Raw genomic sequence first — 72,089 nt, 5'->3', positions numbered from 1 at the left:
TTTACAATGGGATAGTTTGCCATTTTAGAAACATCATTAAGCTTGAGAAACTTCCAGTGAGAGCTATTAATGAGAGTTCTGATTAAACTTTTGAAACCTATCATTGCATTAATTAAAGTCCATTCCATGGGCACAATGACAGGGATACAAATTAAAAAGATTTTATTATTTTGAGAGTAATCTCTTTGGTTAAGGGAGGGAAAATGAGTAAATTTCAGATTAATTGAAATTAGATCAACTGTTTATTAGAGCAGTTAAAAGTAGCCTTTATAGACAAGCTACAGCAAAGAGCTGAATATGAAGATATATTATAAATGATGGAGTCAATGGGCAAAAAATGGAAAGTACTGGGAGAAAGAGTAAGGAGAGGCAGAATGGCTAAGATATTTCATTTCAAGCGTCAAGAAAAACCTTTTGCAGTGGTGTGCAAGGGAGGAAGGTGAGGGGAATGAATGAGCTTTCATTCTCATTGGAAGAGCCTCAGGGAGGAAACAACATACACATTCAATAGGCTATAGAAATCTATCTTACTCTAGAGGAAAAAGGAAAGGATGGAGATGTGAGAAAGGAGGAGGAGAGGGTGAGTATAGCAATGGAGAAGAGGAAAAATTGTGGGAGAGGGGAGTGAGACACAACACACTTTTTTTTGGCATGGTAGTGAGGTTGTGTGGTTTACCCAGGGTCACATGGCTGCTTGGTTGTTGAATGCATGGGGTCATATTTGAGCTTGGTGCTCTCCGTCTGCTGTGCTACTTGGCTCCCCCATAACACACTTTTTGAGGAGAGACAAAGTGAAAGAAGAGAGAATAGAATAAATGGGAGTGAGGAGGAATTGTTAGAGGGAAATACAGTTAGTAATAACAACTGTAGGGAAAAAATATTGAAGCAACTTCTCCAATGGACATATGATAAGGAATATGATCCATTCCAGAGATGAAGTTGATGATATCTGAACACAGACTGAAGTACAATTTTTTTTTCTTTTTCTCTCACTTTATTTTTCGTGAGGTTTCTCTATTTTTGTGGGGGAAGGGGAGTATATTATGTTTACTTTTACAACAAGACTATTTTAGTAATGTGTAAATAAATAAAAAATAACAAAAAAGAAATTACATGAGCAAAGTGGCAACTTGTTTGAATGGTGATTCATCTGAAATCCTAAAGGAACATTAACTAAAAAAAGAAAGGAGTCTCGTAGATCATAATATTTGGAAGCAGTTTGTGGATGATTGCCTCATTCCTCCTTGGACTGTACAGATAATCCTCTTCACCTATTTCATTGCCATCCTGGAGACCTCTGACCCAAAGCTCTCCTCCCTTGATTGGTCACTTCCTTCCCAATACCATTTCCTCAGTTGTGCTGAGCAAGCTAAGCCATCTGGTCAGCTACAAATACATCTGGACATCAACAGATGATTGCTGGTTCTCTCAAGGATAATGTTGTCCTACTGGCTCATATGCAGAAACCCATGCATGAGGAACCTGGTCATGGTGGAGGAAACTTTGTCAGAAACAAGACATAAAAGAAGAAACTAGGAAAGTGAGCAGAAGTGAAGGGGCAGTCCTGGACCCATTATGAATATCCTGTAGTTATGAGCTTGAGTACAGCTGTCCTTCTTCCACCTGAAAGCCACGGCCAAGAGAAGAGCCTAACACACCTGGCAATTACTTCCAAGGGGAGGACCTCCTGGATGTGCAATGCCTACACCTTATATACATTAAACAGTGTTGGTCAAACTGAAGCATCTCCAGTTATTCCCTGGAACTGGAGTGGGGATGGGGGGCATGGAAAGAGCCACTTTCCTAAACCACAGATAACATAGCTTTCATGTGATGGGGTGGGAGTAGGGATTCAGAGCTACTCTGTGACTAACTGCACAACTTTCTGATCATTAAACAATGTTGTGCCATTTAAAAAAAAACCCTCATTTATTTTTGCCTTGACTTTCTCTAGAATTCTCTTCCTTTTTTCCTACTGGCCCTCCTATATTAAGTTCTAGTCCTCTTTTTTAATGTGATATTCCCTATTAGAGTGTAAGCATCTTGAGGGTAGGGATTATTTACTTGCTTGAGTTTGTATCCAAATTTAGCACAACACCTCATGCAGAATAAAAGCTTAATATATATTTTATCCATTTCCCTAAGAACAAGGTACAATGTAAATATCAAATGACAAATCACCAAAAAAATGGTGCACATGAATATAATGTAATATTGGTGTTCAGTAAGAAACAAAGCATATGAAGAGGTCAGAGAAGCATGAAAAAACTTCTATTGTCTGATAGAAAGTAAATAAGGAAAACCAAGAAAGTAATATACATAATTACTGAAACAATATAAATTATAAGAAGAATATAATTGAAATTTAATATTGAGAAATTATAATTACTATTCTTGGACCCAAAGATATGAAAATGCACTTCCTTCCCTTCTTTATAGATTTGGTAAGGAACTATGAATTTGGAACTCGACAAATGATCTTAAATTTATTCAACATTTAGCTGACTTTTCCCCATTTCCCCCTCTTTGTTATGAAGGATACCTAGGAGGAAGGGGAATATATTAGGAAATGTAAGAACAAAAACTTTAAAAAAATGTAACATCACTAAATGCAAATATGAATTTAAGTGAAGACAATGATTTTGTAATTGAGTTAGATTTTTCCACTATGACTTTAGGATAATGGTTATATAGTAAGTGGAACAATATTATAATGGTTTAGAATCTGAATAACAATGTTTTGATGTTTTATCAGTTAATTGATAATACAAGCATTAAATTAATCCTCTTTACATTTCATCCCATTTTCACTAATATTCTATCTTCCTTTTATGAAAAAAATAGAATATATTTATATATATATACAAGTTCTGCTTTTGACTTCACCCTGCCTCTTGATTCATATTCATATTATATATGTATATATAATATATAATAAATATAACACACACATATATACATATGCATTTATGTGTATATTTTTTATGTTTAAGTGTTGGGAAAGGTAAACCTCAATATTCATGGTAGGAAGTTAGGCAAAGAAAAAGCAGAAATTGTGTGTGTATGTATACATACACATATATGCATGTACATATATATATATATATATAAAATATATATTTCTGTTATCTTTCAGTGGCTTTAAATTATTCAATTCATAATTTGAGTCATCTTGCTCTAACACCTCAGCCAGTTATTTAAACTCATATTCCCTCTAGCTACATGCAAGTGAACATCAGTAATATATTCAAGTGTGCACTGAAGCTCTATCATATACAATTTTGTAAGGATAACAGTTTTGGGATTTAAGGAATTCTTTAGAGAGATCTTCTGTAATAGATGGAGTGCAATATCATGAGATTTACAGACAGCATGAGATCAAATATTTCTATCTAAAAAAAAGGCTATTTAATCCAACTCCCTCATTTTAGAGATGAGAAAGCTGAGATCTAAGGTTAAGTGATTAGTCCAGAATCAGAACATCATTATCATGAAGGGTAGGAGGATTTAAACTCAGTTTCTCTGTTAGCCCCTAAATCCTCAAAAGGGAGGGAAGGACTGTCAGAGGAAAGGGAGAAAGAAGAAAAACAAATGGAAAGAGCAAAATGCCATAGATCTCCCAGGAGGAATTTGAGAAAAATGCATGATTTTTGGCTATTTTCTCTTTACCCATTTAAGCAGAGAATAGTACTGCATCTAATGACTAACACCTTCTATATTGAACTCAGTGTTTAAAATTGGGTATTTTAAAAGTATTTTTGATCATAATGAAGACAATATCTGTAAATTCTCTTTCTACTGTGTAAGTTAAATATATTTATGCCCAATATTCATACTGACATTACTCAGTAGGAGTAAAATCAATATTATTGGCAGTTAGAAAATTGTCAAGGGAAGAATGAAACCCCAAGCAAGCAAGACTATATGATTACTGGTGATATCCAGAAACAACTAAACAAAAACATTTACATAGTATCTCCAAGGCAAATTATGGATTTAATGAAAAAACCATAAACAAATCATTAATTTTCAGGTCAGAATTTCAGAAATTAATCAACAAGTTGATGAAATCAGTAATTACATTTGTAAAATGTCAAGGAAGCATATTGTTAGTTGGATCATTTTTATTTATTTTTGCTTATTGTTAATTGGGTAGACTTGTATAAGTAGTGAAAGAAATTGTAAACAGATCTTTACAATCTTTCATAATCATCTTTGAAATAAAATAAAATAGGGGTGGCTAGGTGGCATAGTGGATAAAGCACTGGCCTTGGAGTCAGGAGTACCTGGGTTCAAATCTGGTCTCAGACAATTAATAATTACCTAGCTGTGTGGCCTTGGGCAAGCCACTTAACCCCATTTGCCTTGCAAAAAAAAACCCTAAAAAAAAAGAAATAAAATAAAATAGGGAGGCAAGATGGTGTTGTGAAGGCAGGAATTCCCAGAAACTCATCCCCACCAAAACTCCAAAAGCCATCAAATTATAACTCTAGCCAAAATTTAGAGGGGCAAAACCCACAAAAAGACTGAATGATACAATTTCCCAGTCCAAGACAACTTAGAAGTTCCACAAAAAAGGTCTGTTTCACCAGGACCAGGGTTGGAAAGAACCCCAGATGCAGCACAGATGTAGTTGATCCAGGAGCCTGGATCTATGGCAGAAGTAGTGGTTACCAGACCTCTTGGCCCAGAGATCACCAGGGACAGCTGGAAGGGGTGGTGAGAGAACTCTGCCACACCAGAGTGGAGTGCCAGGCTCAAAGCAGCCCTGCAGTGAGAATCTGAAGTGAGAATCAGCAGAGTCACCCAGCACTTCCAGAGCTCTCAGCCCACAGATGTTAAGGGCATTGAGGAGACTTCAGAAGTCTTTCTATTCTCCCTGCAACAGGACTTCGCTGTATGCCCACACTCAGATATAGCTTGCAGTTTGGACTCCCATACCACCATAGCTGAGCAAGGACTCTCCTCACAGCTCCAGGGTAAAGGGGAGAGCCTATGGTCATCTACATCCCAGAGTACAGGCAAGAGAGCAGTCAGAGCCTCTGATGAGACCTTGGAGGAATTAAGGTCCCTGTGGATTGTCCCCAAAACCCCCCAAAGCCTTAGAATTGTGGCAAATCAGTTATAGATTGAGAAAATGAGCAAACAACAGAAAAAGAGGACTTTGACCATAGAAAATTACTTTGGTCCCATGGAGGACCAAAATACATACACAGAAGATGACAAAATTGAAGCTTCTCCAAGAGAAATAGAAAATGGACTCAGGATATGGAGTTTAAAAAGGGACTTTGAAAAGCAATTAAGGGAGGTAGAGGAAAAATTGGGAGGAGGAGAAATAAGAGCAATGCAGATAAACCATGAAAACCAAGTCAACAGCTTGGTGAAAGAAATATCAAAAATTACTGAAGAAAATAATATGTAAAAAACCAGTTTAGCTCAAACGGAAAAAAGCAACCCTTTTGGGTTGGCAAATGAGGAGAAGAATGCCTTAAAAAAGCAGAATTGGCCAGCTGGAAATGGAAATAAAAAATTCTCTGAAGAAAATAACTCCATCAAATGTAGAATAGAATTAAAGGAAGCCAATGACTTTGTGAGAAATCTGGAAGAAATAAAACTGTACCAAAAAAAAAATTTGAAGAAAATGTGAAATATCTCATTGGAAAAACAACTGACATTGAAAACAGATCCAGGAGAGAAAATTTTAAAATTATTGGGATAACTGAAAGTCATGACTAGGACAAGAGTCTAGAGTTCATTTTTCAGGAAATAATACAGCAACATTGCCCTGGGATCCTAGAAGCAGAGGGTAAAATAGAAATTGAGGGAATACAACAATCACCTCCTGAAAGAGATCTGAAAAGGAAAAACTTCCAGGAATATTATAGCCAAACTCTAAAACTCCCAAGTCAAAGAGAAAAATACTAAAAGCTGCCAGAAACAAACAATTCAACTACTGTGGCACAATAGTCAGGATTACATGGATCTAGCAGCATCTATTTTAAGGGCTAGTAGGACTTGAAATATGGTATACCAGAAGGCAAAAGATCTTGGGTTACAACTGAGAATCATCCCAGAAAACCTGAATATCCTCTTTCAGGGGAAAAGATGGATTTTCAATGGAACAGGGGATTTTCAGACTTTCTTACTGAAACAACCAGAGCTGAACAGAAATTTTGATCTTCAAGTACAGGACTCAGGTGAACCAAAGGGGGATGGATGAGGACTAATCATGAGGCACTTAATGTTGTTGAGCTATTTGTATTCCTGCATGGGAAAAAGATACTCATATTAACTTTCTCATTTACAGGAGCAGTTTAAAAGAAGCATATATACACAAGGCATAGAAAGGATCTATGGTACAATATCATAAAAAGTGGAGTCAATGGGTGATAAAGGTAAGAACTGGGAGGGAGAGAAAGGAGAGGAAGGAGGGGCCAAGATATTTCACATAAGAGTCAAGAGTCAAGAAAAAGCTTTTACAATGAGTGGAATGGGGGAAGGCAAGGGGGAATGAGTGAGCCTACATTCTCATCAGAAATGGCTCAGAAAGGAAATAATATACACACTTAATAGGGTATAGAAATCTATCTTACCCTAGAGAAAAATAAGAGGAAAGAGATGGAATAAGGGGGAATGGGAGGAAGGAAGGGGGGAATAGATGATAGAAAAGAGAGAAGATGGTGGGAGAGTGTACTTGTATACAAAACAATTTTGAACAGAGACAGGATGAAAGGAGAGAGAGAATGGAATAAATGAGAGTGAGGAGGAATAGAGTGGAAGGAAATACAGTTATCAATAGCAACTGGGAAAAATAGTGAAACAACTTCTCTGGTGGACTTATGATAAAGAAGGCAACTCATCCCAGAGACAGAGTCATTGGAGTCTGAACATAGACTGAAATATACTTTTTTTTCTCTCTCACTATTCTTGAGGTTTCTCATCTTTTGAGGGGGGGAAGGGGAATTTATGTTTACTCTCACAAGATGATTATTGTAATAATATAAATAAACCAAAAAAACCTCAATGATCTAATATCCTTCAAGATAGGGTCTTCTTTTTAATCTTTGAATCCATAGTTCCTTGCATACAATAGAGACTAAATACATGTTTTTTGAATCTTTTTTTTTTCAAGGCAATGGGGTTAAGTGCCTTGGCCAAGGCCACACAGCCAGGTAATTATTAAGTGTCAGAGGCTAGACTTGAACTCAGGTACTCCTGACTCCAGGGCAGTTGCTCTATCCACTGCACCACTTAGCCACCCCTGTTGAATCTTAAAAATACAAATTTGTGACATCAATTTGAAAATTTTCTCCAGTGATATAAATCACAACTCTTCCCTCACTTGCCTATTTTGTGTCCTATCAATGACCAGTCTATCTTCCTTCAAGCTATACAATTTCTTCATAATATCTTTGCAGTTTCTCATTTGATTAATGTTTTTGGTAAGTTTATATCCATCATGTGTCATTCTGTTGCACTGATATATTCTTAATTCACAAAAAATTAATATTATTGTGTTTCCCCATGTGTATGATGTACTCTTTTTCAAAAAATTTGGGGTCTAAAAACTGGGAGCATCTTATGCAGTGGTTGTAGACTTTTTTTACTTGCATTTCCCACTTTTTCAGTTTTCTTTGTGCTCATTGTTTTCCATTTGTTACCAGTACATTAGGTTACATTTTGCCATGTTCTGCCAAGAATTGGCAGATTTTTATACAGTGCTGAATTTAAGTTCAAAGTGATCCAGATTGCAAAAGTGAATGGAAATCATTCTGCTGAATGTCAATTTGGTCCTCCTCTAACTGAGAAAACAATTCAAGAATGACTACTGGAAGAAGAAACCCTACTGAAAAGGCCATGGCAAGTCAGTCAAATGGCCTGATTTAGGGAGGGAATTGAAGAGATGGATCGAAGAGTAAAGGGCAAGTGGAATTACTGTGTCTACAAAGATGGTTCAGCATAAGGCAAGAAGAATTGTTGATGTATAAGAAGTTACTGATTTCAAAGGAGGACACAATTGTTACTTCAGGCTCATCAAACAGATTGTACTAAACATACGTCCATGCACCAGACTTGCCCAAAAGATGACTGAAAGCTATGAGCAGAAGGTCCTTGAATTTCATGATAAAACTTGTGTTCAATAACTTTATGTAATACAATTTTTTTTCAATTTCAGACCCAAAAATAAAGGTGCATCTTATACATGGGGAAATGTGTGTTTCTACAAAACAGTAGAAGCTTGATATTAATTCTTTAAGAAAACCCTACTCAAGGACCCTCTAATCATTAACAATGGGCAAAACTTAAAATAGTATGTATGTATATATATATATATATATATATAGAGAGAGAGAGAGAGAGAGAGAGAGAGAATAAAATTCAATTTATATTGTGTACATTTGTGTATGTATACATATATATTTGATTTATGGTTTTAATTACTATTATATCTCTATGGATTTCCATGTTGTGGGTAAGTAAATAAATTATGAACACAATTTAGAATAGGACAACGGTCCAAATTTCTGAGATGCTAGCTCAGATTTGAAATGATAATGTACTTTTTTATTTAGACATCATTAATTACAGGAGAATAGAGGAGTATGCAAATATTGAAGACTTTAATTTTTATAGTAGACAAATACCACAGTATGGTTCATTCATCCTGCTTCTCTTGATTCTCACTTTCGGGTTAATCCAGCCTTACCTTTCTTGAACCTACAAAGGTCTAAGGACTTAAAGATTTTAAAATTTATGATGAATTTGGATTTCTAAAACCTTGTAATTATAGCTATTTTTTGATGTATATTTTTATGTTCTATTTAACTTAAGGATGGTGTTTAGTCCTTCATTCTTGAAGATCATGACTTCAAGGAGCTGATGGAAAGACAAGCAAGTGAATTGGATTTGAGAGATAGAGTACTGTCCTACGTCACCAGTCTCACTTTCTTCTCCTAAGTCATTTCGGTCCACATATGAATAAGGACAACTGGAAATGGCCCTGGATGTGAGGGAATCAGGGTTAAGTGATGTGTCTAGGATCACACTAGTAAGTGTCAAATGTCTGAGATCAAATTTGAACTCAGGTCCTCTTGGGCTAGGGTTCGATCCACTGCACCACCAAGAGATGATGAAATATTTCCACATTAATTTTTGCTATACTATTAGTACATAAAAATATCATTTATAGTTTTTCAGTGTGTGTTCTATGCTTTGTGAGCCCATGAACCATAATACACAAATACTTGGCAAAGATTCTAAAATGACTTGTCATTTCCTTCTCTACCTTATTTTATAAAAGAGGAAACTGAATAAAAACAGGGTTATGTGGTTTGTTCCCAGGGTCACATAGCTTAGTGTCTCAAGCCAGATTTAAACTCAGGTCTTCCAGATCTAGCATTCTATCCAGAGCCAATTAGCTGCCTCTTTTTTTGTCACCTAGCTGCCTCATCCTCTTTACCTTGTAAACACTGTGTATAGTTTTGTTCACATTTTGTTATATTTTATCTACTCACAAATCACCATATTTCTTTGTATTCTTATTTTTTCATATAATGCAATGATATCCCTTTACATTTCTGTGTACCAACTTGTTTAAGAATTTCCTATCAACATACACCTATATTTTTACTTCTTCCTACTACAGAAAAATGTTGTGCTTGAGTGCACATTAGACCTTTTCATCATTGAGCTTCTTGGAATAAATATCTACCAATAGAAGAGCAATAGGCATGTTTGTTTCTTAGTATAATTTCAAATTTCTAGAAGGGTTGGACTACTTTTCTAAATTCACAACCCTCTAATATTGACTATTTTTACTTTTAGAGACCTTTGTCAATTTACTAGAAATGTGAAATCTCAAGTTATTTTGATTTATCTTTCTCTTATCAGTGATTTGGATTGTTACTTTTTAATGAGTTTTTTTTAAACAGTAACCACCCTATTGCAACATCATATCCATTTTTTGCAACTAAAAGAATACTACCGTGGCAGTACCTTGGAGTGAATCAATCCCAAATAAAACTGGATCTAGCTGAGGATAGGCCAACAGACTTTAGGAATCTGATCAGGAAAAGGCAGGGATATAATTATCTGATCTGATTCAACTCATATATCCAAGTTTCCAGTTCTTTTTTTTTAATTTTTTTTTCAAGGCAATGAGGTTAAGTGGCTTGCCCAAGGCCACACGGCTAGGTAATTATTAAGTGTCTGAGATCAGATTTGAACCCAGGTACTCCTGACTCCCGGGCTGGTGCTTTATCCACTGTGCCACCTAGTTGCCCCCAAGTTTCCAATTCTTAATCAAATAATTACCGTTGCTACTTTGAAAGGCAAAACAATCTTATTTCCCCTAGGATCCTCTCAAAATCTATGAATTCTGAGATCTTGGCTATATGTTTTTAGTTTTATGTTTCATTGTTCTGATACTATTACTACTACTACAATTAGTTCCCTTATAGTCAGTCCATATGAGATGGTTTCTGTTCTCTATCCTACTTTATCCCCCTTTCCATTCTCCCTCTGAAACAATTAGCTAAAAAATTGTCCTCATTATATTGACTTTCTTCCAATAAAGCACTTTGTACATGTCTTCCATTTAAGTTTTGATGTTTACTTATTTATGAAAGCTTTAGAATATCATAAATTTCCCAAACCCCAAAATGTATTTCTTTCTATGTCACAGTTTTTCCACATTCATACAGTAGAGATAAAGCAAAGTCAAGATGTTTCCATTGGTGGTTAATTTGCTGAAGGGAGACAATCAAACAAAATAACTCAAACTTGAAAATGGGACTTGAGAAGTCTCATTATCCTGGGCTCTGTGGATTGATCAGTTAAACCAACTTGAGACTATTTCCTTGGTGACCAGAAATACTTGTAGTCTCTTTGGAATGAGCTTTTTTGTTTGCTTCTAAGGCTAACCTGTTGTTGATAAGGTCTGTATCACCACCTGAAGAAGATTTAATCCATGCGAGGGAATAGATCTTCTTGACTCCAAGCCAACCAATGGATGTCATGATCCTCTGAGAGAAATATAAAGGCTGAATGACAGTGTCTCTGAACTACAAAATTATCATTTCTGGGATGAAGGAAAGGGATAAAAGCGAACCAAAAACAGTTCATCTTATTTTTTTGCTAAAAAATCACACTATCTTGATGTACATTTTAACAATCTCACTCTTTCAGGGAAAAATAAAATGCTTTGGTTTAGTAAAATATATTCAGATTCTTGAATGTTTTACAGATAATGTAAGGAATTATTCCTAAACAATATAGATGATTTTCCTTTTATCAAGAAATTCCAATCATATACAAAGATTTTCAACATAAGAAAAAAAATTGAAACAGAACCAAATTTAAAACCAATTTCTGTTAATAATTTTCATAGATGGTTAAGAAGATCATGTCTATCTGGGTCATCAAAAGGGATTACATAAAATATAAATTAATTTTATATCATTTTTAAATCTCCAAATAGTTTTAGGATTTGTTACATCAAAGTCATAAAGAGATAATTATGCCTCATTACCACTATGGTGATCATTCTATTTCTTGGTAGCTTCCTTTTATGAAAAGTATTACACCATTTGAGTATATGCTACCTCCATTAAATAAATTAAGTTAAATGTGTGTGAGGGAAGGTACAATGGAAGGAATTAGAATGTATGCCTATGTCAAAAAAATTATGCAATGCAGAATTTGGTTTGCCATTGAATTTATATGTTCATCATTTAGCATTTATGGAGAATCAGTTTTTTTAAAAACATGAATATACTCTAGTACACAGATTTAAATTTCACATAATAGTGCATATATAATATTTAAGTTTTATTTAATATAATTACAAATTAGATATCTCTATCGTCTATTGAACTGATTCATTCTGAAATAGATAAACATTTTGAAATTGATATATTCTGTACTCTTTATATAACACAGTAAGGCATTGATGAGGAATTATCTATATCCTTAAGAGTTAAAAGAGAAAATAAGGCAATTATCCTGAGATGTATTATATTTGAGGAAGCATCTTAATCATTTCCATAATTGTAAAAAATTGTAAAAAAATCTTTTTAAAATATAAACATAATTTGCTAAACAATTTTATAGATTGTTATTGCTATATGTATTATATTGTTCTATATAATATATTGCTATTGCTTTCCCTTTGCTTTATAGATAGGAAATGGTGAACCTTTACCTTGTGATTTGCTAAAGGTGATTTTAAAAATTATGTTTCCTATAGTAGACTTTGCCTTGGTTAAACTGTACTTTAAGCAAAGAAATAAACAAAAACTAGTATCCTCTTAGGAGTGACAGATTACTAAATATTTTTACTATCCATTTGTTAGAAAATTGGCAAAATTAACTAAATACACAAAATTAGCTAGTTTATACAGTGTTAAAAGGAAAACTGTATCTAGCACATATGTTTCTCAAGACTGTGCAACAAACATTCTAAACATCAATCATTCTTTAAGGTATTTCAGACTGTTTCCATTCCACAGAGACATGACAACATAAACATGACCCAACATGGTCACAATGTGTTTATATGTCTTGAAAATATTGTTACTTATAAAACCTAATATTCCTAAAATGAACATTCATATATGTTAGATCCTGCCCCTTGGTTTTGTTCAAATAATCTTGTCATTTTATATTTAAATTCAAATCTTTAAGCTGCTAAATGAAAATCCACAGTCCAGATAATTGTCAGTAATCTTGTAATTAGCTCACAAGCTGTGAAGAGTGGACCCCTAACTCATTCCCAAGAGCAAAAAAAGTGTGCATTGCAGTTGTTTCATTATCATTGGTGGGGGGAAAGATTTAATAATTACTTGATGATTTTAATTCTTTATAACAATAGAACACCTTTACTTTTACAGGTTAGGAAAAGCTTTCATGTCTTTTGGTCACTTAGGTAGTGAGTGGCAGTCATTTCATGATTTAGAAATCAAAGAAAAACATATTCATTCACATATACTATACTGAATTTGGAGTTAAGAGGATGTGAATTCTAATTCTGACTCAGCTAATTGTTTTCTCAGGTGAGACATCTTAAGTTTCCCTAACTGTAAAATGAAAGAGTTGGTCTTAATCACTATCATCCCATCTAGCTTCGAGCCATCTGAAAAATTTGTTGTACTACTCCTCTACACAAGATATTGTACCATAAATAGTACCATATTTATGAATACTTCTATTTTGATAAGTTGTTCTTTTCTTATCTAATAAAAGATAGATTCCTTGCCCTATCAATAAAAACAAGACTGCTGAACAATAAATGTAACATAAGTGACTCTGAAATGAAGAACAGAGAAACTACTGTGACAACTGATAATTGTTTCTTTTTTATCTTTTTAATGAACTTGACCAAGAACAGAAAATTCTGTTAGTTTATTTTTATTTCCTCTGAGTCCAAATTTTAAAAAGTAGCTATGTGTAGTGTGTCTCTCAAGGCAAGAAGCTACAACAAGTGCTTAGGACTCTACCTATTTGAACATGCAGTACCACTGTACACAAACATAAATTCACAAGTCTCACTAATTGAGACCAATTGGGAATTTGTGATAATTAAAATATGAGTCAGCCTTAGACTAATATTTTCCTTCTCTGTGGGGAAAAATGGGATTCTGAAATAAATGAATAGATTAAAAAGAGACTCAGAAAGGATAATAGCATGCTCCCACCATTTAAAGCATGTTAAAACAATCCACATATAAAAAGGACAAATCAGGAAGATTTCCTATGTGGTCACTAAAAGGAAATCTGTAGAAGTTCTGTTTATTCACTAATTTTCAGTATGTGTTCATTCTTGTAAATAGTACAATCAACATTTCCCCTTGAAAATATTCTGTTGTTCAGACTTTTCTCCAATTCAGACAAAGCTTTCCACCAATTACATGAAATCAATGACTTTCCATTGAATTTGTACATTAACCTGAAAAGTAATGCCTTCAGATGTTTTAGGAAACTTGCCACTGACAAACTTAATGAGGCTTTATTTATTACACTGAGACAGTATACTGTTAGCATGACAAATTTAATGTATTTTCCCCAAGTGTATAACAACATCATAGAGCAGCTTAGGCACTAGAATCATTTGGCTAACTCAGCCCCTCATTAGTCAATTCATTTTGTATGTCCATGAACTTGGCCAGGAAGATCATTTCTGGTTTAAAATGTAACTCCTCTAAGGACCCTGGGAAAGGTGCAGCTTCCCTTTATTATTTAGGGAACATATTCTATTGATTCACACAGTTATCCATAAAGATTTTTCCAGGGGTGGGGGAAGTTATAGCAAGTAATGCTACTTTTAAAAAGAAAATCAATTTACTGTATGAATATTTTAGACTTCTATGAAGCAGCAATTTTTCTTCCTTGTAAATTATTTCACACTAAATGGATGAGAGTAAAGGAGCAGAGGGAAAGCATGGTGTGAACAGTTAGAGGGGAGAGGGGAGGAGAGGAGAGAAGAGGGAAGGGGAGGAGAGAGAGAGAGAGAGAGAGAGAGAGAGAGAGAGAGAGAGAGAGAGAGAGAGAGAGAGAGAACACCAATTATTAACTTGTAGAGCTGAAAATGTTTTAAACTAAGCTTTTCAGGCCTACTTGGACTTAAATGAACTGGTTAGTTTGCCTGACTTTTTCCTATAAAGTAACAATTGATAGGTTCTTTGAACAGAACCCATCTAATTGAATCTATTCAGGTTTGAGTTGCTTCTAAACAATGCAAATGCAGCGGCTTTCACTGGGAGAATTCAGGATTAGAGGAGTGCAGCATCATGTTAGAGGTGGCACTTGAATTCAACAATGGTCATCCATATTGCACATGGCTGTTATTAACAAATACAGAGTTATGATTTTCATAATAGCTTTGACTGCTCAAAAATTTCAATAAGCTTCAAAAAATAATGATCATGCATATTCATTAATAATTTTCACAATTTGATTTTCAATTCAAGTCACCATTTCCTCTTTTATTCTATAATTGATAATTGGCATTTATATGTGTATCTTAATTGATGACCTTCTCCTTCTACTTTAGAAATACTTTACCAATATGAGAGGATGGACAAAGATGTCAAACATCCAGAATATTTAAATACCATTTTAAAGAATGTATGCCTCAGAATGAGAGTTATCATGGATAGAAATGAGAATAAGACTTGGTTTCTAATCCTACCTGAGTCCCTAAATGGCTTAGTCATCACAGGGAAGTCTCAGAGGCTCAATACTTCATCTGGAAAATAGGGATAATTCTTGCTTTATGACCACATGGGGATTTGTGAGAAAAATGTTTGGTAAAACTTATGGTGTTACAAAAATATTGGGAACCATCATGATTACAAAATACCCTGTCTGGGTACCATTTAAGCAATGTCATGTACTATATTTTCATGTTAAAGAAATGTTAGTATTTAGTAACAATGAGGAACAAAATACATTAGTTCTCTGGCTAACATTACCCTAAAGAAGCTTTACTGATTGAAGTCCTAAAGCAACATAGAAATACATTTTTCAGCTAGTATAGGGTGTCTGTGTGAATAAAACTCAAGTCAGGGGGATACCATCCATGTCTGCTACCCACCTTTCTCATTATACAATACTAGAACAGAACTGTCAATAACACCACTGTGCACCTCTTTGCTACCATAACCAAAAACTCATCCTTTTATGTCACCACCACTCGAAAAAAGGCACACTTGAGAGAACCCATTTTGCAGAATAATAAAACCAAAAATAGCTATATTCTTGGCATTCTTTTTTTGTCATGTTAACCATCTTGCCAGGAACAGATTAAATTTATTCATGCTTACATTTGAGGTTAAATAATTTAAGTCAAAATACAGTTAACAAATGATTACTGAGTGAATGATAAAAAGACTGGGAGATTTATTTTAATTTTCAGAGTATTCAAGGATAAATAACAGAACAAAATCCAAACTGTATTAATATAAAGTTCATAGTAATATTTTAATGGTAGTACATTAAAAAGAGAGAAAATAGCATTTTATTGTCAAAATAGTTGAACAAGACATGTAAGATATAAAAAATAAAGCAAAAATATTACTTATAATTACTTTATTAACTTATAACATGACAATATTAAAATCAAAGATTCTGGTATTAAAAACATCACAAAAATTCACATCCCATCTGATTTGAAGTAAATAGAATAAATAAATATCTGGAGATACATATAAACCATTAGTATCTTCATCTAAAGGATTCTAGTCATCAAAAAAATTGATAAAAGTCTTTTAGGAAGCACTTTTAAAGAATGACTCATTCTAAAGTAAGACAAGAAATAAACTACTTTAATCCCTTAAAAGTTTTCCAGTTTACGCAGGATGTCACTACTTCTGTCAGTCAAAGGAACTACATGGATTTAAATGGAATATGTGACAATTAATGTCTTAGCTTCTTGAGGACAGGCTTCATTTTGCTTTTTTGTTTTTGTATCCCTGATGTTTAACACAATGCCAAGAATATAGCAGGCACTTGAAAAATATTTGTTAATAGACTGATTGATTAAATATTTAGATTAATTATTTAAAAATAGCTAATACAGGCTGGAAAAAATAACAACGAAGGGATTAGCATGATATTAACTATGTGAGGTATAGTAAATACAATGTCTTGGTCCTCTGGGGCAAATCAGGACTGTGGGCAAATCCAGAATTCTATATGAGAAAATATATAGGAGTATTTATTTCCAGATAACATATATAGGATCAGGCATCTCTGACAGTAATGCTGCATAGGAAATCTAAAATCCAGCCAAAGTGCCAGTCCAGGGTAGACACCTCTGAAGTACAAAATCTCTGGACATCTCCAGTGGGTCCAAGATGATGATCTTTTAATATAATAGCTCCATACCAAAACTAGAGAGTAATGTGGGAGGGTAAGGAAATAGGAAATGACACAAATAAATTATAAATTGGGGATAATAAGATATGAATCTAATAAAATGATATAATAATATTATTTGTTTTCAGGCTTATTTGTACTTAAATTTATAGGAAAGAGGTATTTTTTTAAATGAGAAATAATCTACAGTCTTTTACAAAGGAGGAAAGCATTGCTTTCCCAATTAGGGATGGGGAAAGGAACTAGAATGTGATTTCACTGGTATAGAGAACTTTGCATTAAGGAAACCCTCTCTACCAAAGGATGTTGGCACTTTCTATGCAACTTAGAGTTTAAAGAGTTGTCTAGACATCTGAGAAGTTAGGCAAATTGAGTGGCAATAGTCAGGTAATTGAATGATATTCCTAGATTGAAGGTCAATTCCCCAGCCAGTATGATATACTGCCTCTCTCAATTTAATGAAATGAATTTTTGCTAACAATGACCCTTTAAGTTATATATATTTTTTTCCACATAGACCTCCTACATTTTGTTGTCCCTTCAAAAAATTTCAATGGCTTATTAAGATATGCAGCAAGTAGGGTGGCTAGTTAGTGCAGTGGATAGAACATTGGTCTTGGAGTCAGGAGGACCTGTGTTCAAATATGGTCTTAGATTTTAATAATTACCTAGCTGTGTGATCTTGGGCAAGCCACTTAACTCCATTGCTTTGCAAAAACCAAAAAAAAAAAAAAACCCCAAAGACATAGCAAAAGCTTTCCCTTTAATGATATCTTTGGTTATTGTTGTTTTTCTTTAATGCACAAGGATCTATTAAGGATTTTCACTGGTATACCTCTGTGTGTTTTCAGAAGACTAGCAAAAAACTAATATTTTAATAACACTGCTGAGCAACACTTTACTTTAAAAAAAGTGTTAACATCTGCATATCCAAATAGTAATAATACTTTTGTTTTTCACTAATACTATGAAAAAAATCACAGGATGGAAATATGCCTGCAACCCTAAAATAAGTATATTCAATTTATGCAGTAACTGATCAAGCACAGGGATGGCATCATGTTTCTTTCCATAGTATTTCATTCTTAAAAGAAACAGCAATAAAAACCATATACCCTTAAGAGAAAGGAAAAACAATTTTGAAATGTGCAACTGTGAAGACAGTTTCCGAGGATTCTTCATTATTAAATGACTTTTCTTTTATTGGCTTGAAATTTCCTAAATTAAAAATATCATTTTAAATATGATTAATATAACATTTTCTTTGACAAGTAACATTACTACAATCAATCTATAGCATTGATTATATAATGCTGGAGGAGGGTGGAAATCAAAAAATTTGCCCAAATGAAGCCCCCCCCCAGATTAAATTTAAATATATTATCATATAGAAGGAAATACAAGCAGAGTATAATCAGTGAAGAAATTTGGAACAAAATTGTTGAAAAAATATTGTCAGGATGAATTTATTCATTCTTCCCAGAACAAATAAAAATGAAAAGATAAAGAGGACTAAGGAGCTTATATTGCAGAGGATGTGAATGTGTCATAGTCTGAAAAAGGAGCAAAAAAAAAGCAAAATGAGATCAAGGTGGGAAGAATGCAAAATAAAAAAAGTAACATATCATGATTCACTTTTTACACAGAGCTACAAGCTCTTCTATGGAAAGAAGCATCATCAATTACTTTAATTTTTAACTAAAATACATGTTCCTTCCTCATAATTTGTATAAAAATGCAAGAGTATATTCCAAATTTCTACATCTTTTCATGAAATAACAAAAATGTGTACATTCATGGTACAGAGAGAAGTTAATTTTACCTTTAATTGGAGAATTAATTCAAACTGACTTCACTCTTTCGGTGTCTAGTTTTCTGATTATACTTGTGCACTCCATTAACATCTTCTGATCGACTGCATGAAATTTAGACAGAAAAATAAAGCCAATCACATCACATTTACTATATAATCTATATCAGGAATCAGGATCATCATTTAATTTTAGAGATAGAATCAAAACAAATTAAACCCTCTAAAATCTACTTCCACCACAGGTGATCCAGGACCCAAAGCTAGAGAACTTTCATGTAATGGCTTAATGACATCTGTTGACTGAGGACAAGATTAGCTAAAGTTACAGTTGCTCAATTTAAGAAGGGTTGTCCTACACAGTAATGCATCTGGTCAATGAAACCCAGAGTTTTATGAAATACCATGGAGATTTTTGATTTCTATGATATAAAGCATTGCCCTAAGCAATCTTAGGCTCAAACTGGGAGAGAAAATTGTTTTTCAAATTGCTATAGATCAAATTTGGAAAGAAAGAGGTATGCTATAGACACATCAATGGACACAAACATATATTAGGTATTATTCTAATAAGCTTGATAGTCTTATTTCTGAAGTGAAACACACTCCAAACACTGTGTTGACAGAGCATTCCTACAAGTGGAAGTTATCTCTTTCAAAATTGGTATAAGCAAGAGACAAAGTTAGAAAAGATTACTGATGACTCTTAACCCCACTCCCATTCTGGGTTATGTATGAGTCTTGAGTCTCTAGTAAACAAGTATAGTCATTTGGTGTTAAGTAGACTAAATCTAGGCTACTAAATGTATTTCTTTTGAAGAGAGACATTTTAGTACTGTGAAGACAATGTTTTCAATATAAGCTGCTAAAATTTGTAATTTTACCAATTTTTGTCCTATGACCAATATGATCTTAATATCTCTATTTCTTCACTAAAATAACTATTGAAGAAAACAGAAAAGTTACATTAATTTTATTTTTATAGTTTGAATCATTCTCACAAGAATGATTCAAATTCAAGCCCCCCCCCCCCGGGTTCTTAGATCCTAGATTCATTTTGGAGAGATCATGAATCTTCTGTTTATATTGTCTAAATATTTATAAAGTAAAAAAATGAGCTATCAGGCATGAAAATTATGAGAAGTTTTTTAGAGTAAAACAAATAAGTAAATATTTGGCCCCATGGTTGTGTTCATGCTTATTTTCCATTCTTATTTGTTTCAGGAATTGAATTGACCAGTAATTTCAATATCTGTTGGTCAACCTTTGGCTGAAGAGTCTCTAAGAAAGTAATAATCACATTCATTCATTTCTCAGCTACATCATTTCACATAATTTAATATTAATACTTACAGCTGTTCAGCTTGTTCAAAATCTTTTCCATTTTCTGTGTTAAAAAAGGAGAATTTATATCAACAATATTTTATTATTTTTTTAAGGATCACATATGATCAGTTTTCTCTAAATGGATTTCCCGGGAGAATATGAGGAGAGTAAATTAACATTTTTTTCAAACTATAAATAGTTTACTAAAGAGTTATGATAAAATGGCTTACAATTCTTCAATGAAAAGAAATAATGTAGTAATGACAATAGTTGATATACAAAAATTATTTTTCTCAACTATTTAGGTTTATGTCTATATGCTAAAAATTCATATAAAATTTTTTGATTCTCTTGTCTTTTGCTTAATTAGAAATTTGTGACTTAAATTAAGAATAACTTTTATTTTGCAACATTATATGAAGAACCATCACATAATCCTTTAACATATTCTATGGTATATATTTTTATAAACATTAAAGTACATGGCTCATTTAGGAAATAGTAAGGTCAAGTAAAAATAGAAAGTACTCTATAAAATTAAGACTTCATAGCAGGTTAAGATGGAAAATGGATTGAGTTCCAGCTTTACAGGTATGCCATATGAATGTGCATATACATACACACATATAATATATGTGTGTGCATGTATATGCATCTATCTGTCTATAAATATGTGTATGTATGCTGTTGCAGAATAAAAGGTTATTAATGTTTATAATGGTCACCTCTGAAAGCAAAAAATGTTTAATTAAAACTTTGATATGCACAGCTGAATCATAATAAAGTATACTGCAATAATATTCCTACCTGAAGAAATCTGTTTCCTTTTGGTGTAGATCTCAAAGAGGAAAATACCAGTTAATAAAATAACAACTTCAGCAGTTACTACAAGAAATGGTTTGAGTGGCACCAGGTAGCTTAGCACTCTAAGGTTCTGTTTTGCTTCACTCTCTCCTAGAAGGAATACTGCCTGGCACCAATATGGTCCACTCTCTGTTGATTGAAGGTTCTTTATCTGAAGCTTTGTTTCATTATGATTAGAAGGTAGAATTTCATATTTGCTTTTCTTTGTAATGTCCAAAGGAATCTAATACGAGAAGACATTCAAATCACAGATATATAAATTATGTGGGTAGAATTTTTTGTCTAAGTGATTTTTCCCCCTAAATTAGACCTATGATTTCAACTGGGAAAGGTTTTCTAGTGAGGAATTTCCTCTACCAAAGCAGACTGGCACTCATTCTTCAGATTTAACTTATTGGCTTAGAGATTGTCTAGGACCTTAGGAGTTAAATGACTTGCCCAGTATCAAATCTTCCTGACTTCAAATCAAGCTCTTCATCAGTTTTGCCACATTTTTTCCTCACAAAACATTTCCACATTTATTCCACATTTATTAGGCACATATTCTCAAGAAAAATATGTTAGAAGAAATCAAGAAATAATCATCTAAAACTTTAGAAGTAAATGATTCTATTGAAAGTAGCACCATTCTGGGACAGCTAAATGGCAAAGTGGATAGAGCACCAGCCTTGGAGTCAAGAGTGCCTGAGTTCAAATCCAACCTCAGACACTTAATAATTGCCTAGCTATGGGACCTTGGGCAAGTCACTTAACCCCATTGCCTTAAAAAATATTTTTTTTTTCAAAAGTAGCATTCCTACAGTTTCATAGGTTTATTTATTACTTGGGCATTGTCCTGGACTCCTCACTCTCCCATACCTTATATTTTCAGTCAAGCATTGCATCTTATGGTTTTTCCCTTCAAAAGATCCTTCACATCTGACCCTTTCTCTCCACTCACAAAACTATCACCTTAGTTTAGGTCCTCCTCATAACTAGATTATTGCGAAGGTTTCATAACTAAGTTTTCTTATCTCATGCTCCTTCCTCTTCATTCCAGTCCATCCCACATGCTGCTGCTGAAGTAATTTTGCTCAAGTATAGATTTGAATATATCATTTCCCTACTCTATCAATTTTGTTGGCTTCTTAGAACATAGTAGGCATTTAATATTTGACTGTTATATGTAACACTCATCTTGTGTTATTAATGGTCATTTCTAGAAGAAGAAAGTAGAAAATACAATTCTAATGAATCATATTCCAGGTTTTGAAAATGCAACATAAATATCTCCTCTCTAGCTTTCTGTTTCATTATTGTAAAACAAATTTGAATTAAATCAGTAATTCTTAATCTGATTTTTATCATGGATCATTTTGTTCAGACTGGTGAAGCATATGAACCCCTTCTCAGAACAAAGATATTAAGTAGATTAAATAAAATATTAAAATCCTACAAAGAAAATCAATTATGTTCAAATCTACTTATATATATATGTGTGTGTGTGTGTGTGTGTATTTCCTTATATCTATATCTTTATATGCAAATTTCAAGGACCACATTAAAAACCCTTGAAATAATAACATTTAAAATCCATTATGGAGAAATTGATATATCAGAGCTAGAATTTAAGATCTATATTCTTAAATACTCTTAAAATACAAAAAAATGACCCTAATTTACATGAATAAGATCTGAAAATTGCTTGTCAGCCAAAGACATCTTTATCTAAACATGCCTCTGAAGGGAGAAAATACCCTGCCTGTCTTACCAGAAGATCCAAAGCTAGTGCTAACATGATTTCTTTAGGTGTAATAGGAACAGAAAGGAGATGGAGAGGTCATCTGGAGCATAATATGTTGATACTTAAATCTGACTCTTTCCTTCTACTGGATTATTGTCTATGATAGAAATTCTTAATATACCCTATATTCTATTTAGCTTCTCAAGATTTTCATATTCAGATGTTGGCTAGGACTATTATTCAACATAATCAATTTGCTGGCCGAATTGTCATGACTTTTACTTCTCAATTAAAATTATTTCCAAGATCTGATCCACATTTAATTATTTGTGAGTAGAATATCCAAACTCAAGACCTCTTGCCAGCTACTTGCCATCTGGGGACTCCTTCAAGAGGAGGTTGGTATGAAGATTAGTAAGTAATCTGAGCATACTATATTAAAAATACAGTAAAAAATAGCTTTATAACATCCTTTATATTACATTAAATCAGCCAGTAGTTCTTAAGTATACCCTAGGCACTAGGCACTGTAAACTACTCTTTCTTATCATATTTTCAAATAACTGGGAGTTTGATCGCAAAAGTTTAAATGTTGTAGAAACCCCATCTTTCAACCAAAATCATTCAAATTAATGTTGTCTGCTACATATATTGATGGCTCTTTCTCTTTGCTGCATTAACAACAAAAACAAGGAGATATGATGCCATAAACTCATACTTGGATGTTATCAGAGGATTTATTCCTCAGAAGGCAACCTCCTACCAAAATCTCCATTGGCTCCACAGTGGCACTGGGAATTTTCTGTTCTAGAAGAATGGACTACCATCCCACTGTCCTCAAAAAGTTGAAGCAAGCTCAGTCTTGCTTGAGTTGGAATAATGTCCTATCAGATCTGGGAGTTCAGTTCGGCTGCATGCTAATGTTATTATCTGACAAAGTAGTTTGTCTTTGACAGGAATTCATGTTCACTCCTCATTAGGTAGTGTATCAGTGGAAGAGACAATAGTGACATAACGTACTTTACTTCCATTATCAAACAATGTGGAGAGGCTTTGATGAATTTTATTGATGATTTATGCCATTTAGTCAGTGACTGGACAATCTTCTGGATGACTAGGAACTGTCTTTCTTTAACTTCCCTTGGCCACCTGACACCTCTAAACTATTTTACCTTATTTACTAAGTAAAACCTATACATCTGATATAAGAGAGAACAATTCATAAGGAGGTAAAAATAAAAACAATTTAATAAAAATCTGATGATTTTCTTTTCCAACCAATCTGAGATGGAGGCAGATAGATGGTAAAGTGCATGGAGTACTGAATGTAATGTCAAAAGGACCTTACTTAAGATATCAGACATATAATACTTGTGAGATCAAGTGGGCAAGCCACCTAACCTCTGCCTGCCTCAGTTTCTTCATCAGTAAAATGGAATTTATAATAGTACCTACCTCCCAAGGTTGTTATGAAGATCACAAGAGGCAATATTTGTAAGGTCTTAGTACAATTCTTAGAATAATAGGTACTTATTTTCCACCTATCCCTTCCCTCTATGTTACAATGATAGAGAAGAATAGGGAAAAGATCAATGGATTTTTTACAAGCATGAGGCTTTTTTTTTAATGTGATTTTGATGTTGCTGTCAGGAATTCCCAGTGAGAGTGGGGGCAGCTTAGGTGGTGCAGAGGATAGAGCCCCGGCCCTGGAGTGAGGAGGACCCAAATTCAAAACTGTCTTCAGACACTTAATAATCACCTAACTATGTGGTCTTGGGCAAGTCACCTAATCCCATTGCCTCAAATTAATAAAAAAATTTTAAAAAGAAATTCCAGTGAAAAAACCCTGTCATTGGAGCTCTAGAATGTTAGATGTTCATCTGGAGCAATGAGAGATGAAGTGACTTGTCTAACTTCCCAAAGTCACAGAAGGATTTAAACACATGTCTGCTAGTTTTAGAGGATAGCTCTTTATCTATCATGCGCAAGATCTTATCAACTTTCCAGGTAATAACATGGGGTGATAATGAATATGGTATCTTTCCTCAGGGATATTATTTCTCCAGATCACCAATTAAAAATGCAAAAGTCTAATGAATTGTGCCCTCCTCTCAAAAAAATTGAATAAATTACTAAAGTGTCTTTTAAATTCAGCATTCTGCCTTATTAGAAGCAAATTCTGAACTGTGATTATACAGATGACAGCAAATTTATCAATGATGCCATTTGTTTTTTCTAAGAATACTAAATAAGATAATGATATGGAGCTCAGAAATTCAAATAGACCTAGAGTCTATTATTATTATTATTATTATTATTATTATTATTATTATTATTGACTAAAAAAGCTTTCACTTATATTTTTCTTTGATCAGAAAAATTAAATCCTACCTTTTCACTTTCATTGCTAGCATACCAAATCCACTCCAAAGGGACATAAGTTTTGATTTTACAAGTCAAGACAACAGTATCTCGTTCATAATTCACCAATGGCTTTTCTTTTGCATAAATTTCAGGAACTAAGGAAATTTAGGAGAAATATACAGTTAGTGAAAAAAAATTAAAATACTAATTTGCATTTTAAATATTTTCTAATAAAATTTTTTCCTCTCATGTTTCTAAATAATAAATGGCCTATAGTGAGATATTGTTTGCTCTTTGGTTCCCTAAAGTTTGTAAAACAATGCCAGAAGAAAATAAATGCTCATTTATTTTTCAGTTTAACATAGAAAGTTCTAATATAAATCTCATCAATGATGATAAAGAAAGATTGAAGTAGACCACAGCTCTGAATAAGTATTATCATGCATTGGATATTTTAAGAATAAATTTAAGAATGGAAATTTAAGAATAATGACTAATGAAAGAGTGAATCATTATTCTAGAATTATGTTTTTTTGTCTTTTAATGACAAAATAATAGAGTGGAATGAAGCACATTTAAAGATACTGACCACAAGAAGAATGTGCATGAGGGTGTAACTATACTTACTTATTACAACATAAGGTGAAGAGATTTGAGAAGGAATAGAGGGAAAGTAACAATAAAAACCAAAAATGAATAAATGAAGGAAAAGGAAATAAATGAATCATAAAAAATACACTGAAAATTTTTAAAAGGTCAAACAGGGACAAATAGATCAGTGTAAAAAAATAGATCAGTAAAAATCAACTGGATTAAAGTTGAAAAATATAAAACTAAAGCACTCTATCCATTTTTTGTATATGTAGATGCTTGTCTGTGCCAATTTTAATAATAATTAAAATAAATTTGAAAAAGGAAGGAATGGAGATTCAAGAGTTTTGACATTAGGAATAATTTGTTCAAAATGATTAGACTTCAGTACAAGCAAGGTTTCTAAATCAATGTACTATCTCCAAATTGTCTGATAAAAGGATAGAAACAGGGATGTGCTGGTATAAATGTTTGATAATTGACTAGGGGCAGGGGTGAGATGAGGTTGGGGGAAATCATTTTTGTGCTAAATTTCCATTATTTCCTCCATCATTTTCATAAGTAGAGATAATGAACAAAACAATAAATCAAATCTTGATTTGTAGCATTTGCCTATTTTAGAGGTAGAAATGATAACACTGAAAATTTAAACAATTGGTTTCAAGAGATAATCTGACCTGACTCCAGCTTATCTTTGGGTGGAGAAAAAATAGTCCAGTGAGATAAGTTTGACTCTGAAAAGTCTGATTATCTAAGTGGTCCTTCCAGTAAGCCTGCATTTGTTTGTTCAACAAAGATTAGATTCATGTGATTGCTTATACTAAGATTTTAAGATATATAGAAGAGATGAGTAGGGACATGGTTTCACAAAGGCAGTTTCACAATTGGGAATCTGATTTTGTCCATAGCTATGCAGGTAGCAGGTGTAATTTTTGAGGATTCTATATGCACATACATATAAAATTATGCACAGAGGGAGAGGGAGGGAAGCAGGGGGGGGGGAAAAGAAAGAGAGAGAGAGAGAGAGAGAGAGCCAATAATAACTGGCAAGATTCATATTGGAAGAAAAATGTTGGTGGCTCTAGTCACGACTACAAAGAATATCAGGTAGCATTTAGGGTAGAAAGAAATCTACCAGTTCTCATTTTACAATGTTTATCTAACCAAGGAAGAGAAGCATATAGAACAACTTGCTGTGTGTCATAGAACAGAAGAAATTAGATTTAATGTAGAAATGTCAATCTGGGGACAGGTAGATGGTGCAGTAGATAGAGTACTGGTCCTGGAATCAGGAGGACCTGAATTCAAATCCAGCCTTAAATACTTAATAATTACCATAGCTGTATGAATTTACACAAGTCACTTAACCCCATTGCCTTGTTCCCCCCCCCAAAAAAAATGCCAATCTGTTCATCCAAATCATTGATGATCTAGATGCAAAAGACGGGAAGAAAATCACACTGGCAAAGATCAAAGGCCACAAACCTGTATGCTGAGCTTGCACTTTCAATTCAAGGAATAATGAAAAGAACTGAACATAACATTATAGAACCATATGCTTTGAAATATCTATAAGGGTCTTTTGGGTTCAGCTAGTCCAATACTCTCAATCTGAAAATTAGAAAACTTAGGCCCACAGAAGTTAAGTGATTTTTCCCAAGATCATACAAGTGATGGGGTCAGAAATCTAATGCAAGTCCTTTTATTCCAAATCCAAATTACACTATAGTATCCAGATGGAAAAATGGTGAGTTCAAAAAAGATGGCTGTAATTATGCCCAAAAGGCAATAAAACTGTGCATACACTTTGATCCAGAAGTACAACTATTAGGTCGGTATCCCAAAGAGATCATTAAAAAAGGGTAAAAGACCCACATGTACAAAAATATTCATAGCAGCTCTTTGTATAGTGGCAAAAATTTGCAGATTGAAGGGATGCCCATCAATTGAGGAATGGATAAAAAAAATGTGGTATATGAATGCGATGGAGTAGTATTGTTCTATAAGAAATCATGAATGGGAGTATTTCAGAAAAGACTTGCATGAACTGAAGTATGAAGTGAGCACAACCAGGAGAACATTGTACACCTTAAAAGCAATACTGTATGATGGTCAACTATGCCAGATTTAGCTCTTCACAGCAGTGCAATGTTCAAAGACAATTATAAAGGACATGTATGAAAAATATCATCTACATTCAGAAAAGGAACTATGGAGCCTGAATACAGATTAAAATAACTATTTTCAAATTTTCAAATTTGTCTTTTGCTTGTTTTGTTCCCTTTCATGGTTTTTTCCCTTTATTCTGATTCTTCTTTCACAATATGACTAACATGGAATATGTTTAACACAGTTAAAAAATTTGTAACCTATATCAAATTACTTGTCAAGGGAGGGGGAAAGAAGAAAAATGTGGAACTCAAAATCTTTTAAAAATGGATATTGGGAAGTTAGGTGGAACAATGGATAGAGCACCAGCCCTGGAGTCAGGAGGACCTGAGTTCAAATCCAGACTCAGACTTAATAATTACCTAGCTATGTGACATTGGGCAAGTCACTTAAGCCCATTACCTTAAATAAATTTTAAAAAAATTTAAATGAATATTGAAAAGTATCTTTGCATGTAGTTTGAAAAATAAATAAATTTATTTATAAAGAAAAAAGAAGACTGCAAAGACAATTTTACAAAAAAGTTAAAAGCATTTGTCCATCAAAATTTCTTGAGTATTCACTGCATGAGAGATTGAACAAGAGGCTAACTAAAGAATTTTATGCTGATGATATTTGCACAAACTTGTAAGTTTCTACTTTTTCCCATGTAAGTGAAATCTTTCCAAATCAAGGTATTTCTTGACTGATCCATTGTAATAAAAAGTAATGGACATGGTAATCAGCATAGCACAGGAAAAGGAAATATATATATATATATATATATATATATATATATATATATATATATATATATATATATGTGTAGGCTAATTTTGAGCTGATGTACCCAAAAATATTTAAAGCAAAATATGCTTCGTAGAAACTGTGAAGGCTAAATTTTAAGCAAGAGGGAATTTCCCATACCAAGTGATATAGCATTTCTGTCAAATAATCTTTTTCTAATTAAAAGAGCACATGTTGTGGCATTGCAAAAGAAAAGGATCTACTTCCCTTATATAATTGCTTGACCCACTTTTGGCAAAGGTATTTGTGTAGGCTCAGCTCAATTTTCTTCTGCAGCTGGCTGTCCATCAGCTTAAAAAGGAATGATTAGCCCTGTAGATGGAAGCAACCTGTCAAACTAACATTGGAAGCAGCCTGATAGTCCAAGCGAAAAATTTGGCTAAACTGTTACTGATAATAAAATTTTCTGGAAAATATGAGTCAAACAAATATGATTCAGTTTTTTTTTTTTTAAGAAATAAGACTAGATGGTTAAAGGTCAAGTGCACACAAGACCTACATGAGGATGAACCTCAAAATATCCAGAGGTATTTTATGGAGGTAGCAGCCTTGGGTCACAGTGTTCCCTTTTTTGGCACAGGTTATTAGGGGGGTGAGAGGGGAGGGAAATATAAGTCTAGAAATTACATGAACCTTTTTAGCGAGGAGTCATGCCTGACTCATTAGCAGCTGAAAGCTCAGAGTGCACACTTTGGTTCTCATTCCCTTTATGTCATTCAAATACTCTTCCTGACAGTCGAATACCAAAATAAGTAGTTTTTTTTTGTCATCATGATAACTAGAGGCCATTTTATAATTTAACAGTAATAAATCATCTCTGGCTTGCACACAAACTAAGTCAGTGACATTGTTGTTGAACTGTTCCTAGGTCTCAGACTTGTACACTTATATATTTAATTTAATGCACTTATTAGCAGACTTCCTTTGCCCTATTTATAAAACTGGAGCTTCACAGACTTTCAGGCATGTACAGGTCCAGCTCCTCCAGAAAAAAAAGGTTAAGACCTCTTCTTAGAACTGAGGAGTTATATCGTATGAATGTGAAGTAATAGAAAGATTGAGGTCAGATTAAATAACTGCAATATGAATTGTTCTGTGGAAGCCTTTAAATTGTATTCTGGTGAAATTAATTGTTTCTTCAGGCAATGTTCATTTTTAAATGAATTGTAGGGCAGAACTCTCTCTAAGGAAAGAAGAGCTAAAAAGGATACATTTATTAACTTTACAAATACCTCCAGGAGACAGGATATGTTTAAAGTTCCATTAAAGTTAAATGCACATTAAAAACTAATAAGCCCAATTGAAATGTTTCCATCTAGAAAAGAAATAAAAATCATTCTACTAACAGGTATCTTTTTATCCAAAAAAATAATGCTTGAATAAACCCACACAGACTTTGTGATGAGGTTCTAGTCATAAGCAGGGCTTAATTGAACAAAAAGAAAGTGAACAAGTAATCAAGATGCCACTGATAGATACATGTAATACACATATATTCATGAGTATATATATATATATATATATATATATATATATATATATATATATATATGTATACACAATATACACATATATATGTGTCATTTACTGATATTTTGGGAAAAACAAAATGAGAGTACCAGAGGTGAAGAATGAAAGATTCAAAGAAAAAAGGGGAAGATTTAGCAATCTCAAGTAAAAATATCACTATTGTGCTATGTCATGAGTTAAAAAAATAATGTTGTCAAAGCAATATTGCTAATTTGTACAAGTGGGATTCTTCAATCAGAAAAGTAAGCCTTAATAAAAGAAAAAATATGGGTTAAATTTAAATACTTGCTGAAAATTAATTCTATATGTCTCTTCTTGAATTAGTTATGGTTTATTCCATGATATCTACAATTTGAACAAATGAACTAATCATTCAGTATATCCATCAAAAAACATGCAATGTGAAAATGCTGTGTGTCTATCAAAATTCTAAATTGGGGAAGAAGAGTAGGAGAAAGAAAAAAGAAAACAGAGGCAGAAAAACAGAGGGTGAAAGTTTCTTTCCTTAAGAGTTATACTCTCCACAAATGAGAGCACTTAAAAGTAGATTAGGTTACTAACAAGTAAGTAGTAGAAAGATAAGAAATAAGTAAAGGAGAGCTCAGTCTTTAATTATGATCAAAGAGTTATGAGTTGTAGCTACTTAGTGGGAACTTAGAAAAAAATAAAAGGAAAACTCAAACTGTAAAGTAACTAAAAATGAAACAAATGTCTTTAATAAACTTTTTTTATAATTATTCTAACCTGGACCATGTTGTTTTCATATTATCATGTTCTAACTCTGCAAATATTTTATTCATTCTACTTAATTTTTCCAGAGAAAATTCCATATGTCAGAAACTTGCCCATTTCTAACAAATAATTCTTATTTTCTCAAATAAGCAATTTAGAAAATTTTAGAAATAAAAAAAAATTCATGAAGTCTGAAGGTTCTAGAAATATACCTTTCTTCTGAAGACGGATGGATAGAAAGGATCTCAAGTCCCTAATCATTGTTTTTTATATTGCACATTATTTTTTTAAGGAGAAAGAGATAAGAGAGATCCAGTCACTATAAGGAATTACTGGTGTGAAGATGTTCTCCATCAATATAAGTATGCAACTCTTCTCTAATGTACAGTCCTAGAGTATTCTGCGGGGTCCCAAGAAGCTAAAGTGCTTGAATTTTACACTCCAAGTCAGGGCCCTTAGTTAGTCCTCTCATATTACACATGCGTTGTGTGTGTGTGTGTGTGTGTGCCTGTAAAAATGTATTGGGCGCACATACATGCATATTGTGTGTAGTACATATACATGTGTAAATTCATTGTGTCCATGTCAAATGTAATTATATTCTATAGACTGTGTTTTTATTCATTAGAACTTGTAACAAAAACTATGAGGCTTTATAATTCCTAAAGCATAATATTGAAATTGTTAAGTTCTCAGGACTGACCTTTAAAGTGAAATGTGCCCTTTCGATCCTTTATCCCTTCAAAAATACAAGAGTAGCTTGCCATATGCATCTTACTAGTGACCATCAACCTAGAGATAATTTAAATGATTATGATTGTGCCTTTATACCTTTGAAAAATGAAAAGATTTAAGCAATGAATAAAACATATGCTTGAGCAACATAAAAATACTATGAAGTGAATAATTAGGTGAACAAAATATATTGATATAACAAGTCAATAAAATTATGAAGATTCAACGAACTTATGATCATATAAAAAATGTCAAATTTCTATATTGCTTACCTGATATAAGCTTGCAGTATATTCCCAATTACTCTGACTTTACTGGAACCTTTAATTTGATCTTTATCTTTTTTCCAATATACATAGACAAATTGTGGATTCCTGGTGCTACTGAAGTTACATTTTAGTTCTATGATAGCAGGATTTCCTATTGTCACATTTTGTTCCACTATTGCATCAGATATTTCTATTAATTAAAAAAACAGAAAATTATTGAAAATTAAACATTTATAGCAGCTTCAAAATATTGATTATATTTTTATGTCTTAAAATTATTTTTAGGGCTTTTTTTGCAAGGCAAATGGGGTTAAGTGGCTTGCCCAAGGCCACACACCTTGGTAGTTATTAAGTGTCTGAGACTGGATTTGAACCCAGGTACACCTGACTCCAGGGCCGGTGCTTTAGCCACTACACGACCTAGCCACCCCTTAAAACTATTTTTCAAAAGTGTTCTACCTCTAAATTGTTTGATTCACTTTATTTTTTTATTTCCTTGTTTTTCTCAATTAGATTTTAAGCTCTTTGAAGATAGATACTGTTTTGTATTTTTCTTTATGACCATAGCATAATGATTGAGATATTTAAGGTGTTCAACACTCATATCTTGGTGGTTGAAGTGGTCTGAAAGTATGATTAGATTAGAACAGCATAAAAATTTTAATATAAAGAAAATCTTTATTTTCTGAATTAATTCCAATATTATTGTTTAACTTTTCAATTGCAAATTGGAATAATAATACCTATTTTAACTACTTTACAAAGTTGTTGGGATGTAAAACTAAGATGATAGAAATGGTAGTTTTTAACTCTTTTTAATAATATGAAGTGTAAAGCAGAAAACTTTCAAAAAGTTATAAAATGATTCACTGTATATGATTACTATTGTTAAAGAGAGTCAGGATGGAAGAGTGAATAGAAAGCTACCTTCAGAAGCAGGAAGAGTAAGATTCAAAGTTCCTTCTCTGATACTGTACTTCTCTGATACTGTATGACCCATAGAAAGTCACTTACCTTTCAATTCTATTGTCTCTCTAAGACTAAAACAGCAGAGAAGGGGCTGCCTTGAACTGGATAATAGGAATTACCTCAATCAGGAGTTGCTTATATCAAGGAAATCCACAGTTTTATTGCTAAAAGTCAGGTTTTAAGGGCATGCTATTATTAATCACATTTCTTCTTACATGACTTCTAGAAGCTTTCCATAGTTCTCTGCAAGAATCTCAATTCTCTAGAACACTTTGCCCCAATCCTGAACAAATTAATAGTCTATATAAAGGACAAGTTGTGTGGAAAAGCTGAACAGCAAGTTGCTGTTGTCCAATAGCTGATTGCATCATCATCACTTATAATTACATTAAAAAATTTAGAAAGTGAGAAAATGCTTTCCTGAGCAACAACTAAGTGTAAAATTTTAAAAACTGAATGCACAGCTAGTCTTAAGTGCTTTGTGGGCAAATGTCTGACATAACTACTTGTAAAATACAAAAACAGCTGAATTGAATTTCCCGTTTTAAAAACCAAATGCCTTTAATACAGAATAATGTATAAGTACTAAATAAGTACAGAATAGAAAGAATCAGTCATTAAGAAAAGATTTTATAAAATCTTTATCAATTAAAATGTACTACAAGTAGAAATTATTTTGAATATCAATAAATATTCCAGGAAAACTGAAATAACCTCTTCTTTTGGTACCACCTTTTATGGTTTCAATTCACTTCACCAAACATTAAGATCAAGATGTGATGTTACACTATGGAGGAGAACAGGCAAAAAGGACCATTTGAAGAACTGGCACTTGACCTATGTCTTGAAGTCAAATCTGCCAGTGTCTGGATAACCTCGGGGATGTAAAGAATCAAGTTATCTTTTTAATTATGAAAAATGTTATCCAGCTCTAGAAAAAGGACAAAATATAGTCTCAAGGCAGCTCAAATCATACTACTTGTTTTACTTTTTTCATGTTTTTTAATCTATATTTTTCTTTCACAACATGACATACTTTGCACAACTGAACATGCATAACCATATCTCAAATTTCCTGCCTTCTCAATTAGGAGGAGTGAGAATGAGAGGATTTGAAATTCAAAATGTTTTTAAAAGAATATTAAAATTTGTTTTTATATGTTTTTACATGTAATTATAAAAATAAAATATTTAATTTTTTAAAGAATCAAATCATCTGACTGCTCAGCAGGATCACATCAACAAACAAAAGTAATTTTTAACATTGTGTACTAAGCATTATGTTATGAATATAAACAAAAATAGCTTCAAAGAGTTTACAATCTAGATGAGACTAGAATCCTTGAATTATTGAGTAATATAAATTATAATTTAGTACTAAATTAAGTGTTACAAATTAGCTACAAAATCATATGAATGCTGAAAAAGGTAAATCACTTTAAAAGTAAAAGCCCTGTCAAAGTAAAGAGTCCAGGATTTGAAGTGAAAAGGCTTAGGAGATCTTGGACAAATCACATATCTTCTTGGAAGTTTAGAATCCTCACTCATAAAATGGAGCTAATGAAATGTTGCAGAATTAGTGAGCAGAATCAGGGAAAGATTCATATAATAACAAAAATATTATAAAGAAAAACAACTTTGAAATACTTATGAAATGACTATAGTAGTCTTGTATTTGACAAATTTTAAGGAGAATTCTTCATTATTTGGTAAAAAATTCTTGGGAAAGTTAGGAAGTTGTTTGGTAGAAACTGGGCATAGACCTAATCTTACACCATTTCCCAAAATATAAGTTCAAAATAGATACATGACCTATAGACACATTACAAGAAAATTTGGAATATGGAAAATATTAAGGAAAACTGATTAAGAGATAGAGTAGTGTGAGATATAACTGGATAATTTTGATTACATTAAAATATAAAGTTTCTATTAAAGATAAAATAAATTAGATAAGATCAAAGGGAAAACAAAAAATTGGGGCTAGGGGGATTTATAAACAGTTTCTTAGAAAAGGTCTTAGGTCTCATATAAAGTACTTTTTCAACTCTATAAGAATACAAGTTATTCCCCAATTGATAAGTGGTTAAAATAGAGTTTTCAATGAAGAAATCAGAAAAATTTATAATCATATTAAAAATGCTCAAAATTGTTATTGTTTAGGGAAATGCAAATTAAACAACATTGAGATAATATTTTGCATCTATTAGATAGGTTAAAATGATTTAAAGGGGAAGCAAAAATGTTGGAGGGGATTGAAAAATTGAGACTAATTCACTGTTGGTGGTGGCACTGTGAATTAATGCAACCATTTTGGAGAGAAATATGGAATTATACTCAAAGAATTATTAAACTGTCTATCCCATACATATTTATATATGTATATTTTTCCAAAGATGGTTACAGGTAAAGAAAAAAGAATATCTATGTTCTGAAATAATCATAGCAGCTCTTTTTGCAATGGCAAGGAACTGCAAGTTTCAGTCAATTAAGGAATGGCTAAACAAATGGTGGTATATGACTGTGATAGTACTACTATGCTATTAAAAATGAGCTCAATGGTCTTAGAAGAAAATGGATAGACCTCCATGAAATAGTGAAGAGTGAAATGAGAAGAAGCAAGAAAACATGGACTACAAGAAGAGCAATATTATTTTAAGTACAACTTTTAAGAGACTTAAGTTAATTTGACTATTATAAACAGCCAAATTAAATACAAAGGTCCTATGAAGGAAGACACTATCTATATTCAGAAAAGGAATAATAGAAGTATGTATAGCATGATTTTATACACACACAAACACATACACACAGACATATACACCATCTTTGGGGGGAGGAGGAAAGAAAAAAGGAAAAAGAAAGTTACATGATAACTTTATTATATATTTTAAAGGAATAGCAAGTTTTACATATGAGAGTTAGTTTCATGTACATTCATTCTCTTTTCTCTATTCTGTGTTATGAAAATCAGAATAAATTAAATTTAAAAAACAAAAAGGAATATTTATGAACTCTTACTAATATAATATAAAACCATTAATTCCAGAGTACCAATATTGAAGCATACTATACAATTTCTGACACTGAGGATTTTAGACTCAAAATGCAGAATGAGACAGTCAGACACTTTTGGACATGGTTAATACAGGTATTTGTTTTGCTTGATTATGAATAGTAGTGAGGAGGTTTTTGTTTTACTTTTTCTTTTAAAAAATGAGGAAGAAGTTTGGTTGAGAGTGAGGCTAGGGATAGCCCTGTCCATCCCACTCCTATAAAAGAAGAGAACTAAAGCAAGGCCAGAAGGAATAATAAATAAGTAGAATATCTTTAAAAGTGATAAGCTCGACCTTGAATAAATCATTTAATCCCATGGCCTTGCAAAAGCCAAAGAGGGAGAGAGAAAGAGAGAGAGAGTGAGAAAGAGAGAGAGAGAGAAAAAAGTAATGCATTGGAGTATATTGTTGCTTTTTTTGTTGTTCAGTTGTTTTAGTTAATGTCTGATCCTGGGGTTTTGGCAAATATACTGGAGTTCTTTGCCATTTTCTTGTCTAATTCATTTTACAGATGAACAAACTAAGATAAATAGGCTTAAGTGACTTTCCTAGGGTCATACAGGTAGCAAATGTCTGAGGCCATATTTGGTCTCAGATCTTCCTGATTTCAGAACTAGCGCTCTATTCACTGGCCCATCTTGCTGTTCATTTGAACTATATGTTTTTAAAAAGCATATTTATACAATAATTTATATGTACAGGTCTTTTATATCAATAAAATCAAATCTGATTCCTAATTTCATGATATCATCCTCTTTTTAATGGTTTTTTATCATTTTAATATTTTGTTTCAGGACAAGAAAGAATTGAAACACAGAAGTATTCATTGTTGTTTTGAGTATCATTAATGTATATCAGAAGGATTATATTTTCTTTTACAAATCTTATTCTCAACATAAGTACTAATTAAAATTGTCATTTTTAGAGACACTGGAAAACAGGAAAGCAGGACATGAAATTGTAGATTTTGTTTAATTTTAAATTTGAATTATATATTTAAAAATTTAATGTTGAATTATATACTATAAAATAAAGTTAAATTAAATACTTTAAGACAAGCCTTTAAGTTTTATTAGGTGTTAAGAACATACTTAAATGTTTATACTAAATACTTAAAAATACAAATACAGGCAAATAGGCAATCTTTGCCCCCAGGGAGTTTATAATTTAATAGGGGAAGACAAGGCACAAAAAGGAAGCTAACTATAAAAGAGGGAGTAAGGGGATACGTTGGAGAAGTCCAGAAAGTCAAAAATACAGTAGGAAAGGAAATGAAGGATGTGCTCACCCAGAGCTCATCACAAAATGAAGGTCCCTGGAGGAACGTAACAGTGGGAGAAGGGGTGGGCACAAAGAGAGATACACCAAGAAAAAAGATAGCAAAAGATGACATATTCCAGGTAAGGGCAGGCAAAATATTAAAACCCAGAACATCAGAAGCATGACACTTGTAACCTCTGTGTGTCTACTCTCAACATTGAGAATACTTATGAGAGAGTGCACCCCAGTTTAATGGGGAAGATATTATATTACTGTTAGGTGGAACAATATAGAATCAGATAGACCTGAAATCAGACACAGCCCCAAGTACTCACTAGCTAGGTAAGACTGAGGAATTCACTTAATGTGAATTTGCTATCAGTTTCCTTAAATGAAAACTGGGCTTATTTCCCAAGATCATTGTGAGGATAAAATGAAAAAACTGTAAAGTATTTTTCAAACCTTAAAATGTTATTATTATATTAAACATATCAATGGGACATTATGAGCTATAATTTCAGAAGTATGAATCAATTGAGTACTATGAAACTGAAGTATCTATCCTCTGAGGGACATGATCAGCCAGTGGAAGTAGGGGGTAAGTACCCCCCAAATATTACATGACTAAGTACCAAGATATGTATTTTGTTTATATGCATACTATATGCAAGCACAAAAACATATCAATGATAGATATAAATGTAAAGAAGTATCTATAATATATAACTAAAATATATGGGAACAATAGCAAAGTTAACACTAGACAAATACAGACTTTTCTCAGACATACATACACTTATCTTTAACAATGCAAGAAAATCTAGGGTTTACATAACTGAGCCTACATTTTCAAAATAGTTACTTTTCAGAGATATTAAGCAAATACTGAAAAACTGGTTATCACTATTCAAGTGAAGATTTAAACCATATTTCATGTTAGAGAAGGCTCTTGGCTCACTGTTTTCCTCAATTTACACTTGTAATAGACATTCAAACATTTACTCTGTTATTTCTCCATTCTGAAAATTGATTTCAGATGTGAATGTTTTGTCATTTTTGGAGACATATAACAAAGTGGTAAATGTTTCTACTTATACATTAACAATGTATTTTTTCTCTTATTCTCAACAGTTGAATAGTAACTGTGAGTAAAAATGGCATTGAATAATAGCCCGATTCTTGCACAATCATTGTTCCACAGCAAAAAAGAATAAGAGCAGTATTTCAAATCTTATTGTGTCATCAGTTAGAGGGAAGTTGTAGCCATAGTTTGACACATTGCCTTAACCATCATACAGGTTGCTATTACTACTTCCAAATGTTATTACTAATACAAAGGTAATCCAAATTAATTTTAAAAAACACCAGCTAACACCCCGGTGCTTAAATGGAAAATACCCACTAAATTGAGTTTGGACATTGCCAGCTGCTGCCTTTTCCCACAGTAACCCTACCACATTTAATTACCACACTTTTACTATAGCCTAGGTAAGAAGGGAACCCTGAATGTCAACAACTGATTCTCTTTCAATTCACCAGGATCCAGACATCTTTTAGTCATTTTTCCCCCTACATTTGCAAGTCCACCATCATATCCTGACTTTTATTTCACATTTGTTGTTTGCCTTTTCATCTAATTCTAACATAAAACAAGATGGATATGACCTTTTGGATCTAAATATTGTTGATTATATTCACCTTATAAACACAAAAGCACTGAATAGCTTCTACTAGAAGTGATGTTATACCAGTGGCATAGACATATATATGTATATATATATATATATATATATATATATATATATATATATATATATATATATGTCATCACAGATTCATCCTTCCATTGCCATATGATAAATATTGGTGGAATCAGAGTATGCACATGTTTATGTCTATGTTTATATAAGGTAGACAAATCACTCTGCTTATGACATTCAAATCAAAATATGATAAAAAAAATCAAGAGAAAAGAGATAACATGAATCTATAAACCTAAATGAATTTTTTTCAAGATGCAGGTATAGAATTCTTACTACTACTTTGCTCCCCCTCTCATTCTCCTATTCCAGATGAATAGGTTCCCACTACCTCTACCTGCAGGCCCAACTCCACCGTTCTAGTCCTGATGATGATGATGATGTTTATTCTTTGTTCTCAAAGAAGACCACGGATTAGAGAGGTGATTCCATGTCACACACATGAATTGATTTGAGTAAGGGGGTACTGTGCCAAGTCACCAACTTCATTTTCTCCTCCAGAGCCATCTGGGTCTAGATATGGATCAGGATGACTGGAGCTGGCCCTGACTGTGAGGCAAGTCACTTAATCTTGATCGCCTCACATCCTGATTCATATCTGGCCACTGACTTCAGATGGCTCTGGAGGAAAAAGTCAGACTGGTGACTTAGCACAGCACCCTCTCACTCAAATCCAATTCATGTGCGTGCCATGGCATCACCTCCCTGATGTCAAGGGCTTCTTCAAAAATGAAGGATAAACAACAACTAGCAACAACTATGTTAACTACTACTGTAGGAACTCACAGTCTAATAGGGAGAGATGATGGGGAGAGATAAAGCACTATGTGTTGGTTATATAAAGGATAAATTAGAGAGAATCACAGAGGAAAGGTACTAGAAATTAAGCTGGGTCAGGAAAGACTACTTAGAGAAGGTGAGATTTTAGCTTGAACTTGAGGAAGCCAGAGAAGCCAAGAGGCAAAGATGAGGAGGAAGGATCCTAGGCAAATGGGAAAACCAGTGAAAATGCCCAAAGTCAGAGCCAGTTAATGGCAGAGTGGATAGAGCACTAGCCACTAGCACTAGTCCAGAGATGGAGTGACTTGTGAAAAAAAAACAAGGAGTCACTGTCACTGTCACTAGAATGCAATGAAACAAGTGTAAGGTGTACTGGAAAGACAAGCACAGAAGGTTATAAAGGGCTTCACAAGCCAAAAAGATTTTATTTTGGGTTCCGGAAGCAATAAGGATACACTGAAGTTTACCAAATAGATACAAAAGAAAAGAAATGGTCAGACAAAATAGCAAGATAGGAAATTTAGAATAAGCAATTCTTTTGTAATAATAACTGTACATACACTATCAAAAATTCAAGTAAAAACATCAGTGATATTTTTATCCCTATGATTTCAGGAAGAATATCTGATGAAAAAATACATTCAAACAAAATGAAGTAATTCAGAGATTGAAAATTTGTGTAACTACATTTATGTCTCAGTTGCTAAAATGGCTTAAACCAACTGGAAATAATTTTTTAAAATGCATAATACCATTTGAATGGTTCAGATAACAAAAACTACTATTTTTATTTATTGTTTGAAAATCTTTTAAATCCTAATTACCCTAATTGTTAAGAGCTTTTAGTGAAAGAATTACCTCTAAACAACCAGTCAATAAATTTTTATTAAACACTAAAAATAATATACTATACATAGAGTCAGGCACTAGAGATACACAGGAAAAAAAGTCCCTGACCTTACATCCTATTGGGGGAAAACATTCTGTATATATATATATAAGTGTAAAAATCTCTTCAAAGCAAATACAATATAGTTTGGGCAGGGAACTCTGACAAGAACTAAATGGCTCAAGAAAGGTCTAATGGGTAAATTGGCAAGAATTCAGCCTTGAAGGTATTTTAAAGAATCTGACATCTTGGTACCAAATGGTTGACAAAGATAACTTCAAGGGAGGTGGGAAGGAAGTGGGGGGGGATAATAAATGTGTAAGAAGCAGTGATGCTGTATACTTTTCCCTGTGATTCTGAGGGTTGGGAAATAATTTTCAAAGGACCAAAGTTGATTCTCAATACTGAGAGCTCTACAGTGACATAGTTCAAGGATTTGGACTCAGATCTGATTTCAAGTCCTGCCCCAATTCCTTGTAAGTCACTTGATCTCTCTCTGTATCTCAGTTTGCTTAACGTAAAGTGAGAACAATAAGAGAACCTACCTTTATATAAGGATCAAATGAATAACTACAGAGGGGGTCCTAGAGGTCTAAAAGCAGTTCTAACCTAGCTTTAATAGTTTGAACTTCTCATAAGACTTTTAGGTCATCCTGTATATAAAACTTTTTACAAACTTCAATGCATTATATAAATTCTAGCTATTATTATTTTGGGGGTTTTTTGCCATTCTGTTTACTGAATGCTTTGATAGGTTCAAAAGAATCTATGTGGTTAATAGGACTGAAAATCTACTTTGTGAAAGTGCACATGGGGGTGGCTAGGTGGCACAGTGGACAGAGCACTAGAGCACTGGCCTTGGAGTCAGGAGTACCTGAGTTCAAATCCAGCCTCAGACACTTAATAATTACCTAGCCATGTGACCTTGAGCAAGTCATTTAACCCCATTGCTTTGCAAAAACTAAAAAAATTGTGCACATGCACAAAATTTATCAATTTTATCAATGTAAAATTATAGCTTATTACACTAGTCATTTCCATTAGAAAAGTACAGAGACAGTTACTGTGGCATAGATTGATTCCCTTGTAGTAGTGATGGTCATCATAAAAGGAAATAAGACACAAAAAGTTATCTTTTCAATTGAAAGTATGGGGAGGCTAGGTGGTGCAGTGGATAGAGCACCAACCCTGGAGTCAGGAATATCTGAGTTCAAATCCAGCCTCAGACACTTAATAATTATCTAGCTATGTGGCCTTGGGCAAGCCACTTAACCCCATTGCCTTGCAAAAAAAAGTCATTGAACTTCTAGTCATCCCCTCAAATAATAAAGAACCTTATCTCTTTAAAAAATATAAAAATTTTATTTGTAAATAAACTTAAGATCTTTATCAAAAAATATAACATCACAATGGATATAAAGTATTTTGAAAGCATAAATGTCTCTAGATTAGTAATTAATCCAAATGCATATGTTTCATTTTATCAATACCAAGTAGACTAAATTACAAAAAAATTACAAAATTTTTATATGTATACAACATCATATATTTACCTATTATCAACAGGGTTGCCTCCATAGAAATTAACTCTGGATATGATGGGATTGTTGCATTTTCTTCACCCATTTCTATAGTTCCTTCAGTGGGAACTTGAGTTGCAAAATCTGCATCTGTTAGAAAAAATAAAAATATGATTCTGTTAGTCTCCATACCACCTGCTAAGATATAGCAGTTGAAAAACTGGTTTATAAAAACTTACACAATAATACACCAGGAAGATGTAGACAAAATGATTAAAAATAGATGTGTTTCTGCAGTATGGGTTTTTTTTTTTAAATCTAATTCATGATAAACAAGTTAAACATGTTATTTTAAAAAATGATATATAACTATCAAATAATAGCTCCAGATATCTTTTCCAAGTCTCCATGTAGCTTCTTCTTTTTATTTTTAAATGCTACTGCCTCAATGTAGCCAAGACTGTGTTGATAAATATTTAACCACTAGCTCTATATTTTTTTAAAAAATGGCACAACAAACTTTTAAACTTAATCTATATTATTAACATTTTTCCATCATTTTCTAAAGTCTAGATAATGAGCAAAAAAATGTATTTCAAACACTGATTTGTAACATTTGCTTATTTCCTAGATTTAAATCTCACACTACAAATTTAACAACTGACTCAGTTATAGCTGGCTTCTGCACAAACCTGGATATAACCTTACAATAACAAAACACAGTAGATGTGGTAATAGGTATGCAATGAGAGGCAGGAGAGGTTAAAAAAAATTATAGAATATAGCAACATTGAGAAGCCAATCAAAGAAGAAGGATCAGAGGTCAGAAGAAACTCAGGCCAACCAGATTAAAATGTTAGTTATGAAAAGTTTAACAAAATAAAAAAAATATTATTATATAACATAATGTTAATTTGTGGGCCTTAACTATTTAAATTTTATATTACCAGACTTAGAGTATGGTAGGTGCCTAAAAATATGAAGATAAAAAGAAAATAAGTGATGTGCTCTGATAAGAGTTTTGTATGCGGGCTTCCTAGTTTTCCTATTGCCCCCCCCCCCCGTTACTTTAAAACATTTTAGCAAAAATACCCAATTAGTATTTTCAATTTCTCACATTTTCTCAAAGGCTTTTTCAGGTCTCATCATTTTTTTGTTTTCAGTACACTTGAATTCTCTCTCCTTACACCTATCGTTAAAAAGAATCCCAGGTGATACAATGATGGGGATTAGGGACAGCCACTCTAGCTGATCTTTTCAAACATTTCCCTCCAAACAATTTTAAAATAATGCCTCAAATCAAATTTTGGAGCAGCAGAACCAACAAAAATTCAGGGTAAGCCCTAAGGAAACTTAAATGGTAGGCAGGAGAAGTTTGCAATGTCCAGTTAATTGTCCAGAGCCCACACAACCCAGGGACAGTAACAGAAGCTTCGGGAGCTCTCAGCCCAGAGAGGGTGGGGAGGGGGGTTGTACAAAGATTACAGATGCTGGCTCTAGATAGAGCTGGGATTGACTGATGAACCTATTGCTCATAAGCAGTTCTGGATTACAGGTCCAATGCAGAAACAAGCTGGAGGCTGGTTACAAGGGAGCAAAGCCATTGGTCACAGTACCAGAGCAGAAAGGAGTCCTAACAAGGACAGCTACAGATGGCCAAGGTACTTCTTTGAGAAAGAAAATAGTATAAACTAGGCTCACTTTGGAAGTATCAAAAACTTGCAGATCCCTAGAGCTAGCTCTGAAAACAGTAACACAAAAAAGCCTGGAGCTTGGAATTAATGCCTTCCCAACCCTGTACTATAAAGTTCAAAATCAAGAAAAAGGCAGGAAAAATGAGCAAATAAAACAACAAATCTGACCCTAAAATTTATTATGTTATCAGTGATGATGAAGACCTAAGCTCAGAAGGCACAGAAAACAGCTGCAAACAAATCCTCAAAGAAAAAAATGCTACTTGGACCCAAGTCCAACAAAAATTCCTGGAAGAGTTAAAGGAAAGAGATAAGAGGGGGAAAATGGAAACAAGAAAGGAGAGTAATATAAGAAAAGCATGAAAAAAATTAGCAGCTTGGTAAATGAAGAAAGTCAAGATGGCAGAGAAAAAGCATGGGCTCACCTGAGTTTTCCCAACTTCCTCTCTAAATAATTTTAAATAATGCTTCAAAACAAATTCTGGAGCAGCAGGACCAAAGGAACAGGGTAAAACAATTTCCCAGAACAAGACACTTAGAAGGTTGGTAGGAAAGTTTATTGCATCAAGGTGAGAATGAAATAGGCTGTGACAGCACAAGCCATGTCCCAACAAACCATCAACAGGTCCTGGGGGTGATGGACTTAACCACAACAACAGCAGCTTCTAGAGGTCTCAGCTAGCAATTGGCAAGGGTGATTAGAAGATTATAGGAGTCTCTTTGCTGCCACTCTGTTGCATTGCCAGGACTCAAGAGTCAGGTTACAGTTATGAATTTCAAGTTCCAGGGTGAAGATGAGCAATAGCACCTAACAGCTTGTGACTCTGGAGAGTAGGGAACCTTAGACCAAGTTTCAAGGCAAAAAAGAGAGTCTGTGGTTTCTTAAAGGCTAGAGGACAGGTCAGGAGAATGGTAAACACACTTCTACGTAGATCATACCATCTTGGAAGAACTGAAAGCTTACACACTGCCAGAACTAGCTACATTACAAAACTGATGCATGGCACAATGCCCCTCCCAGCCCAAAATTCAAATTTGATATAAAGTTAAAAATCAAGAAATGGTAGGAAAATTGAGCAAATGACAACAACAAAAGATCCTGGCCATAGAAAGTTACCATGGTGACAGAAAGATCAAAATACAAACTCATAAGACAACAAAGCCAAAACAGCTACATCTAAAGCATCAAAGAAAAAATGTTAATTAATTTCAGACTGCTCCAAAAAAATATCCTAGAAGAGTTCAAAAAGAATTTAAGATTCAAATAAGAAATGAGGAAGATATTCAAATTGTATTAGAACTCCCAGGCCAAGACAAAAATATTACAAGCAACCAGAAAGAAGTAGTTCAAAAGTCATGGAGTTATGATCAGGAGAACATGAGATTTAGTAGTTTCTACATGAAAGGATCAGAGGGCTTGGAATATTATACTAAAGAGAATGAAGTGCTAGAATTATAACCAAGAATTACCTACCCAGTAAAACTGAATACAGTCCTTCAAGGGAAAGGGATATTCAATGAAATAAAGGACTTTCAAACATTCTTGATGAAAAGAGCAGACACTCAATAAAAGATAAAACAGGATAAGGGAAATCAGAGGTACTTAAGGTTGCTGAACTGTTCATATTCCTTCATGGAAAGATGATACTGATAACACATAAGAAGTTTCTCAGGTGTGAGATGAATATAAAGGAAGATATCCAAAAACAATAAAGTTTATGAATGAGAGATGAATCAACTGCAGAATGAGAAAGGGAGAAGTAGAATGGGGCAAGTAATTATATAAAAGTGGCAAGAAAAAAAAAGCTTTTACAATGGAGGAGAAGTGGGGATATTGAGGAAGAATGAGTGAGCCTTACTGTTCAAATCAATCAAAATTGACTCAAAGAGGAAATAATATCACAATTCAATTGGATATAGAAAACTATTGGTTCATGAGATATAAAAGGAAAGTATAAGGGGGGAAGGGAACAAGAGAAAAGGGGAGTGATAGAAACAAGAATAGATTAGGGGAGAGATAGAAGCAAAATACTTTTGAGGAAGTACAGGATGAAAGAGAAAAAATAAAAGGGGTTGGGATGAAGGACAATAGTAACTGAAAAAAATTGAAGCTGGTTTCTCTGATAAAGGCTTAATTTCTCAAACATAGAGGACTGAGTCAAATTTATGAACATAAGAGCCATTCTCCAACTGATAAATGATCAAAAGATATGAACAGTTTTCAGATGAAATAAAGCTATCCATAATCATGGTACTCACTATAGATTGAAGAAAAGCAAATGAAAACTATTCTAAAGCACTGCTTGATATCAAATAGGACAGAAAAGAAAAATGACAAGTGTTGGAAAAGAAAAAGGAAAAATGAGGCATTAATACACTGCTGGTGGAGTTGTGAACTTGACTCAACCATTCTGAGGATCAGTTTGGAACTATAACAAACTATATCAAATGTATAGGTCTCAGTTGAATATGATGAGATAATAATCTAAAAAAAATTAAGGGGTAAAAAAGAGGAATGTGCTGAAAGAAGGGGAAAGGGTAAATTGCAGTAAATTATCTAACATGAAAGAGGTTTTTACAATAAAGGAGAACATGGGAGAGAAGTGCTAGAGAGTGAATGAACTTATTCTCATTGGCATTGGTTCAAAGAGGGAATAACATACACACTTAGATGGGTATAGAAATCTAGCTGAAGGTAAGAAGAGGGGAGTGCTAATAAAAGGAAGTTCAGATTGGGGGGAAGTAAAAGTCATAAATGAAACACTTTTTGGGGATGGACAATTTGAAAGAGAGAGACACAGAGTTAACTGGGAAATAAGATGGAAAGAATTACAATTAGTAATTATAAATATATAAAATTTTTTTAACAAGTTCCCTTAATAAAGCCCTCATTTCTCAGTTATATAGAGAACTGAGTCAATTTTAGAATAATGAGAGCTGTTCCCCATTTTATATGAAATGAGTCAAAGGATTGTGAAAAGACAATTTTCAGATGAAATAATCAAAACTATCTACAATCCTATAAAAATGCTCTAAATCACTACTGGTTACAAAAATGAAAATTAGAACAAATTAAAAACCACCCTACACCTACCAGATTGATTAATAAGATAGAAAAGGAAAATAACAAATATAGAGGGGTTTAAAAAAAACTGAGACACTAATGCACTGTTGGTACTATGGCCAAAAGGCTCTAAAAACAATTCATACCTTTTGACTCAGTAATACACTGCTAGGTCTGTATACCAAAGAAAGAAAAAACAAAAAAGGAAAAGGATCTATGTTTACAAAAACATTAATAGCAGTCCTTTTTGTTGTAGCAAAGAATTAGAAATTGAGATGAGACCCATTAACTGGAAAAATGACAGAACTATGATTTATGATTAGGATGGCATACTATTGTCCTATAAGAAATGACAACGGGGGGGCGGAGCCAAGACAGCGACAGGAGAGGACCGTCTCTTAGTTGCTCTGGAGCAAAACTCATAAACCAAGGACTCTAACCACATTTTCAAGAGACAGAACCGAACCCACAGAGGGATCCAGTGAGGCAGTTCTCCAACCCGAGGTAACCTGGAAAAGAGCAGAAAGGCTCTGCTCCCCGGGGTTGGAGGGGCAGCCCGCCAGAGCAAAGGAACTTCATCTGCCAGGAGGCAGCCCCAGGGCACTGGGAGCCGCAGCTCACAGCAGCGGGCAGTTTCCTGATCTACACCCCGGGGAGCACAAGGCACAACTTGGGGGGAACAGCGGGCAGACCTCTGCCACAGCAAGCACATGAATCCCAGCCATCAGGGCACACAGTGAGCAGTGGCCACTACAGCCGAGATCCAGGAACCAGAAGCAGGCAGAGCTGGTAAGCAGGAGCCCCCAGGACATGAGCGCACTGAGCCTAGGGAGGGGAGTGGAGAGAGACTGCCAAGTTCTGCCCCTGGAACAGGACTCTGGGGCTCTGACCACGTTCAGACCCTGATCGTAGTCTAGGCCCCCCCCAATAGAACAACAGGGCCACCCCCCACCTCAGCCCCATGGCAGAGGGGTGTGTTTGTGGTCATTCACAGACCAGGAGGGAGGACAGAGCCTCACACACTGAGATCCTTGTGGGGGTGCCCCACTAATACTCAGCTCAGGAAGCACCCCAAAACCAGGCACAGGCTGAGGAAAGGAGTAAGCAGAGAAAAAAGAGGAACAACATTGAGAAATACTTTGTCTATGATCCCAAGAAGGATCAAAGCATTCAATCTGAAGATGAGGAAGTACAAGCTCCTGCATCTAAAGACTCCAAGAAAAACAGAAATTGGGCTCAGGCCATGACAGAGCTCAAAAAAGACTTTGAAAATCAAGTAAGGGAGATAGAGGAAAAATTGGGATAAGAAATGAGAGAGATGCAGGAAAAACATGAAAATGAAGTCAGCAGCTTAGTCAAGGAGATCCAAAAAAATTCTTTAGAAAATAACATGTTAAAAACCAGAATAGATCAAGTAGATAAAATAGTTCAAAAAGTTATTGAGGAGAAGAATGCTTTATAAAGCAGAATTGGCCAGATGGAAAAGGAGATAAGAAAGCTCTGTGAGGAAAACAAATCCTTCAGACAATGAATAGAACTCAGGGAGACTGCTGATTTTATGAGAAATCAGGACACAATACTTCAAAACCAAAAGAATGAAAAATTAGAAGAAAATGTGAAACATCTCATTGAAAAAACAACAGACATGGAAAACAGATTTAGTAAAGATAATTTAAAAATTATTGGAATACCTAAAAGTCACGACCAGGAAAACAGCCTTGACATCATTTTCAAAGAATTATTACAGGAAAATTGCCAATATCCTAGAAGCAGATGGCAAAATAGAAATGGAGAGAATCCATCGATCTCCCCAAGAAAGAGATTCAAAGCAAAAAACAACCCCCAGGAATATTATAGCCAAGTTCCAGAATTCCCAAGTCAAAGAGAAAATATTACAAGCAGCCAGAAGAACACAATTCAAATATCACGGAGCTGCAGTCAGGATCACACAGGACTTAGCAGCAACTACATTAAAAGCTCATAGCGATTGGAATATATTATTCCGGAAGGCAAAAGAGCTTAAAAAGCAACTGAGAATCAACTATCCAGCAAAACTGAATGTCCTCTTTCAGGGAAAAAGATAGACTTTCAATGAACCAGGGGCATTTCAAATGTTCCTATTGGAATGGCCAGAGCTGAACAGAAGGTTTGATCTTCAAATACAGGACTCAGGTGAAGCATAGAGAGTGGAGAAGAAGAGGAAAATATGAGGGACTTAATGATGATGAATTATATGTATTCCTGTACAGAAAAGTGATATTGCTAATACTCATATGAACCTTCTCATTTAATAGAGCAGGTAGAAGGAGCTTTTATAGATGAAGCACAGGAGAAAACTGAATTTTAAGATATATTGTGGTATAAAAATGGAGTCAATAGATAAAAGTGAAATGTAATGGGAGAAAAAAAGGAGAGAAGGAATAGGCTAAAATATTTCATATAATAAGATTTTTCTTTATTACAATGAGCTATTGCAATGATATGGAAGGGAGGAAGGCAAGGGGGAATGAGGAAATCTTCGCTCTCATCAGAGGTGGTTAGGAGAGGAAACAGCATATATACTCAATGGGGTATAGACATCTGGAGTAAGAAGGAGAGGGGGGGACAGGGGGAATGGGGGGATGTGAGTGATGGAGGAGAGGATGGACCATGGGGGGAGAGTGGTCAGATATAACTCATTTTCTTTTTTACTTTTTGCAAGGGGCTAGGATTGGATGGCCTGTCCAGGACCATAGGGCCAGCGAGCTGTCTGCTGCACCACTCAACTACCCTACAGCAGAGTCAGAGTGAAAAGAGAAAGAAAATATAGTTCATGGTAGTAGAGAAATATGAATGGAGGGAGTTGCAATCAGCAATGGCAACAGTGGAAAAATATGGAAGTAACTTTTGTGATGGACTTATCCTAAAGAATGTGATGCACCTGTGACAGAGCTGGTGGTGTTGGAACACAGACTGAAGCACATTTTTTATTATTATTTTTTCTGGGGGGGGGGGTGTTAAAGGGCAAATGTGACTGGGCAGCCTACCTGGGGCCACACAGCTGGGTGATTGTTGGGTGTCTGAGGCCGGATTTGGACATGGGTGCTCCTGGCTCAAGGGCCAGTGCTCTGTCCGCCACCCAGCCACCCCTACTATTATTACTATTTTATTTTATTTTATATTAGGTCTTTTTTTTTCTTTTTTTTTTTTTTTTGATTTTTGCAGGGCAGTGAGGCTGGGGTGGTTTGCATGTCACACAGCTGGAAGATTGTTGGTTGTACAGGGCCAGATTTGGGCTCGGGTGCTCCTGGCTCCATGGCCAGTGCTCTGGCCATTGCGCCACCTGGCCATACCTACAATGATTATTATTATTATTATTATTATTATTATTATTATTTTTACTATTTTTAATTTTTAATTTCTTCTCTCTCCTTTACTTTATCATTTATTTGGGTCTATTTTGGGGGAGGGGAAGGGGTATTATACTTACTCTTAAACAAGAATATTTTAGTAATGTATAAAAACATTATTTGTACAAAATAAGAATAAATAATTTTGTTAATTAAAAAAAGAAATGATGAGAAGAATGCTCTCAGAAAAATTTGAAAAGACTTATATGAACTGATGGAAAGTGAAATGAGAAGATCTAGAATACTGAACTCAGTAATATCAATACTGTACAATGATTAACTTTGAATAACTTATTTATTCTCAGCAATACAAAGATCCAAAATAATTCTGAAGGAATTATGATGAAAAATGATACACACCTCAAGAGAAAGAACTGTTGAAATCTGAATGAATACTTTTACTTTATTTTTTTGGTCTGAGTTTTCTTTCACAAAATGACTAACATGAAAATATATTGAAAAAGAAAATATTCATGAAATATACATGATAAAGAAAATAACTGCACATGTACAACCTAGATCAAACTACTTGATTTTTCAATGAGGGAAAGGAAAGGGAAGAGAAAATTTGGAACTCAAAATCTATTTTTAAAATTTAAGATAGTTTTATGTGTAATTGGCAAAAATGAAATATTAAATAAATCATAAAAAAATTAAGAACAGAGAATCACAATTTCACCTGAGAAAATCCACTTTGAAACAGATGGTCTAAGAGCACATTGCTCTAAGGGAAAGGTGCTATAATGTTAAAATGAGAGAATTCAAGATTTCTCATGGGATATACTGAGATTTAAAATAAACATAATATATATGGATATTCTCTCAAGTTAATACTTAAGAAAACATTATTATTTTCTTTTGTGTCTAAAGTGTTAAGAAATTAATTTTCTTTTTTAATATGATTTTCTTTATTTTTTCCAATTACATTTAAAGATAGCTTTTAACATTCATTTTTGGTAATATTTTGAATTCCATATTTGAATTTGAATTCCCCTTCTCTCGTCCCTCCCCTTGACTGCAAATAATCTGATATAGGTTATATAAGTATAACTATTAATATTTTTATTTTCAAAGTTATTACAACCACCAAAAGCTAGAGATCCAGACACATGTAATCTATCAAAAAACTTTTTGGTGAATACAAAAAAAATAAAAGAAGAAAGAAAAAGAAAATCAAAAATGACAAGGCAGCTATTAATAAATTCTTATTCTAACTGCCAATAAAATTTACTATTAAGCATTTTCAAAATGATGTCTATCACAGACCTGTGATATCATTTAATAATCTAGATTACATTAAAAAAAAGAAACTAAGAACTCAGAGAAGATTACTTTAATTACTACTTTAGAATACTTCCTGGATTAGCAATCAATTTTCTAAAACTGGAAAACAGTATGGAGAAATCTAGGTATAAAAGAACAGCTAGGTGGCACAGTGGATAGAGCACCAGCCCTAGAGTCAGGAGGACCTGAGTTCAAATCCAGCCTCAGGGACTTAATAATTATCTAGCTGTGTGACCTTGGGCAAGTCACTTAACCCCATTGCCTGGGGGGGGCAAAAAAAATCTAGGTATAGGCCAACATCTCATACCATATACCAAGATACAATCAAAATGATTTATACATAAAGGGTAAAACCATAAGCAAACTGGAAAATCATTAAATACACTATCTGTCAGATCCATGGAGAAGGAAAGAATTTAGGACAAAAGATATATAAAGCATTACAAAATTAGATTTCATTAAATTAAAAAGGTTTTACATAAAGAAAACCAATTCAAGTGAGATTAGAAGGAAAGTGGAAAACTGGAAAACAATCTTTATAGCAAGAGTCTCTGATAAAGAACCCATTTCTAAATTATACAGAGAACTAAGTCAAATTTATAAGAATACAAATCATTCACCAATTGATAAATGGTTAAAGGATATGAACAGACAATTCTCAGATGAACAAATTAAAGTTATCTATAATTATGTGAAAAATGATCTAAATCACTAATGATTAGAGAAATGCAAATTAAGACTTTGAACTGATGCTGAATGAAGCAATATAATGAGCCAAGATAATTCCAAAAGATTTGTAATGGAAAATGCCATCCACTCTAGAGAAAGAACCATGTAGTCAGAATGCTGAGTGGAATCTTTCACTTTTTTGGTTATTTGGGGGTTTTTTGTAGTTTTTCTGTTTCTTCTTTCACAGAATGTTTAATGCGGAAATATGTTTAACATAATTACACATGTACAACTATATTAAATTGTTTGTTGCCTTAGAAAGAAGGGAAAAAATTTTGGAACTCAAAATCTTATAAAATGATGCAGTAAATCACCATAACTCTCCCATATTTACCTCCAAACAACCATAAAATAGTGCCCTAACACAAATCTTGGAAGAACAGAACCAGTGAGAAAACAGGGTGAAATTATTTTTGAGTCTAAGAAATATGGAAGATTGATAGGAAAGGTCTGGTTCATATGGGTAAAAAGAGAGCACAGTCCAGGAAGGAAGTATGCCAGCCTCAGTCCATCTCAGATCCCAGTCGCCAGATAAGTCAGATCCCTACAGCCTCTAGTCATGCCAGTTTTCCCCCAACTCAACTTTTAAGTACAGCAGATACAAGGGTCCTCTGTGGGTCTCAGGGCAACACCAGGTAAACAGCCAAGGCCCACAGTCACTGTCAAAAGAAACCCTTCCACAAGAGAGCAGACCTCAAATTTAAAAGAAAGAGGGAAAGGTTCAAAATTATGAGCAAAAAATAACATCAGCAACAACAAAAGAATCTGACCAAAGAAAGATACTATGGTGAAAGGGAAGATCAAGACACAATATCAGAACAGGACAATAATGTCAAAACACCCATGGACAAAACCCCAAAGAAAAACAGGGTTCTCAGACCCAGAAAGGACTCATAAAAGAGCTCCAAAATAAGTTTAAAACTCATATAAGAGAGATAAAAGAAAATTTGGGGAAAAAATGAGAGTTATGCAAGAGAATTATGAAAAAAGAAAATCAACAGTTCAGAAAAAAGAAAACAACTGCTTAAAAAGCAGAACTGGCCAGAAGGGAATATTCACTTTAGTAAACAACTCCTTAAAAATACAATTGGCCAAATAGAAAAAGTATAAAGGCTGATTAAGGAAAACAACTCCTTAAAAGTTAGAACAGGTAAGTGCAAGGTAATTACTCTGAGATATTAAGAATCAAACAAACAAATTCAAAAGAATTTTTAAAGAAGAAAATATAAATACTGTGTCAGCTAGGTGGCACAGTGGATAGAGCACTGGTCCTGGAGTTAGGAGGACCTGAGTTCAAATCTGGTCTCAGACACTTAATAATAACCTAGCTGTGCGACCTTGGGCAAGTCACTTAACCCCAGTGCCTTGCCAAAAAAAAAAAAAACCAGGTATCAATCCTAATCTCAGACAAAATAAAACAGAAAATAGACCTAATTAAAAGAGATAAGGAAGGAAACCATATTTTGCTAAAAGGTGAATTTTTTGGTGAATACAAAATGAATATTATTAAATGAAATAGTTCTTCATCATATAATATATATGATATATAATCATATAATTCACCAAAACCATGCATCATGAAACAATCTCAGTCCTAATGGTACATACACTAAATTCTTAAAGGAGAAATTAAAAATGAGTTACAAGCATAATGAAATATAAAATAAATAATTTTGGTTATATTAAAATTAAAAACATTTGTGCAAACAAAACCAATGTATCCAGGATAAGAAGGAAAGCAGAAAGCTGGCATATAATCTTTATAGCGAGTGTCTCTGATAAAGGTCTCCTTTCTAAAATATAGAGAGAACTTATCAAATTTATTAAAATACAGCCATTCCCCAATAGATAAATGTTCAAAGGAGACAATTTTCAGAAGAAATCAAAATTTTCTACAGATATATGAAGTAATGTTCTAAATTACTTTTAATTAGGGAAATGCAAATTAAGACAGCTCTAAAGTATGACCTCACACCTATCAGACGGCTAATATGATGGCAACATAAGGAAAATGATAAATATTGGAGAGGATGTGGGAAAATTGGGACACAAATACACTGCTGGTGGAGTTGTGAATTGTTTCAATGACTAGGGAGAGCAATTTGGAACTAAGCCCAAAAGATAACCAAACTATGCATACCCTTTGATTCAGCAACACCACTACTAGATTTGTATCCCTAAGAGATCATAATAAAGGGGAAAGGTCCTATATGTGCAATAATATTTAAAGGAGCTCTTTTCATTATAGCAAAATACTGGAAATTAAGGGGAATACTTATTAAGTGGGGAATGGCTGAACAAGATGTGGTATATGACTGTAATGTAATATTGGTGTAAAATAAGAAATGAACAGAAAATTTTAGAAAATCTTGGAAAGGGGCAGCTAAGTGGCACAGTGGATAGAGCACCAGCCCTGGAGTCAGGAATACTTGAGTTCAAATCACTTAACCCCATTGCCTTGCAAAAACTAAAAAAAAAAAAATCTTGGAAAGATGCAAAGTTAAATGAGCAGAACCAGGAAAACAATGGACACAGTATCAGCAATATTGCATAATGATCAGCTATGAAAGACTAAGCTCTTAGCATCGAAATAATCCAAGACAAGTACAAAGAATTCAAAAAAGGAAAAGGTAAGTGATGGATTCTAAATGCAGACCAAAGCATTTTTTCTCTCCCTACTTTTGTTTACTTTTAATCTGTTTTAACTTTCATAACTATGACTAATATAGAAATATATTCTACATGAAAGATCACACATAACCTATATTAAATTGCTTACTATTTTCAGAAGGAGAAAGAAATCTTGTAAAACTGAATGGAAAAAATTGTCTTGACATGTAATGGGGAAAGGGAATAAAATACTATTAAAAATAAAAGTAATGAATGTTGAAAATTATCTTTACATGTAATCGGCAAAAAATATAATTTGCCAAAAACTGTTCAAAAAATTTGAATACTGATTCATTGTTGGTGAAGTTGTGGACTCATGGGATCATTCTGGAAAGCAATTTGGAACTATGCACAAAGGGCTATAAAACAGTACAATACATATACACAGAGATCACAAAAAAATGGGAAAGGATCTATTCATATAAAAATACTTTTAGCAAATCCTTTTTGGTTGTAAAGAATTGAAAATCAAGGTGATGCCCAAAGGTGAAATGGTTGAACAGGCTGTGGCATATGAATGGGAAAGAATACTATTGTGCTATAAGAAATGACAAGCAGAATAATTTCAGAAAAATCTGAAAAGACTTAGCTTAAGTGATGCAAAGTGAAGAGAGGAGATACAGGAAAACACTGTACAGAGTAAAAGCAATATTATATGATGAAGAACTATGAATGATAGCTATTTTCAGCAATACAATGATCCAAGATAATTTCAAAGGACTCATGATTAAGTATGCTATTCACTCCAGAGAAAGAACTGATATTGTCTGAATATAGACTGAAGCATATTTTTCACTTTCATTCTTTTTTTCCAAGTCTTTTTGTGCAAAATTATTAATATAAAAATGTTTTATGTCAGTATACTACATCCTCTCAGGGAAGGGGGGAGGAAACGAGGGATAGAGTTTGGAACTCAAAACTTTGAAATAAAAGCAAATGTTAAAAACATTTTACCATGTATTAAATAATATTTAAATAATATTTTTTAAAAAGTTCTCTGAGATCTTATTCTCACTTTTAAAAGAAAAACCTTTCCTGGAAAGTCTCAAAAAAGAAAATATTTCATAAAGCAACATTTAATATATCATAAATATTAATATAACAACATTAAAATAATTACCTTGCTTTAAGCCTAGAGACAATGCAATGGTCTCTTAGGTCCACAATATTCTGTCCTTGACTACTTCGGGTATTTTTTATTAGATAAAAAATTAAGAACAATTATAATTGCTCTTACACATAATAATTACCTAGCTGTGTGACCTTGGGCAAGTCACTTAACCCAACTGCCCTGTAAAAAAAAAAATTGCTCTGAGACCCCAGTTAGGAAAATCACATTTGGGGCATAAAGGTGCTCAAAATAATTTACATTTATATTTAATTCCAGCTAACCCTATTAACTTATTGAGTCAAGATTCATGTTACCAGAAAGCAGAATCTGTTACAGAATTTATAAAGAAAGCAGACCTTTCCTTGGAACTTCCCCCACTCCTTGATGAGGTAGGGATAACTGGTGGCATCAGGCTAAACCTTCAACCCCTAGATTTTTGTTGGGCTTATGGATTTCTTCAATCTTTGTTTTTCTCTAGTATAGTTCAGTTCTATAATCCTGTTGTACTTTCTCAAGTTTCCCTTTTGTTACTGATCCTTTCTGACCCAGCTCGATAAATATACAATATCCTTTCTGACTCAGCTCTTGATAGATCCATAATCTTTTGCCAGTCTCTCAATGTTTTTTTTTAATGCAACAAAGAACCAGAATAATTCAAAAAGATTCATGATGTAAAATGCTATCCACCTCCAGAGAAACAACTATGGGATCAGAATGTAGATTAAAGCATACTATTTTCACTTTTCTTTCCTCATGTTTTTCCCTTTTGTTTTGATTCTTCTTTCACAATGTAACTTAAACAGGAAATAGGTTTAACATGATCCCACATATATTTATCTATATCAGATGACTTGTGTTGGGGAGAAGTAAGGGAGAAAAATCTGAAACTCAAAAATGTTATAAAATGAATTTTGAAAGTTATTTTTACATCTAATTAGAAAAAAATACCTTTTACAAAAAAGAGATAGAATACCACTAGATGTAAAATATTCAATTTTGATTGTATTAAATTTAAAAGATTTTTAGTTAAATGAAAATGATGAAACTGAAATTAGAAAGAAAGCTGGGAAAAAAATTTTTACAGCAAGTCTCTGAGAAAGGCCTCATTTCTCAGTAAATAACTGAGTAAAATTTGTAAAAATAAGTCATTCCCCAGTTGATAAATGTTCAAAAGACATGAATAGGTAGTGTCCAGATGAAGAAATCAAAGCTATCTATAGTCATATAAAAAAGTTCTAAATCACTATTAGAAGAATGCAAATTATAGAATCTTTGAGCTACCACCTCACACCTATCAGATTGACTAATATGACAGAAAAGAAAAATGATAAATTTTTGAGGACATGTGATAAAATTGGGACACTAATATACTGTTGGTGTTGTGAACTGATTCAACCATTCTTGAAAGCAAATAGGAATTACATCCAAAGAGCTATAAAACTGTGCATATCCAGCAAGAACACTATTCAGCCTGCATTCTAAAGAGATTTTTTAAAGAAGGGAAAAGAAACTTTTTGCACAAAACTATTTATGGTAGTTTTTTTATGGTGGAAAAGATTTGGCAATTGAGGGGATGCCCATCAATTGTCTAATGACTGACCAATTTGTGGTATATGATTGTGATGGAATATTACTGTGCTATAAGAAATGACAAACTAAATGATTTCAGAAACAGTAACAAAAATATTATATGATTTACAATAAATAACTTAGCTATTTTCAAAATTCAGTGATCCAAGACAAATCCAAAGGACTCATAATGAAACTTGCAATAAATCTCCACAGAAAGAGTTGCTAGAATCTGAATTGCAGCTTGAAGATATTATGTTTCATTTTATCTTTTTCATGATTTGTTAGTTTAATTTTGGTTTTGGTCTGTATCTTCTTTCACAACTTGACTAATATGGAAATGTTTTGGATGATTACATGTATATAACCTGTTTCAATTTGCTTATCATTTTGGGGGGATGGGGGAAGAGTTGAGAGGGAAATAATTTTGAACTCTAATTTTTTAAATAAATGTTAAAAATATTTTTACGTTATTGAGAAGCAATTAACATTTTAAAGAAAAAAATAATAGATGCCAAATGCAAATTTAATACATTTTGTGAATGTTTCCCCAGGTGACATCTCTCTCAGATGGACTTTCAAAATTCTTATTTTTGATTTATCACTTAGTCCCCATGGAGCAAAACTAGATGATGCAATGGATAGAGCACCAGCCCTGGGTTCAGGAGGACCTAACTTCACATGTGGCTTCAGACACTTGACACTTATTAACTAACTGTTTGACTTTGGGCAAGTTACTTAACCCTGACCGCCTCACATCCAGGGCCATCTTAAGTTGTTCTGATTCATGTCTGACCATTGAACCCAGAAGGCTCTGAAGGAGAAAGTGAGGCTGGTGACTTAACATAGCACCTCCCCATATACACTCAAATTCAATTTCCATGTGCATCATAGCATCATCTCCCTAATGTCATGGTCTTCTTCAAGAACAAAGGACAAAAACATCAACATCATTAACAAACAACACAGAGCATATACACTACAGTGACTTGAGAGGGAAAAGGTTACTCATCTAATCTGTAAAGATATAATTTTGAGTCCTTTTTCAAAAAAAGGATTTTCTCTCAAATACAAAAAGTTCCATGCAAACAGGATCACTTTGAATTTGAATTCAGCAATGTATGAAAATTTTTTCTGATCCTTACAGTCTTGGGTCACGAGTCTTAAGAGTCTTAACCATATTCAACTGATCTTACAAGTATCTGAACTCAGACATAATACTAAAATTAAAACAAGCATTTAGATATTGAACATTTACTATGTGTCAGACATTGCTCTCAGTATTTTACAAATATTGCCTCATTGATAATTTATAAGTGTATTATATGATAATAAGGATTGGGATATTTTGTGATGAAGACTGACAAAAGAAATGCAATTTTAAAAATAAATCCATAAAACTAAAATATTAAAAATAAATTTTGTATATTTTCTGTTAAGAAAAGAAAATTATTTTTATCTTGAATTACTTCACCTAGTATTTTGGCATCAGTGTGATTTTTATTTACATTATCATATTAATTTTTCTATCTACAGATCACAAAATTTTTAAATAGAAAGGAGATTTTTGACATCATCAAGGAAACCTTCCTTTTCTACACAAGAGTCACTGAAGTCCACACATTACAAAGTTGATGGCAGAGCTGAGACAAGAACCAATATTTCCTACTGACCAGTGATGTTTGTGCAACATATGACTTTTTTAGGAGAAAAAAATCAATCTCCAAATTACCATATTTCTCCATGTATAATGCACCCTTTTTCAAAAAATTTGAGGTCTAAAAACTGGGAGCGTCTCATTCAGTGGTTGTAGATTTTTTTTACTTGCATTTCATTCTTTTTCGAGCTTTTTATCTTTGCACTCATTGTTAGCAATATATTAGGTTAACTTTTTGACACGTTCTGCCCAGAAATGGTTCAGAAAAGATTTTCATCCAGTACTGAACTCAAGTTAAAAGGTCTCCAGTCTGCACAAATGAATGGAAATCGTATCTTTTAATTGAAGGAACAATCTGAGACTGGCTATGGGCAGAAGAAGGCCATGAGAGACATATCAGTCAAATGGTCTGATCTAGAGAGGGAATTGAAGAAATGGATTGAAGAACAAAGGGCCAGTGGAATTCCTGTGTCCACAAAGATGGTTCAGATGAGGCCAGAAGAATTCTGATGAAAAAGAAGTGGGTGCTTCAGGTTCATGAAACGTAATGGACTAAGCATGTGTCCACACACCAGACTTGCCCAGGGAGAGCTTGTGGTCAACCCCAGACCAGGGCACAGGCAGGAGAGTGGCCAAGGCCTCTCCTAAGACAGGGATTCGTCATCAGACACAGATGAGGACGAGCTAATGGATGGACAGCAATAAGTTGTATGAATTTGACAATGACTAAAACTTGAGTTCAGTAACTTTATGAAATACATTTTTTCAAATTTCAGGCCCAGAATTATGGTGCATCTTATACAAGGGAAATACTATTCAAGTATAGTCAAACTGAAAGGAAAAAAATAGGGCACTAAAAGTACTGCTTGATTGAAGTTTCCTGCCATAGAGATTTGTGACTATTTCAGGGCTGCTTAACCAATCAGTAGCACTTGAATAGATCAATGAAATGCAATCTATGGCAAAAGGAAACAATGACAAGAGTATCAGGGCTTTAAGTATCCCATCTAAGCAGGATGGAAGTAGTTGAAACAGATTTTGTTTAGTTGTTTATTTGTTTTGTTTTATTAATCTATAGCACAAGTGGGCTGTAGGATTCATTTGGGTCTTTTTCACAGGTTACAGAATAGGTGTCCATCTCCTTATGCATATCTAGTCACTGAACCCAGATAACTCCTCAGTGAAGCCAGTGGCTTTGCACAGCACCCCCTCACTCAAATACAATTCACTTGCATGTCATGTTTTTCTTCAAAAATAAGGACAAACATCTATGGGCCAGGCACAATTTTATGCTAAGCATTCTGCAAATATTATCTAATTTGACCTTCAGAATTCTGAGAGGTAGGTACTATTGTTATCTTTATTTACAGTTGAGGATATTAATTCAGATAGAGATTGTGTCTTGCCCAGGATCCCAAAGCTACTATGAATCTGATATCATCTTCCTGGCTTCAGGCCCAGTGCTCTAACCACTGCACCACCTGCCTTTATATTTGTCTTTAATTCACTTTACTTCTGCTATAAGGTGGCCACACTTTATGGGCCTGCTTCTCAGGGTTTTTAATTGTCACTCAGCATCTTACATAACTGAGAGTGACAGATGGAACTTAAGTTTTATAAAAGAGGATCATGAGACTCTATAATTTAGAATGCTTAGAGGGCCAGCAGTCAGGAAGATCTAAGTTCAACTACAGTCACAGTAATTCTTAGCTGTGTGACCCTGGGTAAGCCACTGTTATTGCCTGACAAACTGAATCCACTGGAAAAGAAAATGTAATAACTGCCAAGCAAACAACTAATGGGGTCAAAAGTATCAGACACAAAAGAGAAAAGGCAGCAATGGATAGAGTACCAGCCCTGGAGTCCGGAGGACCTGAGTTCAAATCCAATCACAGACACTTGATACTTATTAGCCATGTGACCTTGGGCAAGTCACTTAACCCCATTGCCCCACAAAAACAGGGAGAGAGAAAGAGGGAGGACACAGTATAGAGCGGTGAAAAGAAATCGGCAAATGGAGACTTGATAAAACAGAAAGATGTAAGAGCACCAGGTCAGGTGCTGAGGAACTCCAATTACATGGGAACATTCCAAGAAAAACTGCTCATTGTTCTGTTCTAGTAAAGCACAAGTATTAATCTCATCTTGAAAGAAATTTCTAGCTGAGAAAACCCTTCTTCTGTATTCCACTCTATAAAAGCCTTTTGTATCCTGATTACAGTGTAACAATAAAAAGGTTCATTTTTCTAGGTGATTCTGTCTCAGATTCTTTCTCAGACACCCCTACTCCATGTACCCCATCACTAGAAGTTTCTATCTGGGGTAAACTCAGTTTCAATAAAAATATATCTTTTAGTTCTTCTGAGGGACAGACACTGATACCATTAAAATAACTTAGAAACTTAGAAAAATTAGGTTCAGAGAGCTAAGTGGCAAAAGATCTAAAAAAACAAACCCTTCCTCCCCCCAGCCTACACAAGAAAACCTAATTGAAACAATATGGAACAGACAACAATTACTTCATAAATGCCTAATGTTCACCACAGAAGACTTAGAGTATCAAGATGTCCATCTCACATATCCTTAGAATTCCAAAAGCATTTACTTGTGCTAGCACCCTCAATCTAAAGAGTCATTGTATTAATATTTCATATCACTGACTGAAATGCTCATTAACCATGATGGTTCTGAGACAAAATTTTCACATCTGCAAACATTTTCCTATCAAAGGTCCTTGTTTCTTTAAACTAGGAAAGTTAAAAAAAATGTCTTTTTCAACTAACTCTTTTTTCTGTTGTTTTAATTCATTTCCACTCATTTTATGTTAGCGGGGGTGGTTGTTCAATCCTTGTTTCCAGTTCTTCATGACCCCATTTGGGGTTTTCTTGGCAAAGACAAGCGTTATTTGCCATTTCCTTCTCCAGCTAATTTTACAGATTAGGAAACTAAGGTAAGATTAAGGGTCTTACCCAGAATCACTGAGTAAGTGCAAAAACCAAACAAATATAAGAAGATTGATCTTCCCAATATCAAGCCCAACATTATCTGCCAAGCCATCTTGGTACCTACCCCATGCATACTGGAGACATCAGTACCTATGGGGCGGCTGGGGGACAATACCACATTCAATTTTATCACTTTTACAGATGAGGAAACAAGACTGAATCAAAAAAGAGTCCTGATCCTCCTAATCAAACATTCTTTGTCCTTATCCGAGTTTATAATTCCCATGGATCGGGCATGAAGTCTGAGGTATAAATAAATCATAGCCAACCCCCCCCCCCCCAAGTCGCTGTGTTTTAGGCTGTTCAGCCACGGAAGAAGTGAACAAAACAGCCCTGGCGGGTTGATGCAACACGCATAGCCCACACCGGGGCACCCAGAAGATGGGGCATGGGTGCCCAGGGCGCCCCCACCTCCATGATTCCTTCGAGGTTCACAGAGCCAGGCTTTCATCAGACACTCTCCCCCTCCCTAGGCTGCATTCCTTTTCACTAGGACTTCCCTGGATGCTCGCTTTAGTTTAATTTCCTCAATAAAATAAAAATAAGTGTTTAATATGTGGAAGTATTTCCTGTTAGACATAGTCCTTTCTGGGCGGGGGCCACCCAAGACAGGTGCTTTTAGCCGGCGGGTCTGGTGTGACGGTTCAGGTGAGGCGAGCCGTGCCCGTCATAAGATGGCACCCCGCCTGCCGAGTTTCCAGGGCACTCGGGAACCTCTGAAAACTCCGGAGAAAGGAGGAAAACAAACCCGAACCTAAGCCAGTTTTCTAGGGAGCTCCTGAGCCTTCCTTCACTGGGTCTGAACCCCAAACTCGGGGTGAGCAGGCGGAGGCGCCGAGGCGCTGTTCTGGCCTGTCATGGGCACGGGAGGGCAGGGGGCGGCCCGGCTCTCACCCCCGGGCGCGCCGGGCTCCTTACGAGTGCCCTCACCCTCCGGGAGGGGCCGGGGCGCGGCTCCCGCCCGTCGCCGCCGCTCCACGGGAAGGCAGGCGCCCGGGGCACCGGCGGGGGGCACCGGGCGGGCCCCCAGGTGCAGCGGGGAGGCGCCCGTTACCTGTGCTGGCGCCCTTCGAAAGGCCCGGGGCGGCCGCGGAGAGGAGGAGGAGGAGGCCGAGCCACACCGGGCTCCGGGGAGCCCCCGGGGGGGAGGGCATGGCGCGGCTGGCACTCCGCGGGCGTCCGCCTCCGGTCCGGCGAGGAAGCCCTGCCGTGAGGGGGAAGAGCGCCCAGAAAAGCTGGGCGGGAGGGGCGCGGCCACCCTCCCTCCGCCCTCCGAGGCCCGGGCCTCCCCGCCCCACCCCTCCCTGGACAGGAGCCGGCTGCCCGCCCCGGCCCCTCCCCAGGCGGCGAGCCCCCGAGGATGCCAGGGAGGGGCACTGGGCAAACCCGCCTTAGGGAGACCGCGAAGCCGGGGCCGGGGAGCTGCCGAAGCGCCCGACATTGTGCCAACAGGAAGAAGAGAAGATGACTTTCCTTCCCCCCAAGTGACTTTATTTTATTTAGACGTTTTTTAAAAAAAAATCTGGCCTGCATTTGCCTCAGTATCTTCTTTTCCCACCGGAGGGGACTTGGAAACGGTCCCTCAGATGCCTTTCGGCTGGGCCGGGCTATGAGATCCTTTAACAAAGGAGGCCGGTTCCCTAATGCATTCAACCTTCAGCGCCTCAAACCTCCAGAGGCCTGTTCTCTAAGCTTGAGGTTTGGCAGGCTTCCACTACCTCGGAGATAGGATGCATTTGCCTTTGTTTATCAAAGACACACTTTGAAGTAGGAACTACAGTGCTTGAGTGGAAAAAACAACCGACCTCAAAAAGAGTAGAGATAGCATGCATGGTTCTCACTGCAGCACATTCTGGAGGTAGGGGCAGAGAAAACACCTAACCAACTTGTGCTACGATGCCTTGGTATGTTCGATTCTCAATAAAATAAAAAGCAAATAGATGTTATCCATATAGCTGCAGAATTACAATAAAGGATAATCAATAATAATTGGTGACATCATTGGATAATTTTTTTTTTTCCATTCAAAAACTTGCAGGGTTTTTTCCCAAAGCTGGAATCCTCACTTCATTAATGGAGAACCATTAATGAATTCCATTTCAGAGACATGGAATCGTTCAAGGGCACAGTCACTACAGCAGAACAGATTTGAACAGAAAATGAGCAATGGAGTTGTAATAGAACTTATGAAAGTAACCTAAGTAAGATGTAAAGAATGTTATGTAAGTAAAGAAGTAATGTAGTAAATGTAGTAAAGAAAGAAAGTAAAGTCATGTAAGGTGTAAAGAAAATAAAGTAAGATAATGTAAGCAACATTTAAAAAATGCTCATCACAGTTCTCTTGTTTCATCTCTATCATATCTCCATGGAAAGAAGAGAGAATCTGGAATCACAGAATTTTTGAGTTCAGATGTCTATTCTGACATTGACTATATGTGTGTGTGTGTATGTATATATATGTGACTTTGGGCAGGTTATTAACTTTTCTGGACCTCAGTGTTCTCATCTGTAAAAAAAAATAATAAAGGGATGACCACTAAGGTCTTTCTCATCTCTAATTCTCTGATCCATTTCAGATAGTATGCAAAGAGAATGATTCACAGTAAAATAAAGAAGGAATTTTAATGAAAGTTTTAAATAGACAAAACTATGCTCTTTTCTACTACTGTTATGAGGCAGGGAGGGTCCAACTATATAAGTATTAGCATATTTCACATCATATAATCACAACTTGGAAAAGTAGTTGAAACTAGATATTTACAAAATATGAATCAAGTCCCTCACTGCAATTAATTTTGCAAAGTAAAGAATAAGGTGATTATGTTCAAAACAGACTTTAGAGCTTAGGCCTTCATAAAACTATTAAGCAGAAAAGACTTTCAAATATCAAGAAAAAATTATCAATAAACTAAGAATTGACAGGTCACAGTCAAACCTGACATCAAATTGGTAGACATGAATTTGACTAAACCTGGAATAGGGGACAAAAATTTCTATCAGCATATTCTAATATTGATTCCATGTCTTAGAGTGCTGCAAAAATAAAAGATGTAATATGATAAAAGATATGATAAAAGAATGAAAAGATTTTTAAGTTCTATTTGAAAGGCATTATGCTCATATCTGTCATAACATATAAAATTAGGGAAAATTAATTACAAAATTAAATATAGCATTGGATAGAGGAAAGGATGCTTACTTAATTTGTTGTCAGAGGATCTGGCTTTGAATCTCAATTCAATTGTTTAGCAGCTGTGTGATTTCTAGTGCATCACCTAATCTCTATGGAACTCATTTTCTTTGAGACAGCCAGAGGTATCAAAAGCCCTCAACAAAGGAAGATGTAAATTGATATACACCTTCAAATTTGGAGCTGGAGGTAGTCTGAGCTACATGAACCAAGACAATTTTTTTAAATGAACAGTAGCTACAACAAGAAGTGTTCCAGCTACTATGCTAAACTCTGAGGGGGATACAAAAAGAGGCAAAAAAAAAACCAGCCTCTGCCTTCAGAAAACTTGCAATCTTTGAGTGAAGATAAAATGCACACAAGTATAGTCAAAGCAAGGAATATACAAGATAAACTGACAGTTGAGTTGACCCATTCTTATTGATTCCTTTTGGGGTCTTCCTCTTTTCCACCCCAATGATGTACAATTGCACCATAATTAATAGAGGGAGGACATTAGAATTAAGAGGGTTGGAGAAATCTTCCTATAGAAATTAAATTTAGCTTGAATTTAAAGAAATTCAGATAAGCCAATAAACTGACTTGAAGAAAGTATTACAGGCATGAGGACCAGCCAGAGAAAATATCCAGAACTGAGAGGTAGATTGTCTCTTCAAGGAACAACCAAGGAAACCAGTGACACCAGATCAAAGAGTGTGTGACAAAAGACTGAAAAGGAGGAGGCAGGTAGGGGAAACTCCATATTATGAAAAGTTTTAAATGTCAACCAGTGAATTTTGTATTTGATCATGTTGTCAACAGGGAGCCACTGGAGATTATCGAACAGTAGGTATTATGATCAGACCTGCACTTTAGGAAAATCACTGTAATAACTGAATGGAAAAAATAGAGTAGAATGGGAAGAAACATGAAATAGGCAGACCCACCAGCAAGTTATTTCAATAAGAAAATGATGAGGGCTTGTACTAGAATTTTGGCAATGTCAGGAGGGGTATATTAAGGAAATTATGCAAAGGTGAGATCTTTCCTTAACAGGAGTGAACCTAACTGGAAATTAGTTCCTACTACTTCCCTTCCAGTATTTATACTACATTAGAGTCAAACCAATAGGAATAGATTGTTACACATTGAGTCAGAAAGATGGATTAAAATCCCTCATTGTCCTTGACTCATCTACTAGGTGACCTTGGACAAACCAGCTAACTTTTTTGAACACTTCTCACAGATTCCTTGATGTGGCTGTGTAGTTTCTATCCTTGCCTTGTGTCTGGCCAGTACCTGAAGAGGACCCTAACTGGTCAATGACCCTAGCCTCTGAGATTCTCTCTCTGTCTCTCTCTGTCTCTCTGTCTCTCTGTCTCTCTGTCTCTCTCTGTCTCTCTCTCTCTCTCTCTCTCTCTCTCTCTCTCTCTCACACACACACACACACACACACACACACACACACAATATCCATTTAATTACATATTCTCATTTTTGAGAGTAAGGGGGGAGCCACCAGAACATATACTTATACCCTTCTCTACTTTCTTGCACACACACTAACCAAGTCAAGCATACTAACCTCTCTTCTAAGCAATAGATCCATTACTGCCACTCATTCAATTGACATTGTAAATACTCAGAGATGAAGTATTTTAGGGCCAAATATTACAAAAACAATATTTTTGGAAGGAAATTTGAGCAATCTAGAAGAAAAGAAAGGTGATGTGGTATTTTGACTAAGCTGGGGGGCATAGTGGATAGACTGCCAGACCTGAGGTCAGGAAGATTCATCTTCTCACTTTTGAATCTGACCTCAAGTACTCACTAGCTATAAGATCCTGGGCAAGCCACTTAGCCCTCTTTGCCTCAGGTTCCTTATCTGTAAAATGAACTGGAAAAAGCAAAGGCAAAGTACTCCAGTATCTCTGCCAAGAAAACTCTAAATGGAGTCACAAAGAATTGGACACCCCCGGACAACAACAATCTCTTCTGAAACTTCCTTAACCACAAATAAAACATTTGATTTGGGTCATGAGACAAAGATAAAATAATCTCAATGAGGAGGTGGGATATGTCATCTCAGCTCCTCCCCATTATGTCACTGGGATATGAGATCAGTTCTCAGTTGAAAGGAGTAGTTCTCAGACTTGGGAATAGTCTTCAGAGGATGGGATTTGCTACAACAGTTTAAAATAAAGACATTGATTTTTTGCAAATTTCTCTGAAATATGGATGCTGGATGAGATTATAAATATAGAGATACAAGTTTCAGTATAAAAGTAAGGATACTAGTAATAATATAATTTTGGAACAAGTGATTTGATGTTACCTGAATAAAACTTATAGCCAAGGGAATTATTTAACATAACTGGATTGCGTTTTAACAAAATAGAATTAAATGTCAATTTTCATTTTCACAATTAGCCACTTGGATTTTGGGAGGCTATGCCTTCCATGAATCACTTAGTCTAATTAAAGTCTAAATCAAAGTATAATAAAAATCATATATGTCTATTAAATCTGTAATTTTAGTAAAATTAAAATAATGATTCCAGAAACAGAAATACTATGAATAAAAAATTATAAATCATTGTGAACCATCATGAATTTCTCTGGAACCAATTTATCAAGACTAAAATGTAATTATAAAGTCATAGCTAGAGGAGCCTAATGACATGGCACAGTCCCTATCTTGGTTAGTCTGCTTATTCTAGTGCTATAATTCCATAATATAATGGCATAAGGACAAAAGATATTTTATTCCAGATATTTTGCTTTAATGGAACTAATTTGAGAGAGTATGCTCCCAAAAATAATCAGGCTTAATCTTATAATAATTCACCATTTTGTCTCTGAGACTGTGTGGCACTGACACATTGACAAACACCATAAAGGGCTGCCTTCTTCAGTAAGCAGCTATGACTTAGATAGATAGCCATACACGGGAAAGAAAGGAAGAAAAGTATCTTCCTAGTGGCTCATTTCCAATGTCCATTTCATTAGCTTCTCATGTCTAAGGGTTCAGATCTCAAGTGGGCTTCTAACCTCTGAAAACATCTTCTCTTGGAAATTCTGGAGTAGACCTGTCCTCAGAGAAACTCCTAAATTTGGTTTTCAGATAACTAGTTCAAACATCAGGAACCCAATATTAACCCCAAACTTCAAAGAATTTAAGTTTTAATGTTTCACTTGTTGTTACCTAAACTTTGTACCTGAGTGGGACACTTCTATCAATAGGCCAGTGGGAGAATCTTAAAAGGAAATCCATGAAGGTCTAACTTTTATGATAAACTTTGCTGGATAAAGATTAATATTTACCTTAGTAGACAAGTAAGCTAGGATGCATAAAAGGAAAGTCTTTAGTTTGCTACTTATAACTTACATGCCTTGTGATCTAAACTAATAAATTGCTAAGCCATTGAGAAAAAAGAAAACCAAACATTTAACACATTTATCACAAAAGGGAAGGATCTAAAACTCTTCTGAGTTAAATTTAAAAATAAATTTTCCACTTCATTCAATTTTGAAAATCTTTACATCGCATCTTTTCCTAAATCTAATTCACCCCTTAGGATATTATCATTATGTCAGTTTGAAAGAATGCGATATTTCAAAAACCTATTCTTATCCATGAACACATAATTTTTAAGAGGTGATAAACTCAAAAGACTTTTATTTAGTTATTTAGAATATGGACTTGATAATACCTATTGGCCACTTGATGGTACGGTGGATAAAGTCAAGAAAACTCATTTTTCTGAGTTTAAATCTGGTGTCAGAACCTTACTAGCTATGTGATCCTGACCAAGTCACTTAATCCTGTTTGCCTCAGGTTCATATCTATAAAATGAGGAAATGGAGAAGGAAATGACAAGCCAATCCAGTATCTTTGCCAATAAAACCCCAAATGGGATCTTGAAGAGTCAGACATGACTGAACAACAAAACAACAGTTGGTATCTTAATGTTTTTAATGTGAGCCTGCAGTAACTCAGTTGTCTTAGTGTTTAATATTTAACAATAAAAGTCCCCAACTGGTCAACTAATTTTAAGGACAATAATTCTTAATTCTTCCCTTAGGAGGAAATTATCCTTATATTACCAAAAACAGTGGGAACACAAATAGGAAAAATTAGGGAAGTATAAGCTAAAGAGCAACATCAAAGGCAACAGTTTGGAATCCATGTCAGTTAGGTATCTAATAGATATTATCTTGTAATACCCTGGGGAGAAGTAGACTACCTTCAGGAGTTCCCAGATCCCACGGTACAGGGACAAAGAGTCTTTGAGGAAGCATGAAATTGCGGTTAAAATAAGGGAGATTTCATCATGAGGAGAAAAGAATACTTTACTGAGTGGGTCAACAGTGATATAGCAGATAGATGACAAGCAGACAATCTTACTTACAATATTCAGATAATAGCTGTTTCAACTTAATATCAACAAATTCAGCACTGATACAAATTAACACCAGGGATCACCTGCTTTAAGTAAAGAAATTTGTTATGAAGGGAAAAAGAAGGAACATAATTGTGACAATATTAAGACTGTCCCTTCAGTGGCACAGACTGACACAAGCAATAACAGGGAAAAAATTTCCTTCCCTCTGTTTAATACCTAGTCATGGATCATATTTAATAGCCAATTACCTAGAAAATTTCTATCTTTAATTCATAAGATATTACTTAACCAGGCTTAGAATTAACTAGATGAGAAATTTTACCATTTGGAAAAGAAACAATACAGTGAGAAAACAATCCAAAAAGATCCTGTCTAGCTTTGCCCATTCTGATATTTCTAATACAGTAGTTTTCCAAATTTATGTTAGGCACTGTGTTATGCACTTCTTAATCAAATTATTTGGTCCTTCCAACAATCCTGGGGAGTAGGTGTTTCTTTTATCCATTTTACAGGTTAATACACTGAGATAAATAGAGATGAATTAATATGTCTAAAGTCACACAGTCTTATTGCAGTTTATATTAAGTTCTCATGGGCCACAATTGTCCTACTAGGGGAACACATCTCACTTTAAATTAGTTTTAAAATAAACCTTAATCAAATAAAATCAAAGTAAAATCATTCCTGATCACAAACGATAGCATTCGAAATCTTAATTTACTCAGGGAACTTTGAATGACATCACTTTAGAGTCTATTGTTATCAATTGAACTTATTCTCTAAGACTCCTGGTATAATTTTCATATTCCTACAAATATTGTCTTTATTCTCATTTAATTCCTCAAAGAGCTGTTTCTTGATGTTCTTAAGGTAGACCTCATAACTTAAGAGAGTGACCTCATGTCACAAAAAAGCATCTGCAGTATTAACCTTAGAAAAGGGGGTTTTAAGGACAGAGCACTATCTATCTAAAACTGTTAATAGGAGAAGTTTTCTCAATTCTCTCCTATTGAATTTCCCGATCAATATAACTAATATTACTGAACTATTTGTGGGTTTTAGTATCCAACAATTATTTTAAAAACTAGTTTCTTGATCAATAATATCCAGTGTCAAATAACTCATATAGTTATTAAAACCATATTGTGCTTCAGATCTGAAATATCCAGTTTTATCCTAGTCAAATCAGTTGACTAATAAAATTCTGACTCAAGATAGTATACTGATCTTTATGGGTTTAAAGAAAATTAGAAAATCAATAGAAAGTGTAAAGTGCTATTGTAATGAAGAGTGCTATCTATTAAAACAAACTAACCCCTTTTGATATAACATACAACATATACATAAATGATATAACATTTGACATAACATATTTGATGTAATATATTGATATAAAATACCTTTCAAATTTAAATATAATATTCTATTCAAATTTTAAAAATTTTCATCATGGTTTCTAACAATATGTGAGGTGACCAGTTTACTGATTGACCAGAAAAGGCATTATTGCTTAAGTAAAGGACAACGTAACTTCTATTTAATTAAGTTATTTCCCTCAGGTGGCCTTATTACATTTAAAAACATATAATTTTAAAATACTTCAACTTCAAAAGAACAAATGTATCAAAAATCTATTTTAAATGTCTCTATCTTTAGATCTTTGTCTCTGATTTACTTAAACAGTTAAGTACACAAAACCTGCTTTCAAACTTTGAAATTTTGTTTTTTGTTTAGTCATCCAGTTCTAATTGATTCTTCATGACTCCATAGACCATAGCACACCAGGACCTTCTATCTTTCACTATCTCCTGAAATCTGTCCAGACTCATTTGCGTGACTTCCATGCCATTATCCATCCATTTCATCCTCTGCCTTCCCCTTCTCATTTTGCCTTAAATCTTTCCCAATATCAGGGACTTTCCCAATGACTGTTCTTTTTTTTCCATAATAAGGCTGAAGTATTTAATTTTCAGTATTTGAACTTTTGATGAATAGTCTGAATTCATTTCTTAAATTGTTGACTAATTGATCTCCTTGCTGTCCAAGGGTCTCTCAAATCCTCCAGCAGAATAAATCAACAAAACACAATCCAACTCTCACAGCCATACATTGCTACTGGAAAAAACAAAAGCTTTGACTATGTGAATGTTTATCAGCAGGGTGATGTTTCTGCTTTTTAATATGCTATCCAGATTCCCCAAAGCTTTGCTTCCAAGGAGCAAATATCTTTTAATTTCATGGTTGCAGCTGAACTTTGAACCTAGGAATATAAAATCTGACACTGCTTCCATTTCCTCTCCCTCTTTTTGCTAGAAAGGGATGTAATCATTTGTC

General features: G+C 34.4%; 1 protein-coding gene across 2 annotated transcripts; it reads right to left on the bottom strand.

Moving 5' to 3' along the window:
• Positions 1 to 16,090: 16,090 nt before the first annotated feature.
• On the bottom strand, positions 16,091 to 63,412 carry EMB (embigin). Of its 2 annotated transcripts, none has more exons than XM_074200820.1 (9): positions 63,235 to 63,412; positions 42,042 to 42,158; positions 31,778 to 31,964; positions 31,474 to 31,562; positions 24,990 to 25,117; positions 20,819 to 21,098; positions 20,039 to 20,072; positions 18,698 to 18,790; positions 16,091 to 18,093 (listed from the first exon to the last, which is right to left on the bottom strand). In XM_074200820.1, exons 1-8 carry the CDS (start codon positions 63,332 to 63,334, stop codon positions 18,712 to 18,714), a joined length of 1,014 nt encoding a protein of 337 aa, XP_074056921.1. In that variant the 5' UTR covers positions 63,335 to 63,412; the 3' UTR covers positions 16,091 to 18,093; positions 18,698 to 18,711. The 2 variants fall into 2 exon arrangements, with proteins under 2 accessions (XP_074056921.1, XP_074056922.1); XM_074200821.1 differs by lacking the exon at positions 16,091 to 18,093 and adding an exon at positions 18,110 to 18,428.
• Between the last annotated feature and the right edge of the window lie 8,677 nt (positions 63,413 to 72,089).

This window comes from Macrotis lagotis, chromosome X (assembly GCF_037893015.1).
Source record: "Macrotis lagotis isolate mMagLag1 chromosome X, bilby.v1.9.chrom.fasta, whole genome shotgun sequence".
NCBI classification, from domain to species: Eukaryota; Metazoa; Chordata; class Mammalia; order Peramelemorphia; family Peramelidae; genus Macrotis; species Macrotis lagotis.
Note: the sequence above shows the minus strand (reverse complement) of the source record. Positions and strands in the feature narration are given on the sequence as shown.

Excerpts from the sequence above, each read along its gene's own strand:
- EMB (XM_074200820.1), bottom strand. The coding sequence starts at position 63,334 with ATGCCCTCCCCCCCGGGGGCTCCCCGGAGCCCGGTGTGGCTCGGCCTC. Across the intron at positions 31,563-31,777 it reads ATACTGCAAGCTTATATCAG|GTTGATGGTCACTAGTAAGA; the intron begins GTAAGCAATATA and ends AATTATCTCTAG. Across the intron at positions 20,073-20,818 it reads AAGGAAACAGATTTCTTCAG|AAAATGGAAAAGATTTTGAA; the intron begins GTAGGAATATTA and ends TTTTTAACACAG.